At 38.6% G+C, this 72,089-nt stretch overlaps 1 protein-coding gene across 3 annotated transcripts; it reads left to right on the forward strand.

The window, feature by feature from the left end:
* The first annotated feature begins 4,778 nt into the window (after positions 1–4,778).
* Positions 4,779–40,278, forward strand: LOC148019755 (protein LOL2-like). 3 transcript variants are annotated; one of them, XM_087699911.1, is made up of 8 exons: positions 4,779–4,939; positions 8,815–8,928; positions 10,477–10,590; positions 10,680–10,789; positions 11,390–11,470; positions 12,849–12,914; positions 13,015–13,071; positions 40,157–40,278. In XM_087699911.1, exons 1-7 carry the CDS (start codon positions 4,894–4,896, stop codon positions 13,051–13,053), a joined length of 570 nt encoding a protein of 189 aa, XP_087556037.1. In that variant the 5' UTR covers positions 4,779–4,893; the 3' UTR covers positions 13,054–13,071; positions 40,157–40,278. The 3 variants fall into 3 exon arrangements, with proteins under 3 accessions (XP_087556037.1, XP_087556036.1, XP_087556035.1); XM_087699910.1 differs by lacking the exon at positions 40,157–40,278 and adding an exon at positions 13,316–13,936; XM_087699909.1 differs by lacking the exon at positions 40,157–40,278 and having other exon boundaries at positions 13,015–13,140.
* Positions 40,279–72,089: the final 31,811 nt, after the last annotated feature.

The raw sequence follows: 72,089 nt of genomic DNA on the forward strand, positions 1-72,089 counted from the left end.
ATCTGGATTCAGTGAGCCCGTAGTCGGCTCGGGATATAGGTGCTACTCCTCGCTCTCGTGGTGGTTCGAGAGAGCGTGGCTCAGGTGGTTGCTGTGGAGGTATCGATGCAGTGCCTCCATCTCGTCGTTCTGCTGGAGTTGCGTCACCTCCAGGATTTGTCACACCTATGGGGACGTCTACTCCAGTCACTTCGGCTTTTGCTCAGCCGTTCGCAGGTGGCACCCCTATGGGTGCTACTCCGAGAGATACTACCTTGGTAGGTATACCAGATGTACAGGGGTCTCCTGGATATGCCCAGGAGCGTGGTCGCAGGTGGGAGAGGACCCATCTTAGGCATACCCAGAGGGGTATGCCTACCTTGTAGATGATACGTCAAGAGCCATCATCATGAATGATGAGGGGAGGAGGGTGATGGCTTGCATGAGAGAGTTGTGCCAACAAGTTTTTCGGCATAACGTCTTGGATTATTGGAAGAACGTACCGGAGGGGAGTAAGGACTACATAGTAGTATCCTTGCATGAGGAGTTTCAGGTACCAGCCGCAGCAGATAGGTTTTCTACGGGCTGGATGATGGAGTGCATGCATGTATACATGTCACACAGACGATCGGACGCACGCAAGGCACTCAAGAGTGGGGCTTCAAAGCCCGAGTGGCTAGACGTGAACGACTGGTGCCGACTCAGGGAGGAGGCTACAAATTCTCCAAGATATTGGAGACAGCAGCGCAAGGCGACGAGGGCACGACTAGAGGCCAGAGTGGTTCATCATCTTGGGAGTGGTGGCCACAGGACATATCTGGAGGACTTTGTAAGTTTTTATTTTGTTCTGCTTGCTCATTTTTTTTGCAATATCCATTGTACTGACAATCGTGTTTCTAACAATTGTATTTTGTTTTCTTTGCAGCACTCCATTACAAACCACGATCCCGCCAGCCTTGAGACTCGATATGCAGAGAGACACGGTCTCACTGCATTGATCGACCGATTGTATGGACGCAGCGGCCTTGTAAGTTACTCATCTTTCTTGTTTGTAGTTACTAAAATTAATTAAAATGCATTATTGTATGGTGGACTGGAAAATCAGTATAGTGGCAGTCAAAAAATGCCTAAGCAATGGTTTAGTCCATATTTGGTAAGGCAAGATTTTGTGTACTTGTTTCTTTTTTTGCAGAGTCCGTTCGATGCTCCTTTGTGGCAGGACAAGGTTTCGGATGGCGAGGATCTATAGCTTGCCCTTGGATCCCTGAGGCCTATATCTTATAGTGAGTTATGAACATACTTTGCAATCCAAAATGTTTGCTAGGAACTTGGTCATTGTTCCAACAAGCAAGCATTTGTGCACCATCATGATTGAGTTGGAGGAGCTAACTTGTCTCCCACACATGTGTGGAGCCATTGATGGCGCACACATATGGTTGCAAAAAAGGATGGAGCATAAACACTTCCATGGGTCCCACTCATTGTTACTATAAGGAGTGGTTTGCTTGCTCAAAGAAGTTGTTTTGGAATATAGTTTGTGTCGCTTCCGATGGAACACATGACTCCATTAACTTCAAGGGCTCAAAAATATTTCAACAAATGAAGTCTTATGAGGTGCTTAGTGAGCTAATCATATGAGTACATTGGCATAAAATTCGATGATATCTTATAGGGGACTCAATGTATAAGCCCACTTGTTTTTTGTTGAAGGCATTTAAATCAAAAGGAGGGCACGATCTTAGACCAAAAAACATGTTTGATAAGCAAATAACTCGTGGTTGGGTAGAGGTGGATATTGAAAAACAAATGGAGGATTTTAGGGGAAATGAGTGTTCACTACCATTTTCCCCAAACGTAGTTATTGTGTATTGTGTTTTATATAATTATGTCCAAATTTGAGGTGAGGCAAAGCCTTTAGACCAAGAAGATCTACACACAAATGGGAAGATAGCACTTAAGTGGAGGATAGTGAGCAGGCACAGAGGACCATGGGACTGCAAATGAGAATGGCATTTATTAAGACTTCATTCAAAAAATTAGTGAGAGAACTATGGTATTGGTATGTGGGTTCAGTTAAGCGTAAATTAAATGCTAGGTTTTTGCAATCTTTCGCATGCAATAATAATTATATAGAAGTTTATTTGTTTGGCTGCAGGACAACTAATGAGGGTAATCTCAATCTTATAGGTGCATTATTTTTGTTTTCTAAGCATTGTTGTAATTTTTAGTGTTTCATTGTTTGATTGTCATTGTTGATTCTTGCATATGGCATATGTAGATAGTTGGATGGTAACAATGTGCATCAAAACAATGATTGTCTATGGGTTTTTGGGAGTGGGGGTGGGGAGAGTGTGAGTGCAATGAAAGGGAAGAGCGTATGCATTTTCTTAGCATGAGGCATTAGCATATTTAGATGTGTCAAATTGGGGTGAGCAGGGGAGGAGAGGGGAGCTTCTTGGATAAAAATAGCAAAAACATGTTGTCATGTAGGGTTTGATTCCTTGTAAGCTCATTAATCACGCTCACAAGAAAAGTAGTTAAGTGGCCTCACAAGTCATAAAAGTTGTTGCTTGTATTTGTACACAATGAGAAAGTATTGCAATTTAGAGCTTCATGCCATACGGTTGTAGTATTAGCAATGTGTTTATAAGATGAATTAATTCAGTATATTAATTAATGTAATGTACTATTTATTTATTTGAAATAACATTAGTGTTGTATTTGTAAGATGAAAATTTTAACATGTAAATTAAGTTAATGTTTTTTTAAATTTAATTAGTTTATTTTTTATTTGTAAATGTAGTACATGAGTGGTAATTAGATACCTTAATAGTTGTTTGTTAAGATTTGAGGTATTGTTGTTGATAAATCAAATTCTTTTTGCTGGCTCGCGTTGAGCAGTTGGTGAGGCTCATTAGAAAAAACAATGACCCTTTAACCTTACCTTTTCTCTTTCTGTGCTCCACCATGTCCATATGATAAGCAGGAGAGATTTCGTGTCTTTTTCAGCACATGACTAACCACACTTGTGTGCTAGGTCTATCCCTCTCTTTCTCTCTCACAAGCAATACTAGTAGTGGGCTACATATCACAAGGTGAGTAGCTATGGCTACTCCCCTCTCCATTGTTTGTGTGTGTGTGTGTGTGTGTGTGCAGTGAGAAGTGCATCCTAGAGAGAAGGGGGTTGAAAATACACACATTTTGAAGATGGCTCCATTGATGGCAGCAATGCTCTCTCTCTCTCTCAACAACATGCTAAGTCCGAGGGTGGGTAGCTATGGCTATTGTCCTCTCTCTCTCTCTCTCTCTCTCTCTCTCTCTCTCTCTCTTAATGGTGGAAGTGTAGATAGCCCCATCTCTCTCTGTCTCTGTCTCTCTCTCTCTCTTAATGGTGGAAGTGTAGATAGCCCCATCTCTCTCTATCTCTGTCTCCCTCTCTCTCTATGATGGGCTATCAACATGTCAGACAATGGTAGCAGTGGCAAGTTGTTACACGATAGACAGGTAGTGGTGGTAGAGGTGGGAGACAACATTCCTAGGCAAGATAGTAACAAATGGGCAATGGATAGGCTGTTAGCATGCACGTGCACACACATGTACATGCACACACGCATATGTGCATCAAGCACAGAGTGAAGTGAAGTAGGTTATTGCCACTCAGCTTGGTTGGTGTGAAAGCCTAATAGAAAATTTTCCATACATTAATTTGCACTTTTTCATGAAAAAAGAGTAAACTATTCTTTCACCTTTTGAGAGAGAGAGAGAGAGAGAGAGAGAGAGAGAGAGAGAGAGAATGTGGGGGGAAGGATTGAGGAATGCGAAGTTATCCTCACAAGGCGGCTTTGCAATAGCTTCACAATATAGCACAATGCTTAGTCCACCTAGGCCAATCGTCTGGAGCATTTGTATGCCTTGGGGGGATGTTTGCTATCCAAGGTACAAGTGGAAGCGCATTTGCTATCTTGTTGGCGGTCCTATTAGACGGGACCATATTTGTTGGGACACAGATGGTGTAGTCTCGATTTGCTGCTATAGCAATGATTGACTTGAACACTTCAATGATTTGCTTCTTGATCAAATCTTCCTTTTCCTCTTTGGAGACCCTTTTCCTACATTTCTTGATGATGGAGCGAGCTTCTAGCGTGGCAAGTGTTCGAGATCTGCGTGCCACCTACATGAAGCAATTAGCTTCGAGACAATGAAGAAGGTCTACATGTTTTTATTAAATACCTATTCATTTTGAGTACACCAGACCGTTAGAGGCCATGGAGGAGAGTCTAAAGAGACAGGGGGGAGGCCATTGGCCTTGCCCAATAGGAGTTCCTCCTAGGTAAGTTTATGAGGGTGACTGGGGAGGATGAAGCTTTGAAGCTAGTGGAGATATTTCTTATTACAAGGGTAGTTGATGAACAGATGCATTAAAGTCTCCTCGTCTTTGTGACATCGGCCTTTTTTGAAGAAAATTCAGTCAAGCAACCTAAAAACTATGGTCGTGAGATGAGGACCAAAAACAAGGGAAAAGAGCCCGTTTTCCCACATGGCAAAATGCCAAAAAACTTGTGTTAGTATTTGGAATCGAATTGAGTGATGTACCGTAGGAACAGGCTCTTAGGATGCTGGATGCCACGTCACGAGTGGTTGGGTGGACATAGGATTACAATATGGGGTCCACCACTTTTGGATGACGTAAAAAATGGGGAAGTCAGAGAAATAATTTTCAAAGGGCGCAGGTTTGAGGGTGTGGCCGTGGGACCTCTCTCCTTCCCCGCGCCCCCCCCCCCCCCCCGCCCCCCCCCCGGTCGTTTGTGTCTGTGCCATTGACAGAGGGAGCTTCTAATGAAGACAGCCATGGATTGTGATGTGGCAGGACGATAGCATCGAGCTTAACCAGCAGCACCATCTCTCTTCGTATCGATGCCTTCTCATCCACCGCAGCATCGCATGGCTTCGATCCCTTCTGGTCAGAATTTTCTTTGCTCTCTCTCCAAAGACTTATGGCATTGGGTTGTGAAATAGATAAAAAGAGTCTGCACTCCCATTCAATCTCAAATTGTTTAAATTAATTGCCTCAGTCCTTCTCATCCGATGGGAGGAATTAAATTAAGGCCATGTTAGAAAATCAATTTCTATATTCATGACGATCTCACAGCATAGAAAATCAATTCTCTGTTGGAAAGAGTGACATTCTTCTCATCAGATGCAGTTCTGTATAAGCTTTCGATGCTTGTTATCAGGTGCTGTGCATTGCTGTGATACTTATCAACGTTAAAACTTTATGCTTATCAATTCTACAATTAAAACTGTGAATACATACACAAGCGTGCAGTCTGCTGATAATTTGCACTAAGCAAGATGACTTGTGCCATCAACGTAGATTTCAACTAAAGGCCCTGCTCTGAATTGGGCGAAGCCTTAACAGTTTGTATTTCAGAATTTGTGGATGGTCTTGGCATATTGTCCTTAATTTTTCATCTGATGCACACGGAGGGTCCTTTTTTGCTATTCATAGTCCACTTAAATATGTGCTGGCCTCACAGTACTGGATAGACTCCAACTCCATAATTATTAAGATGTGTCACCTTTGCAAACTTTTCTTTGATCCATACCCTCGTAGAGATCTGTGGAGCACCTCGTTTCAAGCTGAGGTTCTCTTATGATGCTTCTTCACTTGTAAATGATAATAATAGTAGTGACCACAGAAAACCATTGGTAAAGTAAATGGTGTCCAAGCAGTTGACAAGATTTTGAACATTTTCAAGTCTTGCGTTATATGAGGAACTGGGCTGAAGTAATCGAAATCCCATGGATTGTCAAATTTTGATTTTCAATAACCTTTGGACTAGCAGCAAAGTGAACTGAGAATTTAGATCCTAGATAATACTAGCCACAACCGCTGATGTGGAGGCACATAGTATTGCCATAGATTGTGGTCTGCTATCTAACATATCAACTATCGACTGCTTTGAGAAGAAACACTTGCTGTTCATTGAAAGTATTGTGCAAACTCACCAGCGCAATCTGAATCACTATAAGCATGTAACAAGTTGCCCCCTGCCCCCCTAAAGAAGCATTAAACCATAATTCTTAGTGCCTTGCAAGTAATGGAGAACACACTTAACAGCTTGCCAATACTGTATCCTTGTGTTTTGCTTCTGCCTACTCACATTTGATACTGTATACTGAATGTTAGGTCTTGTGTTGCATAAATAGATAAGACATCCAACAACCAGGTGCTAAATAGTGCATTAAACGGTTCACTGCCATCATGATAGATAACTCTAGCCTTGGCTCCATATGAGTCATGATATGTTTGAAATCCTGCAACATGAACCACTCTAACAGTCTTTGTACAACCTTAAGCTGTATCATGAAAATGCCTTTTGCATTTTGTACAAACTGAATTCCTAGATAAACAGGCAGGAACCACATATCCAAGATCACAAATGACCTCATATTCCCTATTTTATTTCAGTGGTTGGACTATTTCTAAACACATGCTGGTCAAATAAGCATGTGTTGTGGTATACATGCATGTGGAGCTTGCTTCAAACAATACAATGCCTTTTTCAGCTTGCATATTTTATGCTCTTGCCCTTATTGAGAAGCAAAGGTAGATGTGGCAATTATTGAGAAGCAAAGGTAGATGCTGCCAAAGGTATTGGATCCCTAATATGCAGGCAAATTAATACTACCAAATTTGATGTAGATGGGGCTGATTGGGGTAATGCCACACAGCAGCCAAGTGCCAATCGGGGATGTGTGTGATTGAAACAACTGATCAGGACTCTGCAAGATCTGATCACAACTAGCTGGCTACTACTGGGGATGCAAAATGCAAGTGAACAGTAAGAGAAAAGAGAGTTGTTGGAAGGTCACATCCACTATGTGAGAATGATAATGAAAGTACAATCCTCAAGGTACTAAAGTACCACCCCCACTCACAGGAGTTCAGACAGGGCAAAAACCCTCTCTCCAATTAGAAGGTAAAAAGTAATGATAATGAAAGTACAATGCCTAAGGTACTAAAGACCAAAGTACCATCCCCATTCATGGGTGTTCACATGGGGAAAGACCTTTCTCTAGTTGGAAGATAAAAAGTGCTTGTGGATAAGGGAGTGCCCACACTAGAACTACAGAGGAACACGATAAGTATAACTCCAGCTATGCACCTCTTTACATCAGTTAGAGATTGAGGCTAGTACATATAGATCCATACCACTAGCGGAGCGTTGTCATGGGGTTTTATGTTTACAGTGTGAAAAATGGAGATGCTGTGGATCATGTATGGAAATTCTAGTGTAGTACTTTGCTTTTGATGCATTTGGCAATGCAATCGAGGACGATTGCAAGGATTTCAAGGGAGAAGGCTGTCATGAGGACATGTATTTTTGAAACCTCACTTAACATATGCATTAATTTTTAATTATGTGATTAAGTAAATGTTGCATATGTGAGGTGCAATTGGGGTTAGAGTAAATTTATGAGCCTAAGACTCTAGAAAATCATGGGACGTCAAAGGCAAAAGTTGCTATAAGTTATGCCGCACAGGTACTTGGTAGTATCTGGTGCCAGTTGGTCTAGGTTATTCATTTGGCCATTAGTGTTAGTTGGTGATACTAGAGAAGTGACGTTTAATGGTACCTTACGCCAATCTGATGGTCAAAGATGGCGCAGAGACACTCGGGAATGGAAGATGCCTAGCCAATTTAATTATTGGCCAGTCAAATTATTTTTCAGGGCACCAAAATAATTGTTAGATTAATTTTCAGTATTTAAAGATTGAAAATTAATATTTAATTATGGCTAATGCTGGAAAAACCCATTTGGGAAGGCTATCACTTGTCAAAAATGCCTATGCAAGACTGAAAAACGTCTTTAGAGATTGGAGAGAGGCATTTTTAGTGTATTTAGCTTGCAAGAGAGAGGGAGGAGAGGTTGTTGGTCTAATTTGCAGCCATTGGAGGACCTTTCTGAGACAGCCAGGGGCAAGAGAAGACCAATCAACAGCAGGTGACAGCATCTATAGGCTGTTGAGACAGGGCAGCAGCAACAAATGACTGATTTTTTTCAGTTCTTTGCATCTATAAGCTGTTGTGGCAGGGTAGCAGCTGCATTTGATTGATTTTCAGTTATTCTTCACGACAAAACTTTGAATTTTCTCTCCCTACAGCTTTCTCACTCATCTCCTAGTCATTTCACTGTCTTGCTCCGAAGATCTCAGCATTTGGACCCTTTTGGAGGCTGAGAAATTGCGAATTTCTTTGCTATGAACCCTAATTTACCGCAAAATTAGGGTTTAGCAGCAGCCTTGGGAAGCGTTCTAGAAATTGGAAGCTCCAAGACTTGGATTTTTCAGGGCTAAAGGTGATTTTCAGCTAAATTCAGGTGGAGGACTAGCCAGCCATTGAATTTGGAGCATTTCCATTGTCTATGAAGTGGGTGAAGGCCAATTAAGTTCCCAAATCAAGGGGCAAAATAGATTGAAGACTTGCTGGTTACTTTGGACAGCAATGGGAGTGTGGATTGCGGAGGGGATTAGGAGAATCCCATTGTAAATCAATTTCTTCTTCAATAAAGCTAAAGAAATACCGAAAGGGGTGCCAATTTTGGGGCCAATCGGGTGTGTATTGTCCAAGATCAATAGGTAAATTTGTATTTTTAGATTTGTATTAATTGTTTGCTGTTGTAATTAAGTTGTAATCAGGGATTTACCACCCATCCATGGAAGGAAGGTTGGTTACACTTGGTGGGGAATGTTTGAAATTGGTTTCATGAACTTGTGTATGTTACGTAAATTTTGAATATGGGTTGTTAAAACATGTTGTGTTGATACAGGATCACAGGGACAGCTTGTGTGTAATGGCTGTAGAACTCTTCTGGTCTATTCACAAGGAGCTGCTAGTGTACGCTGTGCTGTGTGTACTGTAGTGACAGCGCTTCCTCCTCAAGGTGAGCACTATTTTTTTTTGATAGGAATAAAAGGTATTGAACAAATGACAGCTATGAGTCCTCTTTGATAACTGAATGTAGGGGCTCAAATTCTAATGTATCACTATTTGTGGTGAATTATGGTTTCTGGTATATTAATGGAAAGTTGGCTGTAAATTTGAATACTTGTGAGGCTGTTGTGGCTTTTGTGAGCAGAATCGTCAAGTCATCTGGTGGCCATCAGGTCAAACAAACCTGGTCCTTACCATCAACTTATTCGTATTGCAGTTCTTGTAACATCAGTTGGGGGGTCTAAATATGCACTTAGGAAATCATGAACCATCATAACTATTTCTGTTCTTGATTCTTTAAAAATTAAGGCCAAGAATAACAGTTTTAGCTCCCCTGCTTTAACTCTGAATTCCTCAAATGTTCAACTTATTATTTAGGCAGCTTGCCTACGGTTCTTCAATTGTTGCTGAAGGATCTTTACCTTACTAATTTGTGGCAGTAGTAAACATTCAATCCACTATTTCTCTGTGCTACTGTTTGTTTTTGGAAGCAGTAATGCAAGTTCTCTTAATCAAAATAGCAGTATACCCACTGTTTGTCCCAGGCAGGGGTTTGCTTGTGCAATCACACCTGCCTGAATATATATTTACATCATGATTTTCCTTTTACCAACTGTCACGATTCCAAATGATTTTCTTCATCCTTTTCGTAAACATAATAGTATTGATAATTTCAAATGGGAGTAAATACTTGAAAGACACAAAAGGCATCCCAACAGAGTTGGTGGCCACAGGCCATGATAAGCAATGTAGTGGGCCAGAACATGGACAGGATGATCTCTTATGTACATGTCTCGATCCATATCTAGTTACTACCACAACTCAACCATATATGCCTATTTGGTATGAGAGCCTTGTGCATCTCTGTTTATTATTTTCTATCCTAATCTTGACTAGTTGGCATGCTAATTGGCAGCCTTTTGAAGAGCCCTTTTATGACGCAATACCTTGCTTCCTACATCTGAAGAAGCAAGGTATTGTGTGACTAGTTGGCATGCTAAAGTTTGCAATCCTTTGAAGAGCACTTTCATGACAATATACCTTTCTTCCTTATTCTCTCAGTATTTGTCCTTCAGATCCCACATCTGACGTCTTTAGGGCAACTAGTCATGATAGCATTGTGCCTGCTGACATACTATTTCAAACAAGAATCTTGACATTTGAACATGAGTTTATTTTAAGTATGCGCACTGATTAGTCATGCATTGACATCAATGCAGGGGCCCTATTGTGGGAAAGGCCTCTATGTGAAAATAACTCTTAACATTGACCAACCTATCAACAGATCATACATCTAGTTCTCATGTATCTTTGGCTCTTATTAACAACTTTGAGCTTGGTTGTGCATGATACAAGTTTTATTTTCAATGAATGTGTTAATGCTTTCTTTGGCCTGAGGATGCTGTGATTGCCTTGGAAGGCTTGCTCTGTGTGTTGGAGACATAACTACTCAATTGTTTTCAAACAAGTGTGTTTGCTTGATTGTTGTAATTTACAGCAACAGAGATGGCTCAATTGGTGTGTGGAGGCTGCCATACATTGCTCATGTATGTGCGTGGTGCATTTAATGTGCATTGCTCATGCTGCCATACAGTCAACTTTGCCATGGAAGGTTGCATATTTATCCCTGCTACTTTCTGTCAGAAGATTCAAAGCTTCTTTAATTTGGTTATTTTGTAAACCTTGCGAGATTCTTTGCAGGCAACGAGGTATCCCGTGTTACCTGTGGAGGCTGTGGCACGGTATTAATGTATCGACATGGTGCTCACTCTGTTAAATGTGCTCTTTGCCAATTTATAACCTCTGTAATGGTATGCTTTTATATTCTTTGGTGTGTTGTGATATGGGTTCTGAAATATGCATTAATGTTTAATTTTGGGCATGAGTTCCTAAGCTTCTTTTTTGTAAGAGCTCATATTAGTTATAGATGTGTGCAAACATACATGCATTTGCTGCTGGTGTGTAGAAATTAAAGGTCTCTCTAGAAAATTACATTGTAACGAGAAATTTTACCCTGGGACAGCTGCACTTTAGTTGGGACTGGTCTGTGGCTGTGAAAGCTTGGCTACACTAGAGCATAGGGGAAGAGAAAGAACATTAGGAGGCAAATAGCTCATACATGATACAGAGCTCTCAGCTCTTTTTCCAATTACAAAGGAACCAGGCATACCCCTGTGGAAGTTTTCCCGTCCCAGTGGCTCTTTGTATATTGGATAGAGCTCAGCTGAGCATTTCAGCCTGAAGAGCTGTATAACTTGCGGAGAAAGTCTTGAAATTTATAGCATGTGCAATATATCTGTGGTTTGATAAGGAATGAAGAAATGTGATTCCTTGGCTTAGTCTTGAAGTTGTTCGCAAACTGCTTCATGCTTGGATATGCGGTTTATGTTTGGTATTTGTAACGATGGCAGATCCCACATGTGAGGACGTCTGTTCCAGCATCAAGGCCACCCTTGACAGCTCCATCTAGGCAATCATCCTTGGTGCCCCAGGTCTGTTCAAACTTCATAGTTTGACCTTTCAGTTGTTTTCACATTATGCATTTTCTTTAAAATTTTCTAACTTTCTCTACATAATAAGCTTCAACAACTTTAGAATTTTTGATTAATGTATTTTACAAAGAATTTGAATTGTAGTACATGCTGTGTCTTTTAATATTTTCAGTCTGTCCTCTGCCTGATCTCAGCCTCATTGGCTTGGGTAGGATATTTTCACTTGTTGGTTGCCTTTCAGATGGTTATATTGGGAAGGACATGGGTGCTAGGCCTGTAAGATTGCCCATACAAGGTCTCTTATTCCTTGGACCCCCTTTCTTTACATCTGTGAGAGGAATAGGACTGTATGAAGGCTATGGTCAATTTGGTCAGAAAATTTCCCAGGCCTGCATCAAGAGTTACTTTACTGTTCCATATGCTACAAAGCTCAAAATACCTCTTCTTTTCAAGTCAATTACCTTTTGTGAAAGTGTGACTCCATGTCATGTGAAACCGATGCATTAGGATGTTATCATGGGGAATGTGGGCAACTCTTGGTGTCAAGAGTCCTAGGCTCAAAAAAAGGAGCTCGCATCAGGATCCATTTACCAGTGTCAAAAAGGCATCTCTTTCTCTACGAATGTATATTTTTGTAGGTAGTTTGGTGTATTTTGAGTTATTGAAGATGTTACCTAGGTACATCTAGTCTGAGCAGCCTCTGTTTGTAAAGCTCTAAATACTATATGTATTTGGGACCAATGCTTTGGCCTTTCTAGATTGGATTGATTGTGTGAGACTGCGTATGTGCGCACATGCGTGTGTCTCTTCTATAACACACACACACACACACACACGAGAGAGAGAGAGAGAGAGAGAGAGAGAGAGAGAGAGAGAGAGAGATTTACGAAAAAAAGAGAGAGAGAGAGAGTAGAGCCACAGCACCAAAAAAAGCTGTACATGCTAATAGTCAGAGACCAATGCTTTGGCCTTTCCAGATTGACTCTCTGAGACGCTGTGCATCTCTCTCTCTCTCTCTCTAGGGCATGATCTTTGGGAGTCCTATATATTGCATTGAGATGGGTGTTCTTTCTCCTTTGAGTTTCACGACATTCTTATTGGCCCCTGCCAATTGAGCATTTGATGTGAGGTCGAATATAATGTGTGGGAGAGGGCTTTTCTCCCTTCCAGATGGTACAAGATATTACCTCAAACCTCTATAACATCCCTTGAGATTCTTATCAACGACAGAGTTGTGCAGGCTGATCATGCTCCAAACCATGTTTAAGCTGGGCCAAATAAAAGAAAAATGTAAAGCTAGTCAGAATTTTGGTTTAGAAAAGTGATTGAAACCTGAAAGTAGATAGCTGACACCATCTCTCTTTGTCTGATGATGTAGCCTTCATCTCGTGTACAAACAGTTGTGGTGGAGAATCCGATGACTCTGAATGAACATGGCAAGCTGGTACAGAGCGCCCTCGTGACTTTCAGCCTTATGATGTAGTGAATAGTCAGTTGTCAAGTTTCCATAACTCATTATGTGGTTGTTTTGTTTTCATCCACAGGTAAGCAGTGTTGTTGTTGGTGTTACCAGTGAGAAGTGAAACTGCTGCTATTTGTAGGTAATGGAACAATGGCTGTAGAAATGTATAATTTTACTTTACTAATGATATACATCAAAATGTTTCTAACTCACATACTACAATTGCAACAAAGCCTTAGCCTTCTAAAATTTTCACACAACAGGATAAACCCTAGCACAGCTTAATTCTTTCATTATTAACATGTGCTTTAATCTACTGGATTCATTGGAACAAATTTATGAACCTATTGAAGCTTTTCACGAGCTAATTATTGTGACTTTAGGAGGGTTGAATTTTGGAGGTGTGGAAAAGGGGACCACCCTCATGCTAAAGTGCGTCTTGGCTTGGTGTATTTCACATCATGAAGTAGGTTAGACACTCCTGAAATAGACAAAGATCTGTTGTGATTAACTGAATACCATGCAATTTAAATTTCCAAATGTTTGTATTTGACCACAAGATTATGGGCCCAAGTTAACATAACCAATCTTAGGATTGTAGGGTTGAATTATGAGATTATAGGCCTACGTTAATCTAATAACCATTCTTAGGATTGTAGGGCTAAGTTAATCTAATAACCATTCTTAGGATTGAAGGTGTACTCTATCGGTCCTAACCTCAATTGAATCGAAGTCATGATCTTTTATAAATGCTTTGTCATGAAAGATTCGGATGCTAGTGCCTCAAAGCCACCCTTAAAAATGGAGGAAAATGTACACAAAGGAAGCCGGGGTAGTGCTTTTAAAAAACCAACATTTTAGTGTACTTCTACCGATTGGAATTAAAAGACTGGTTGGAATTTTAGAATTCCAATTGGTATTTACAACACATGTGAAATAACCTCTAGACTTGATTTTGCCTCTAGATGTAATTCTTGACTAGAAAGAGATAAGTTGGGCAAGTCTTGAAAGGCCCAAGTGGAGAGAGTGCTAGGGATATCTTAGTTGATTTATATGTTCTCTCTCTCTCTCTCTCTCTCTCTCTCTCTCTCTCTCCAAAATAGCAAATGTATAATTATAGAGGGGAGTCAATTTATTGAATATATGTAAATAGTCACAAAGAGAAAGTATATATCCTTGCTTTATGGCTTGCCTAATCATTAGCAATATCATATTCTTGTTACAATAGTTGGATCATTGCTCACAAAACCATCCTTTAGTGTACTTTTTCTTGGGTGGATTTCCAAAAAACTCGTTCAAATTCAAGTTTGTCCTTATGAAAATTGATTATTTTTTGGACATATGTGTTATAAATTTGGCTCAAGCCATTTCCCCCCCCTCTAAAGACTTTTCACATTTCAACCTCTTCCTTTCTTCCATTGGATGGAAAAGATTTTTCGTGAACACCAAGTAGTATCATATAATATTTGTGCACATGAAACAAAGGATCGAACTTGAAGATTTTCTTCTTGATGGGGAATGTCATAGTGAAGCAGCTCTATTCAAATAGTTTGAACACTTTGAAATATTTTGTGAATAAATGAAAAAACAAGGTAAATGTGAGTAGTAAATACACTCCTCTAGTTTCCCAAATTTCTTAGCACTCATGCCTACACTCCTAGTATCCCATCCAACATTGTTAAGCTCACCATTGAAGCTTGGAGTGTGCGGATGGGTAGAGTCCTACAACTATACATTGTATTTGAAATTTCATGTGTTACCTTGCATTATATTATGTTTTCTTTTAGTAAAGTGGAAAGGCTTGTAGTTGACCAATTGGGATTTCTCTATGTAGCAACCAAATACTTACGACACTTAGGCACAACATGCATTTCTACTTAAGATGTTTCACACATTGATATGTATTTTGAAAGAGATGGTAGACATTTCTTTTTTGGTGAGTAGATAAGGTAGTCTTATTTTCAAGCATTGAAACATTAAATGATAAAGGAAAGAAGTTGTTGGAGTCATAGAGAAATTGTATAGGGATACAAAGTAAGAAACAAGATATTGCAACCACAAGGGCCTTCCCTCCAAAAGTATGAGTAAATATGTATTTTGAAAGTGTCATTCTAAAAGAAAGTAGGTCATGGAATGAGTAGATCAAAGACAAGGATGGACACCCGAAGTAGTAGTATCTCTCAAATGTTTTTGTGGTTGCAAGATCGTCAAAATCTCTTAGCTTCCAAATCCACTTAACAAACATTGAAAAAGGGTCTTAAGGATAAATAATCTTTTACTTACCATAATAAGGAAGTGTCTAGTAGTAGAAGCTTTGAGCACCTTTTTTTAAATATATGACTTCTTAACATGCACCACTTTGGCCCTTGGATAGAAATCACCATTTCTTCCTATCAACATAATTTAGATAAGAGTAGAACTCTTAATTACACTTCCATAGAGTTGAACATTGTGCCATCTAATGTCTTCTAATCTTAATTCTTGCAAAGATGAGACTTATTCATAGTATCACTTCTACATAGAAATTAGGACCAACTCTTGGTGTGTATTTTTGCAAGATGGTTTGTAGGTTACAATCACCATTAAAAAGCTTGAAGAGTTTTTTTCTACATAACATGAGGCTTTGTGGCATGTCCCTTAAAGAATACTTTGACCAAAGAAAGAGCATAATAATTATTAATACCCCTTTGCCTTTGCCATGCCAATAGATAACAATGCAAATGTTTTCTTAAACATCCTCAAGTGTTGATGCAATTAGAAATTGTAATTAGCAATACATTAAAGTATTAATTATGGGCTAAAGATGATCAAATATAATGCTAGGAGAAATGAGCATAAATTCCTCTATAAGAGGATATAATGCAAAGGTCCAAAGTAGAGTCTATCAAACTAGAAATGCCTTTGCTAAAATAGATTAAAGATCATTCTAAAGGGAAGGGGCAAAAATTGGTTTACAAAGTTTTTGCAAAGGTTTGATGTAGAGTTTATCAACCTAGTAGAGTACCTTTAATCTTTATGGCACCTTAGGAAATACTAGACTATATTGTTAGAATCAACATATGCCCCTCTCTCCTAAGTCAACTACATGCTTAATTTAGAGTAATTTCTAATATGTGGCAATTTTATCAATTTTCTTAAAATTGCCATTAAACTATGAAGGTTTTAATGTATAATGTGTATTTTATGAAGGGTTCTACTTAACGATGTTAACTAATTGATAAATCTTAATTAGTTATGACCATAAATAAACATCTAAATTTTATAAAGAAAATTATAGTTACTTAGTGGTTTCTTAGTTATGTTGTGTTGCAAATTGAGTATCGAAACCCTAAAAGTTGTTAAAGAATTGAGAAATTAGACCTTATAAGCAAACCCTAAACATGGAACCTTAGATAGTGGAATCAAGTACGATTTTTCATAGAGAACTAATACTTAGACTCCTAGAAAAGGAAACCCTTGAATACTTTCATTAGAAGATAAGTCCCAACTTGAATTAGATAGTGTTAATCATGAAAAATATTGTTTGGGTTGTTATTTTATTACAATAATTTGATTGAAAAGGGTTGCATGGTCATCTTATTTCCTTAAGAAGAGGATGGAATATTGTGAATACTAGTTCAAATAATTGTATTTTCCAAACAATTATTGACTAGAAGGGTCCATAGAGATGGTACAATGACATCTTGACCTACTCAAAGAGGGATGAAGACCATGCGTTGCAACTCCATGTCATCCTTAAAACAATGAGGACACACAAACTCTATGCCAAAAAGAAGAAATATGCCTTCTTCTAGAGGCAAATTGAATAATGGATTCATAGTGTTCAATGAAGAGATTGTAGTAGATCTTACCAAAGTCAAGGATGTGCAAGAATGGACATCTCCAACAATGGTTAAGGAAGTCCAAAGCTTTTTGGGTTTAAAAGATGGTACAAAATCTTTAACAAGGACTATGCTTTTGGGTGATTGAATTTCAGAGACTTATAGCAACTAATAGGCCTGTAGGAAGACTACTATGAGGGCTAGAACGAAGTCATTGCATATAATATATTGCACTTATAGACACTTTAAAATAATCATTATTTTATTATATTTTTTCATGAATAAAAATATGACTGGGGGGACAAGTACAATGCAAGGGGCCCCCCACCAAAATTGGTGGGGGCTCCCTTGTGTTATGTTGGTCCTCTCAGGTTGACACTTTGGTGGAGAATTTAGTAAAATGCCATGCCATCTAGAATGCCCAAAACCTTCTTTTGGGGTCCAAAAATGCTCAAAAGGGACATGGGGGAGGCCAAGATACGAAGAAATGGAAAATATATTTGGGAGGACCCACACAATGCGAGGGGGTTGGTTGGGAGGCCCCTTGGCATTGTATTGATCCTCCCAAGTTGACTTTTTGGGTAGAGAACTGGACAAAATCGATGGTATCATTGCATTCAAAATGGCCCAAAACCTTCGTTTGGGGTTGAAAAACACTCAAAATGAATATCGGAAGATATGAAAAAATGAAAAATGCACTCAAGAGGACCTACACAATGCAGTTAAATCTTCCATAAATTTTTATGTTACTTGTGTAACTTTGTTAGAATATTTATTTCAACTATTACAACTTTATAAGTGATTTACCCATAAAACCCATAATTTACATATTTTCGGTATAAAATAACCATGTCACAAATTTTTTTGACATCAATTAATGATATTCAGATTAAAAAAATAGTAATTTTAATCACTAAACCGAAGCTAGAGGGTGAGCATTTAGCATACGATGTAGAAAAGAAGCAGTGGGTAATACTCAAGGGGATTAAAAATAGTAAATAGGAATAAAAAACCACTCAAAATTAGCATGGTCTATAGGAGCATACTCTAGGATTAGTCACCATGATTCCCCTCTCTCTCAGTCTCTTCTTGATTATTATCTCATCTACTATACTTCTACACTAAAAAAACAATTGATTTTTAGTCTTCTCTTGATCTCCTATCTTCATGAGATCTCTTTGGAGTGGAGATGTGTAATTGAAGAGATGAGAACTTGCTAAGAACTCAACAAATCAACAACTAATTGAACAAATCCATAAATTGTGCCCATCCATGATCTCTAAAGACAGATTCTAATTGATTACACTAACTATGAACTAATCAATGAGCATAAAGTCAATGTCAAATGACCTCTATATAAATAATGGGACACTCCCATGACTAAATATTAGTCTATTAAAGAGTTATATGTTGATATACTTAGTCTAGAACCCTTCTATAGCCTCAATCTAGCCCTAAAACTTCACTTCTAGCTAAAAACTAGTACCTCGTGAAGTTAGTTTGATCCCCATACTATCTCATGGTAGAGAGAAGAAATTAAGCTCAAATTGAGGACGATTTTAGCACTGAGTTGGCTTAGTTTATTAAGCTAGTTAGAGTTGTAATTACTTCTCTACACGTCCTAGAAATAGCCTCGAATTAGCTACTTGTGCACTATCGGGCACAATTTAACAAATCCATTACTAACTCCAAACTATCCATAAAATCTTCAAGTTGTTTTGGAGATGGGATTAATGGTGTCTAGTAAGGTTCATAGTATCCCAAATTAGTAATTTACTTCAAAAATTTATTGAGAAATCACAAGATTCAACGGTAGCTCATAGACGAAGCCACTAGAGCATTGATAACTAGTCTATTGAACGAAGTAGATTCAAGTGAAGAATTTGCATTCCCAAATGTTGCTTAAGTGACTTGTGAACATAGTTGAAAAGGCTACTATGATTGGAGCGAAAATGATAGTCGTGATAATGAAGGCAACATCATTACCGGACTCTAAAACCCATTTTCCAAGTGCTATATGCATAGTGTACAATTAACTACCACTATCATAGTCTTGATTGTATATTAATTAATAGTCTTGTAATCTCAATTCTAATGACTAGACTTAACTAAGAGTTAATGATTTGCTTGACTTTTTAATCTATATGATAATTATGAGTAAATCAAATAAATTAGCATATGCTAATTATCATAAAAAATTGATATATTTAATTGGCCAAATTTCCTTCAAAGTGTGCTCTTTGTTTATTACTAGTAATAATTGCCATTGGATTACAATAATATTTGTGATTAATTAGTGTATTTTTATGATAATTTCATAATCACTAGTATTAATTAGTCAACAATTATTTTATGAACACAATACATTATCATGTTCCTAAGAATATGATAAATCTATTGGTATATCTTACCTAAATTGTGTGATAAATTGAATTATCATTGACTTGGTATTATCATAAACAAATAGATCTAAACCCTTACTGAAAAACCTTGGATTTGACTCATGTCAATGAAATTAAGTTAAAGAAAATAAAGATCACATTAAAATCCCTAAGAGTAAACCTCAATTTATCACTGTTAGTATAATGTGCAATGCAATTGCAAATCATGGTTTATTATTGTTTGAGTTATAATATTAATGCAATGGAAAAGAACTTACTTTTAAAGGATTGCTTGTATACTATATTTTCTTCTAATTAAGGATATAATTTTTGTAGTTACCAATTGACTTGATAGTGGTTTACAAAGCAACTATGTATAAAAGAGGCCCATATAGATCATATGGGGGATAGAGACAATGGTCCTTATGCATCTTGCTAGCTCTCCCACCATTGGAGTGGTGCCGTCTCTCGAATGCTTGGACTGACCCTATTAGCGAGAGGTCTCTCTACTATGGCATCTAACTTTTGAAGTCTCGTAGTGATTAGTGGGGCTCTATGGAGATTGGTACATGGGCTAGGATGGACCCTGTGCATTCTGAGCTTGGATATGTTCTGGAAGATTCCCATACTAGTTGGGGGATGGATGGTGGAGGCCGAGGCCAATGGGCAAGTTCTTGGCCCAGTTGATGGGTGAATTCCCTGATTAGGACATGATTATGTATCATGGAGTGGATAAGCCCATAGGCATGAATGGAATATATTGTATTCACTTGCTTTCAATTAAAAAAATGTTTAAGTTGTTATTGCTTTTGTATATGTGTACTAAAGGCATAAAGTGAACTAGTGCTTAATGGGTTAATTAAGGAAGCTAGTTGTATATATCCATACTAAATGTGTCAGGAAAGAATACATTGGGTGTGTCGAGTGGAATAGGTGGACACCTTTCTTGATGAATTTGTCCTATGGCTAGGGGTAGACTCAATCAATTGAGTGCTTCTGGAAAGATAGGATTACTATTAGTGCTAAATTGTGACCTACCTAGGATTTGTGCCATAGAACTTGGTTTGGTGCCATTTTAGGGAGAGTGAGTGAGATCATGCCTCATGGATAGAGGGATCAATGTTCTAGTCTTCCCTTATTTCTCGCTCTCATTGAACCAAGTGCGATGCTAGCATGCTTTTAGTTCTGATTGTCCCACACAAGTGACTTTCTTAATTTGATGGTGGAATTCTATTTAAGAGACCTATATTGAGTTAATAAGGACTTAGGTTGATCCTCATCGTCAAGCCGGGTGCTTCCCTTGCAAGATAGACTCAGTAGGAGTCTAACTATCTAAGATCATGTGTTCCATGCGATGCAAGGGTGATGCTAAGGACACCTAGATGAGTAGCAGTCCCTTTAGTATGAGGTTAGATGCTGCATGTTGGAGACAACCGTACTATGGTTATCTGGTTGGAGGAGTGGTAGATGTCTTAGATGAGAAAATGTCTTCAATGCTCTAGCAAGTGATGGCTTGAAGGTATGATTATGATTTTGTTGTAAGAAGCATTATCATTGTAATAGAAGTGAATTGGTCTTTAGTGGTACATGTAATCAATGTATTCTTTAGGGTGTGACTATATTGACATTTAGACTTAAGCATGTGAACATGATTGCAACTAGGAGTTGGGTCAAGCTCCAAGCATGCTTGAACTATTATCATGGACCAATTGGGGTGAGGTTAGTAGTGTGATATTAAGCTCAAGGTGACAGGTCTACCAAGATAGTCCAGGGGATCCTGCCCTAGAATATACTGTGAGCAAAAAGGGCTAGGGGGGACTAGAGATGGAGCAAATTGGTCAAACCGGTAGGTGTCTTTAATCTTGAGGACCCCTTATTGCAATAAGCATGTGTGCCTCTACATTAGGTTGGAGAATTTTCTCGCTTTTCTTTCTTCTTATTTTCTCTTTCTCTTCTTCTTTGTTTCAAATCATATAATTTAGTACTTAGGGAGTGGTTGTAGTGTTTTGGACAAGTATCATTTACAAAGAATGTATTCTCTAACTAATTCTATCAATGTGTTTGAAGATTCTAAATAGAAGCGATACATATAGACCATGTCTTCCAATAGGACATTACAATAAGACATGAGAACTAGGGTTCTAAAAGATGAAACCATATGATTGTGACACAATCTATCCCAATGTTAATATCAGAGAATAGAGGTGGGAGGCCATCCTCGTATGGCATGGGCAATCATTGCACTAACTTCACCAACAAATAGAGGTAGTTGCACATTGTACTAAACATTGGGTTGAGGAAGTTGTTGAACTTCCTAACCAAAATACTAAATGATATTTTAGGATCCTTGATTGGAATAAATACATTCTTTTGGGAGAGCTATAGCTGACAACTTAGGGATTTAAGAAAAATTTTCTCTTCTGTGATGTTTGAAATCATAATCTCTAATGTGCCTTCTAGGATATGGTAATGAAGCACATTAGCCCTCTAAAAGGGAGGTGACTAGCAAAAGGTAAACCAAGCATGCTTGTCTATCTCTAAGATACCGTATCACCACTCTACTTGCTTCCCCATGCTTCAAGTTGAGACATATTCTTCTATCTCCTAAGAACTTGTAGGTTTTGGGAAAGGTCATTAAGTCTTATTGATCGAGTCATTTCTTGGCTACATGTAACCAAGTGTTGCTCTCAGCTCAAGATGCAAATGGCAAAAACCTTACTTCTCTTAAGTTGAGATAATTATAGCTAGAAAGGGGTAAGTGATCCTTCAATATTTTTTTGGTGAGTTTTTCATCTTGTTTATTTGATAGAATGTAGAATATGGTAGGGGTTCTTTCAATTCCTATTCCTACCATAAGCAGAGAGTAGGCCCTGCCTCTATAGGGATGGAGTTTTGTGTTGGTTGGCATAAGTGATGTGCTAACTTGATTGATTACAAAATTGATAGGGTGGCAAGGTGTTGAAATTGAAACCTTTATTTATGAGAAGCCCTAGCTTCAACCCGTTTGGTCATGTATTTAACAACTATAATATACCAAGCTTGAGAGTATTGCATTGTGGCACTAATTGGACCCACAAAGTCAATTCCCAATTGTTCAAAGGGTTATTAGGCCATTATAGTTGCCAGATCCATTTGATATTTCCTTATACGCACTTTCGTGTGTTTGATTCATTGCAATGTTTGACAAAATGGGCGGCACTGCAATGTTTGAAAAAATGAGTGGTATCCTTAAAGAGGGTTGGCCATTGTAGTCGTGATTATAGCACTTTTTGAGCTATGTTGTTGGTATTGAAATGGCCTTTCACTATTCCTCCATATGCCTCTTGCAACACATTCTCAAATTCATGCTTAGAAAGCATGTCCTGAGACCATCCTATCCCAATCTATATAACTTGCAATTAGTAAGTAAGGTCTAGTCTTGAGAATGAGGTGTGTGGGTCTAGATTTCTCTATTGGGCACTCAACTACTCCATGCTTCAATATTTAGAGGATGTCATCTGCCCAGTAGGGTGTCAAGTTGGCCAAAATTGGGTCTCTTGTTGTACCATGAACAAGTGGAAATCAGAAAGGTTATTCATCGGTTCTAGTTTTCTTTTCTCCACTTGTCATCTGGAACATGTGATCACCAATATAATGCTACTTTCCCTTTCTCACAAACCACATTAAATTGAATCCTAGTAATAGGAGTAGCCATCTCACTATTCAACCAATGCAGAGTAGTGCTTGATGATCTACAAAGAATGTGGCAAGTAGATAATGGAAAATTTTCTTTATGGAATATACCATACCTAGTTCTTCCCATTTTGTTGTGGAATAATTTATCTTGGTCTTCATAAGTTGCTTGTTGGCAAAACTCACTAGAAAGTCTATATTGTGCTCACTAGCCTAGCAAACTACTTCTCTTATTGCAATCTTTGATACACAAATGTGCACATGGAATGTGACTTTCTAACCTGAAGCTTATAGGATAAGTACACTAATTAGATCCTTCTTGAGGGCTTCATATGATTTTGGTACTCCTTTGTCCATTTCGAGTTTACCAAGAGCTTATTCAAAGGACTTGTAATGGTTATATAATTCAATGCAAAGTATCTATAGTAATTAGTATGGCTAAGGAAACACTATATGCCCTTATGGTTTCTGAATAGTGGTAGCTCTCCAAGATGACTTGAATCTTTGTTGTGTTTATAGTAATACCATTCTTGTATATGATGTGGCCCAAAAAGAGTCCATGTCAATAGCCGAAGTCGTGGATGGAAGACCTCTAACATATGGCGATATTACCAAGGAAACCCGACCACTCATGATAACTCTTGGAAATCACAAATCTCATGTATGCTTTAATGTCATATCTAGTCCCACAAATCCAATAATCATTGGGATGCCTTGGCTAAAGAAACATAATCCAAAAATTGATTAGGTTAAACAAAAGATTACACGTTGTGAAAATCAAGGAAAGTTGGTATATCTAGGAGCCAATGTAGGAATCGACCTACATGATATATCATTATACCAGCTGAAGAATCTAGTAAGGACGAGTCAGTCAAGCTACCAAGCAAGTATCAAGAATTCCAAGATGTATTTGAAAGAAAGAATGCTGATCTCTTGCTTGAACACAGACCATATGATTGTATTATAGAACTCCATGAGGGGGCTCAACCACCTTTTGGACCCATCTATAGGCTATCCCTTGATGAACTAGCTGAACTACGCAAGAACATTGATGAGAAATTAGCCAAGGGGTTCATTAGGCACTCAAAGTCTCATGTTGGAGCCCCAATTCTATTCGTAAAGAAGAAAGACGAGTCACTTCGAATGCGTGTGGATTATTGAGGACTCAACAAGATAACAATCAAGAATCAATACCCTTTGCCATTGATACCAGAGCTCTTGGAATGCCTTAGAAAAGCCAAGATCTTTACAAAGATTGATCTACGAGGGGCTTATAATCTTGTATGGATTAGAGAAGGAGACGAATGGAAGATAGCCTTTTGCACAAGGCATGGTCACTTCGAGTATGTTGTTATGCCATTCGGCCTCACCAATGCTCTTGCAGTGCTTCAACATATAATGAATGATATCTTCTGAGAGTATTTAGATGATTTTGTAGTTATATACTTGGATGATATCTTGATATTCTCAAAAGATCCAAAGGAGCATGATCACCATGTAAAATTAGTTTTGAAAAAGCTCAGAGAAAAAGGACTATATGCAATACTTGAGAAGTGTTTTTTCCATCAGATAGAAGTGGAATTCTCGGGATACAATGTCTCCTAGAGAGGAATCTTTATGGACTCTAAGAAGACCGAGACTATTCTTGATTGGAAGACACCCACATGTGTCCATGATGTCCAATATTTCCTTGGCTTTGCCAACTTCTATAAGATATTTATCAAGGATTAGACCTTGAAGACTACTTTCACCATTGCCCCAATCCTAGTCCACCTAGATCCTACCAAGCCCTTTTTCTTGGAGACTGATGCATCAGACCATGCCTTAGGAGCCATCTTGTCCCAGCATGGAGATGATGGTCATATGCATCCAGTGGCATTACACTCAATGAAGTTCTTACCTCCAAAGATAGACTATGAGATCCATAACAAAGAACTCCTTGCCATTGTAGATGCCTTTGATACTTGGCGTCATCATCTAGAGGGTGCAGCCATAAAGTTATCATCTATTTAAATCATGAAAATCTAGAATAGTTTATGGCAATCCACATCCTCAATCGAAGTCAATCTCGTTGGAGTAACTTCTTATCTAGGTTTAACTTTGTCATCACCTATTGCCCATGATGCCAACAATGCCAATCAGATGCTTTATCAAGAAGATCCTACTTGACACCTAAGAAGAGAGAAGAAGCTTTTGATCAACAATGAGCAATACTACTCAAGCAAGAGCACCTCTAGCTAGCAGCCATCTCTAGTTGCCACCAAGACGTCCCTACCTTGATCTAGTTAATTCATGAAGCCTTGCCACATGATGAATTGACCAACAATGTCAAGACGTCCCTACCTTGATCTAGTTAATTCATGAAGCCTTGCCGCATGATGAATTGACCAAAAATGTCAAGAGGAAAAATCAAGAGAGAAAAGAAAATGAAGTTTGTGAGTTTCAAGAAACTAATGGATTATTATACTATAAGGATCTACTTTCCATCCCTCCAGGAAAGCCAAGACTCCAGGTACTCCAACAACGCCATGACACCCCAGCAGCAGGATACTTTGGAGTTAATAAGACCTTAGAGATTATTTCAAGAGATTTTTAGTGGCCCCATATGTGAAAAGAAGTTAAGGAATATATAAAATCATGTGATTCTTGCAAAAAAGAGGGCCAAGGTAACTCGTCACAAACCACATGGCCTCTTGCAACCCTTGCCCATTCCAGCGCGACCTTGGTATTCTTTGTCCATGGATTTCATAACAGATATTTTCAAATAAAAGAAATATGACACTATTCTTGTTGTGGTAGATAGGTTTACAAAAATGGCACATTTCATCCCTACCACCAAGACCATCCACAGGCGCAGCTACCGCTGGACTCTTCCTCAGATACATTTTTAGATTACAAGGACTCCCAAATGACACCATCAACAGATTGGGGTCCCCAATTCATATCTAGTTTTTGGAAGAGCCTTTACTCTTATTTCCTTGCCTCATTGTCTTCATGAAGTGATAGATAGACACGAGTAGTGATGTCGAGCTCGAACTGTAGAAAACGCGCAAAAAATGCAGGAAAGCACAGGTTTGAAAAGAAAGCCACAACTTTTTTTAAATTTTTCTATACTTGCGTGGCGCGTCTGTCAGCGTGTGTAATGGCGCATGTATATGCGCAGATAATTCCTATTACACGCGCTTACAGACGCGCAGGAACAATTTAAGGAATCAATGCATGCATTTAGGGAATCAATTGACCTATGTGGTGACATATATAACAAAGCTTGAAGAGATAACACATTGGCAAGTCAATTGGCACATATATATGTAGTGACTTACTAGACCATCCCACTTACAATTGCATATTATCCCACTTACGTATCAATAGGTGGATAAAGCACGAATGGTTTTTAGCTAGAGAAAGATAATGCAATGAAGATGTATACGAAAGAGATAGAGAAATGCATATTATCCATCAATCAATCAAAGATATGTACATGAAGTGACTTGATATAGTAATTAAAGTATCGTCATTTTTAGGATGCTCCATTGACTTCTGCAAGTTCCTATAACCTTGAAGTAGAATATAGCCAACCACACTGTCCATGGAAGGAAAACTTGGCCTCATCAAATTAACCAAGTTAATTTACTTATACATTTCATAGATAAGAGATTTGTAGTTGGCTTGTTGGTATTAGTCACAACAAGTGGACACACTGGCTAAAGATGATGAAAAGAGGACATGTGCACATTGGTTACATGTGGTCCATCTTATCTAAAATTATATGTGAGCTATAAGTGCACCTTGACATGATTGGAGTAGCTTGCATATGCACAAGCCAACTGATTTACATCAATCTACTCATGCTATGAATTGGCATGCATGGCTAGGTTAAGTGCACAACATTAAATGAGACATGTGAGTGTATTGATCAGTTCTCTCTCTCTCTCTCTCTCTCTCTATATATATATATATATTGCAAATGCACAAGTCAACCTTTGATTTATATATACATCCAATCATCATGCCCTATCCAATCACATTTGTATAGGGCATGATTGGATGTATATAGGGCATGAAATCACCTATATGTAATTAGCTTTGAATGATTGGATGTATATTTGTAATACTCAGAAAGAAGTAAAGTTGGTAATGTATATCATGTCCTATGCATGTATATGCCCTATACATGTATATCATGTCGTATATACATGTATATCATGTCCTAGCGTATGATCCAGGTGTAATTATGCCGTATATACATCCAATCATGCCCTATTCAAAAAAATACTAGCTGTTAAGAGGTTTGGTCATACCCTGCTTACTCTATTGTTGCCTGAGAGATTGTTGCAGGGGCTTCCCCCAATTATGAGGTCAATCTTTCCCACTGCATCCACAATCTTAGCCAACTTATCATCAGTAAGATCTCTAACATCATCCTCCATTTGAAATCGGCCTGTTTGTAAGGTTTTGTTCCACTGGCTGGCTATTATGTTTTTACATTTATAATTGATCTCCACAATAACAACAGCCTTCAAAATTATACCCAATTTGTGCAATGCCACTTCTTTCCCACCAAGGCTCGAGAATAAGGACAGAACTGTTAAATCTTGCGGATATAATTCTTTCAGTGGTGAAAGACTGTACGCAATAGTATTGACCTGAAATGAGTTGCCCAATGCAATATACCGATCTGAAAGGGTAGAGCAGCCTCAAGTGTGGCCATGATCATATCCAAGCACCAGCTCAATCTCATGGGGTTCAAGTGGGGCAGCTTGGCCTGGGCTGACCCAAACCAAGTTCCATATTTTGCATGCCAGGACAATCTCATGTTGAAGATAAGAAGGTATCTTGCTTTCTTTGTGGGAAGAAAATATTTTTCTGATCAATCCACATATAGTGCTAGGGGCATCCCGTGTGTTTATGCAATTCAGCTTCTCTCTCGGATCCCATGGGGACCAATACTTCTTTGTTTTCGGAAGCACCTCAAAGATTGTCATGAGAGCAGGGGGAAGGATCAACCTTCTTCCATCTACTGGAAGGTTATAAACATAACCACCTCAGCCTAAAGCATGCTGAAAAATATCTAGAGTCTGTGAACTCTGGATCTATGCCATTAAAATGCTGTTTGATGGTCTCCCACTCTGAATTGGGAACGTTCTCAACACTTTCAAAATAGAAAAAGGGAGGGCCTTCCATCAAACTATTCAATGGTTTTGGCTTGCCTTTTAAAAAGCCAGGAATTCCAAACCCCATGCCCTTTTTGAACTTGAAGGGTGGGATAGAACCTAGATGTGGACGTGATGTTTTTCCATTCATAGATTGAGCTCGAGCCATAAAACACTCGAGTCTTCACTGGCACTTTTATCCAAGTCTAGAGTAGGAGTAATGATGATCTTTGTTTTAAGGCCCAAGTAAGTGTACCATAGCTTAAGGGCTCTTTCATCTACCCAGTATATTTTGCTACAGACACCTCGTGAGGGTCCAGCATGTCTAGTTATTTGAACACCTCGTGAGGGTCCAGCATGTCTAGTTTGATCTTTTATCTTTTACGACTAGTGCACATTATTCAATGCACTTTGGTGTGAGGGTAAACATCTTCGAACTCAACGTATAGATGAAAAGAGAAATACCCAAGTTTGTGGTGTTCTTGCTCACTTCGAGGATGCCAATGGTACTTCGAGTACTTATTAACTCTATTTTTTTAATTCAATGATTCAATATATGTGTATTCTTAATTCTATGGTTTTTATCATGCGCACACGTAGATGCTCAAGAATCAATTTCAGGTGGTTAAATAATTATTAAATTTGATTTTTTAATTATGTGAATTGCAATTTTAGGTGGTTAAATAATTGTGCGTCTGCTGGCGTGTCTATATTAGCACCTATTTGCGCGGATATATAGACGCAAAATTTGCGTCTATTTACACGCAGTTATAGACGCTGTGATAGACGCGCCCGACTTTGCGCGTCTAACATGCGCGTCTATGCCTCGTTTCTGTTGTAGTGGCATAAGATTTGGGATATTCATTAGTAAGTTTAGGAACCTCTGGTTAAGTGGGTAAGGTGGTTGGGTGAGTTTGAGGGTCGTGAAGGACGTTGTCAGTTGTAGCGGAGTTCGATATTTCTTTTGATGAGTGTTGAGAAGTGAGGTTAAGGATTAATTATAATGAAGGAACTTTGTTTGCATGATGCACAAGCACATGTAGATAGGCTAGGCACAAATTCTTCAGTGCATCTATATTTTCATGTGAAGCATCGATTGATTGGTTGCATATCATGGATTCATCATTGCATATTTCTTGAAATCATGTTTGGATGGGCACATTGCATGAAAGCAAGAAGTGATGATAGTGTAAAGCTAAGAATTGGGTGTGGAAAACAAGAGGCAAGGAATTAAGATGGATTTCACATCCTTGCAACAATCTAAGGAGTTACCCACTATGTTTTATTGGGTGTAAAAGAAGTTTTCTCAGTGGTGAAATATTTATATTTGAGGATGCCAATGTGATAGTTGGTGCATCCAATAATTTTCAGCAAATATCCATATTGCAAGAATTTAGAAAAGCATCGCATGGAGACCCAAGTGCCAATACAACTAAAGCATTTAGGGGGGGTTCTAAGATATTCTTGCTTTGAATGTGTGCATGAGGAAGGTTCTCCTTCGTCAAACGAGCTAATTGGATATTTTAAAAAAATCGTGGATTGAAACAATTCAGCATTTGAGGGTGGCAAACATATGATTCAAGAAATATTTTCTTCGCCTAAGGAGGTACGTCTGATGCTGAATGGTTTTTTCTTTGTGATTATGGTACTGTAATAACAAAGTGTTGCTGGAGGGCAGATAAAAGGTCCCATTACAATCAATGGAAGCTCTATTCTGAGTATATGTCCCACTGGCAAGGCTCGTAGATCAGTGCGTTATATGGCTGGTGAGATTATTAGCATTCAGGTAGTGCTGTTACAGCTGCGGGCGGAGGTTGATATGCAGTGACGGAAAAAACATCCTATGAAGAACGGAATGGCAATAAAGGAGGCAAAAGGGTCGTGGGAGATTTGCAAAAGGGACGACGACATCAAATTACAGGGAGTGATGGTGGCTGCTATTGAGATGGGCAATAAAGGAAAAATGACGGCATGCTCTGAAGCGCGTTGGTGACGTTTTTCCTAAACAAAGATTCAAAGCGTCGAGTTCGCAGAGAGTTCCACAATGTTCTACGAAACACAGGAGGATTCGGCAGGTTTCTTTGATCGAAATGATGGCGGCATATACTGTTGATGATGTGCAGGTGTCGGCCAACTTTGATTCGCAGGGAAGACTGCAACATACGCAGTGTTGACTGCCGATGACGGGAAAAGATGGCGCTGCCGATGAAGACACGCACTGTAACGGTGGCTTCTTTCAAAGTAGAAGATGGCGTTTTAGCGGCAGTCCGTTGATGAAGCAACGTGGTGGCGTATATTTCATGATGGCAGCCCGTTGATCCAAATGGCAACCTAATTGGACAATGATGAGGGGCAATTGGCAGTCCGTTGGACCGCGGCCAACGTCATTACTAATGAGTAAGGATGGCGAATAGGGATCAGTGTACATGACGTCGGGGGAGGGGGTGTGATAAACCTGCACTCGTTACGCACTCAACACAGCATAGAAAGGTAACACGATATGTGAGCTCAAGGTATACTCTTGTATTATTCAATCCAAAAAGCGGGACAACATAGACACATCCTAGGATTACACCCTCGTGACGCCACACATAAGAGGGTTCACAACTGGGTATAGGGAATCACACGTAGTGTGGAAACAAGGCAGGGCTTTGAGTCACTACTACTCCCTATATAGGTGCATTCGGTAGCAACGGCATGATATAGCTACAAAGTCCTTACACTCACCCCCGCTACTGGATTGCTGTCCTCAGCAATCTAAGGGTAGCATTTGTTATTGACTCATCCGGGGTCTTAACACAGCTTTTCCTATTAAGCTGGTTAGTGTTTGCCGGTCTAGGGGACCGCGGGGTCTTAACACAGTCTATACTATCAGACTGGCCAGTGTCTGCCGCACTAGGATTTGGGGGTCTTAACACAGCCTTTTCTAGCAAGTTGGTCAGTGTCTGCCCATCTAGACTGGATTATTGGGGCTTTGTGTTTGGAGTTATTGATGGTTATCACCATGCGGGTCCACCCTCGACTCAATTACATTTGAGGAGTGGAGGCACGTCGGGGTCTATGATTGAGAACCGCTTTGTTTTGGTTTTTTGGAGAGGCTCAAGGGTCGTTGGAAGGGGCAGGGGGGTTCTCCTCGAGCCAAAGGGTGAAGGCATCTTTGCTCTGTTCATGAGCCTCCACCTCTGAGATCTAAGTAGCCTCCTTGAGTGGATGCCTATGCCACTTGGTGAGGTATTCGGGGAAGCCTCTTTGTTCCCAGCGTTGGAGGAATGCTTCTACTTCGAAGGGACCGTTGGAATGGAGCATTGGTATGCGCCGTCCCCATTGGTTGTCTGGATAGAACCTGCGCAGAAGACGAGTATGAAACACATTATGAACACAAACACTATCTGGCAGGTCCAGTTTGTAGGTGACTTCATTCAGCACTTGAGTGATTTGGTAGGGTCCATAGTAGCGGTGATTGAACTTGGGAGTCATGTTCTTGGGAAGTGACATATTCTTAGAGCTGACTAGGACCATGTCTCCTTTGGCGAATAGTACGGCCTTTCTTTTCTTGTTGGCTTGCTCAGTCATGGTGATCTTGCTCTGCTCGAGGCTTTGCTTAGCTCTGCTGCATTCTGATCTCTCCATTTCTTCAGGAACTCTTCTGCATCTTGATCTTCCGTTTTGACTGCTCCGAATGCTTAGGTGAGTGGTGTGGTGACTTCTTTTCCTGTGGCTAACTCAAAGGGGGTGTATCCCGTTGCCAAATGGATAGAGCTATTGTAGTGGAATTCCAAGACATCAAGGTACAGGGCCCAATCTTTCTGGTCCACTAGGGCATAGCTCCGGAGATAGTTTTCGATGCCTTGGTTGACTCGTTCTGTCTGTCCATCTGTCTCCTGGTGGAAGGATGATGAGAATCTCAATTGTGTTTTCAGGGTCTTGAAAAGTTCATTTCACATGTCGCTCATGAATCTTCCATCCCTATCTGATACTATGGCCAGTGGTAAGCCATGAAGTTTGAATACATGTGTGAAAAAGAGGCGTGCTACCTCCTTGGCATTTAGTGGTAGTTTGGCCAGGATGAAGTGGGCTTGTTTGGAAAAATAGTCCACCACTACAAAGATGATTGTGTACCCATGGGACTCGGGTAGTTCCACAATGAAATCCATGCTGATGACATCCCATGGGCAGTTGGGTACCAATAATGGTTGTAGTAATCCTGCTGGTCTTGATCGTGGTGCTTTGACTGGCAAGTGGGGCAAGTTTTGATGTAGTTTATTACTTCTTCCTTCATATTCGGCCAAAAGAACTGCTTCCTAAGGGCCTCCAAGGTTTTGCTTTGCCCTTTGTGGCCTCCAATTTTGCCATCATGTATCTCATGCAGGATGAGTTTCTTCAACTCCAAATTGTTGGGGATATACGATCTCTTGCCTAAAAATAGGATACCCTTCTCTAGGGTGTACATTCCATGCGGGGTCTTCTTTGCTTCCACATCTCTGATTATGTTGTGCATCTCGTGGTCTTGCTCTAGGGCCTCTTTGACTAGTTCTATGAAGTTGCTGCTGACCACACTGACAGCTTTCAGGTCAGCTTTCCGGCTCAAGGCGTCTGCTATCTTGTTAGTGGAGCCGGGCTTGTGTTTAATCTCCAGGTCAAATTTTGCTAAGAAGTCTAGCCAGCAGGCTTGCTTTGCCGATAACTTGGGTTGAGATTGGAAGTATTTGAGGGAGATATTGTTGGTGAAGACTATTGTGTGCTTGTCTTGAACATAGTGCTTCCATTTTCTGAGGCACTGGATGACTACAACATTTCCTTCTCATGTGTACTCCACCTTGTTTTTGCATCGGTAAACTTCGTGGACTCATAAGCAATGGGGTGACCTTCCTGCACCAATACATCTCCTATGCCGTAGTCAGATACATCTGTAGAAATTTCAAAGGGTTTGGTGAAATTCGGCACCCTTAGGACGGGAGTTTGGCTCATACACTTTTTCATCTGCTCAAAGGCTTCCTGTTGTGCGTTTCCCCATGTAAAAGCGTGATCTTCTTTGGTACATCGATAGACTTAAATGCCATCTCCTCTATCTTGAAAGGAGACACCCAAGCCAGGAATTTATGCGGACCCTTGATGAAGTACATTCCCTGCCCCAAAGATGAGCGCGATTGGATGCACGTGCTGGCCACCATCAATCTGCCATTTTTGAATGAGAAAAAAGATTATAATCAGGATACACAGATAGTAGGTGACTCCCATAAAGCCATCGCACCTCAGATTCCAAGGGATCTACCATCGTGCCACTATGTAGTATGATGGCCAAAAACCTTAGCAAGCAACAAATACCCACCCCTTTTCATATCCCATTTGACATACTGAAACTCTAGGGGATTCTTGAGTATCTAACAAGGGAGCTAGCTGGTCACCCAGTTGCTAATCTCAAGCCGCTCCAAGTTCTCATGGATGAATCGAGATGGGGATGGACCAAAGTGCATGACCTAAACCTTATGTACAATTGGGCACGGATGGAAGGAGAGTTGAGAATGGAGACCTAGATGACGATGAGCAGTTAGAAGAGTAGCAATTCAAATAACAAGTATCAAAACTACTATTCCTCGAATGAAAGCAGTGAAGAAGATGTCAATATAATAGAGTATGACATTGATGGTAGAGTAATCGAACAAACGAAGATAGACTCTAAGCCGTGGAGAGCCAACATATTCAGAATTGAAAGAGGAATCTTTAGAACTAAATGCGATCACACTTGACTGGATCACTATGAGCAAGTAGGGCTAGTCTAGCCAAGTGTTGCACATCTCTTTAGGACAGAGTCAACCTCAGAGCTGCGAACCACCAGGTGAAACTTCATCCTCTAGTGAGGATTGTGAGTTCAACTCGGAATTGAAGGTAGGCTCTAAGAGCAATCTAGAGATACCCCGACATCTAAAACTAGATGCACCAAAGGGGACTTGCTGGTCCACCTAAGGTGCAAATTGTCGAAGGAGGAGAAGAGAAGACAACTGAAAGAGTCAGAAGTCGAATAGCAAAAGAAACCCCAAGACTTACCAAAGCGCTTCACTAAATTCAAGAAAGGGGACATGGTAGTAATCTTGTTCGGTGCAAAGAGACAAGGACAAACAAGTGAACCAATAGAAGGACATGCCAAAGTCAAGAAAGTTGACTTAGCAAGGGAAGGGGAGAAGCCTCGACCCGTGTCCATAGTTGACGACCTGACCAAGCAAGAAGAGGTTGATCTTATTGCTCTCTTGCGAGAGTATATAGACGTGTTCACTTGGTTCTTAGACAAACTCAAAGGAGTCAATCTGAGGGTCATAACACATAATATCCCAATGACTATTGACCCAATGCTAGTAAAGCAGCGACCTTACCTAATGAATCCAAAGCATGCTCACACTGTGAAGGAAGAGATCGATAAGCTATTGAAGGCAAGATTCATCTACAAGATTGAGCACATAAGCTGGGTATCACCCATTGTGATCACCTTGAAGAAGAACGAAAAGTGCGTGAACTACAAGAAAGTCAAATCCATGACTAAGAGAGATACTTATTCATTGCCTTACACGGAGCACATGCTTGAGAGAGTAGTAGGAAAAGAGGCCTATAGTTTCCTAGATGGCTTCTTAGGTTACAACCAAGTTCAAGTACACCTCGATGATAGCAGCGTTTGCCACATGGAGTGGGGTGTGTTTGCGTACATAGTCATGCCATTTGGACTGATGAACACACCCGCTACCTTCCAACATTTAATGTGCTTCAGCTTCAAGGATATGCTAAGGCGAGAACCAAAAGTATTTGTTGACAACCTATGTGTGCAGTCTAGTTGGAAAGAATCCCTCTGATGAGCTTTGCACAATCTACACTCTACAAGTTGCTGATTGTATTTGAGTGGACGAGGAGTGCCAACACGCTTATGAGGAATTGAAAAAGGCTCTCACTACCACACCAATTTTACAAGCCCCAGATTGGAACATAAAATTCCATGTGCATACTGATGCATCAAAGTTTGCAGTTGGAGCCATTTTGTGCCAGCCTGGAAAACATAACCTTGATTATCTAGTGAGCTTTGCTAGTAGCAGACAACTCATTGATACAAAGATGAACTACTCCACAATGGAGAGGAAATGTTTGGCCATGGTATTTGCTATAAAGAAAATTTGGCATTATCGTTTGGCTACACCCTTTACCTTCTTTGTTGACCGTCAAGTCTTACTTTATCTTGTCAACAAAGCTTGTGTTTGTGGTTGTACACGAGGGTAAGCAACACTACATGGCATATTACATGTTCCGCATACCCATAGGAGAGGCCGTTGGACAAGGCATTATAGATGACCTACCCGGTGCACACCTTTTTAGCATGTCCAGTGAGAAGGATTTATTTAAAACTCACTTGACGCCTTATTGGGCTAATGACATAGTACAGATCCTAGAGCACATACTATTAGAGAGACCTATTGAGAAGGCTAGACTAAGGTGCCTTATCCTTAAGATTCAACCCTATCAATTGATCATCGACTAACTCTATAGGTTAGGGCAAGATGGCCTATTGCAAAGAGGTGTATGTGAGCATGAAACGCATGATGTGCTACCTGAAGCTCATGGTGGAATTGATGGAGGACACTTCAGTGGAGATACTATGGTCCGCAAGGTGCTACTATCTCAATTGTGATCGCTCACCCTATTCCTCGATGCTGCTAGATTCATAAAGCATTGTGATGAGTGTTAAGGGATTAAGGTTTCTATTTGTAAGGACACGATGGAGTTAATCCTAGTCATAGCATGCCAAGCATTCAAAAAATGGGGCATTGACTTCATTAGGCCAACCAGTCCCACAACACAATACTCCCAAGCCAAATACATCATTGTGGCAATAGACTACCTTACAAAATGGGCCAAAGCTCGAGCCACGATAAAGAATGATGTTAGAACCACGGCTAAGTTCCTTTAGGAGCAAGTGATCTCATGATTCAGTTGCCCCATTGAACTAGTTAGTGACCAAGGCACTCATTTCATTAATGAAGTGATTACCCACTTGCTATGCACCTTCTTGATCATCCTCCATAGGAAATCATCACCTTACTACCCTCAAGCTAACGGTTAGGCGGAGTCTATGAACAAGATCTTAGTGAATGTCTTGACTAAGGTAGTCTTTGCCTCACACAGTGACTGGGATAACAAACTCATGGCAGCACTATGGGTCTATAGGATAGCCTATAAGATGATAGTTGGGAAAATATCCTTCAAGTTGACCTATGGAACCGAAGTGATTCTACTAGTAGAGTTTTTTGTCCCTAGCTTGAGAGTAGTAGTGCAAGAGTGATGGGATGGGAAATAAGCATGGATTGAACGCTTAGTAGAGCTGGAACGTCTCTTCAAGACCTGATTGCTAGCTACTCATGTGCTAATTTGTGAGAAGGCAAGATACAAGAGTTGGTTTGACAAGCATGTCAAACATCATGACTTTGAGCAAGGCGACCTAGTATTGCTATGAAGGGCCATAAGCAGAAGATGAAATTTAAAGGATTAGGGAATTTCAAAGTCCACAGTATTAGAATAGACAATGTATGGCTCGAAACCTTAGAGGGAGAGGGCATAGGCTTCTTTAATAGCAATAGTCTCTCAAGAAGTACTATCCCCAACCCATCCCTTACACAAGCCACCAATGTTGTAACATCTTGTCAACGTGAAAGTAGCCACCATCACAAAAATCGAGGATACAGACAAGGAGGTAGTAGAACCTGCTTATCTACTACAAATCACAATCACTACTCAAAAGACATGCACTTTTGATGCGCTCATTGATGAGGGAGCTGACTTTAACACCCTTACTCACAAGCATTGGACTGTAACCCCAACTGCAACCCACAAATGCTAAGCTCAACTCGTTTGGGGGATAGTCCTACCCTCTACTAGGAAAATGCAAAGTAGAAGTCTCTATTGAGACTAAAAGCCTACGTGCCATTTTCTATGTGCTACTTAACACCAAGGACGTAGGTAAGGTATCACTGCTAGGACGCACTTTCAAGAAGCACGCACATTGCAATATCAACTACAAATCGCAACACATTCACCTCCCCATTGGCAATGTGAGGATAGTAATAGTTTTCAGCAAGGGCAGGAAGGCTCCACCCAAGCCCATAGTGCCACCAATAGTAGTACCTAACACAAAGTCTAAGGAGGGGGTCGTGATTTGTCCCGCCTTGCCAATACCGATCAATCGCAGCCTAAGGGATACGCAACTAACACCGCTAAAAAATAGTTGAAATGGGTGCCTAAACGCCAATCACCGCCATCTAAGAGCCAAACCGCATGGACCCATAACTCTCGACCATCACATTCTAGGTGTAGGAGACACTGTTGTTGGCGTTCTAGAACCCGATAAACAGTTAAGCCATGATGAATACCTACAGCCCTATTGCATGCACAAGGCTAATATGATGGCAACAAGTGGATTTGGGTGCCTAAGATCAAGAGCAGCACATGTTCCCTTCAACCTAGCAGCTACTAGCCCATTTCCAAAGACACGTGAGCCACCTAAGACTGCTAAATCGCTTGAGTCACAACACAAACCTGTCAAACCTCAACAGGTCTACCAACCAAAACCACAATCGGTTTTCCCTAAATCGACCCAACTTAATGCTGTTAGCACCCCAACGGCTTCATGACTGACAAGTAGCACAACATCTGAGTCCCCAACCACACCCCTTGCACAAGTAGCTAGCCCACATCCTAAGGATCAACTGAAATGGTAGACACCACTTGTTGAGCTATCCAATCTAGTCAAACCCCAACCTCCAAGCCTTAAACCCTCTTATGAGCAGAGATCTATTCTTACATTGACCTCTACTCTAGCTGAGAACATGGGGGATGACTTGATCACATGCATTAGATGCTTGGATGCTACCTTCACAAACAATTCTTGCTAAAAGATATGAACGATTGGACCTATCCCTCCTAGACGAGCCTTTAGCAGCTGATGTACGCACGATGCCATGTACTTGGGAAGAATTCGAGTTTATGTTCATTAAAGTCCCCATGGTAGCTGAGGAATTGATCGCCACTAAGATCTCTCACGAGCAAGCTCAAACAAAGGCTAATCACCTCCTATAGCAAGAGCAAAGTCTCTGTCACAAACCAAAAGCTAGAATAACTTAAAAAGATGGCTGTTACTAACTCCTCCTTTCTATGTAAATGCTTGGGGAGTCCGTTAACCCTCTATATAACACGTATTCACATGGTATTTTTAAAACCCCTTTTTAAAAAACTTGCACCATTTTATATATCCCTTTTGTGAAATTTTAAGGTAATATTTATTACCAACTGCTACATATAAGAAAAAAGTTTACTCAAGGTCTCAATTTTTAGAAAAAAGTGACTTTCCTTCATGAGTGCTATTGAAAATATTCATCTCCTCTACAACAACTAAAATCATTGTCATGTCATCTTCATTGCTTTCTTCTATGTCCTTTGAGTTAGATATCGCTCCAATCTTCAACCCTTAGTTCGTTAGATACCTTCTCTGATGTGCTTGATTCTACAATACATGAGTTCTCATGAAATTGGAAAGGCACGAGTAGGAGGATTGCCTGCCGCTTACTCCTAATCCATAAGGAGATCCACATTCATGGCACCATACTCGAACCAAGGGTCCACCATCTAGATCTTCCATGGTAAGCTCAAACTTATCGTCTCTTGGTGGAATGAGCTCCCTCAACTTCTTGCGAGTACTCTCACATTGGGCTAGCCAACTTTCAAGTGTAGGCTTTGAAAGTAACATGTCTTGAGCTTATTTATAGCTTACTTTGGGTTATCAACTAGGTTGTGCGTAGCTTTATCACTTGCTTTGAAGCCTGTAACTTCTACAATATCACTCAAGTCCTTGCATATCCGCTTTGTGGGCCAAACCTCACCCCCAATCTCGTCTACTATGATTGAATCCCTCCTTATAGTGATAAATTTGACATTTTCTACATGCTAACATTCTTCTTGTATTGGGTTTAGTATGCAACATCCACTATTTTCATCTACATCTTCAATTATAAATTTAAACGAACCACAAATAAGCCCATCCTATATTATCTCTTGTCGTATTGCACCATATGTGGAATCAACTAGAACTCATACATACCCCAAAAGCACTTCCTCACTAGATTTATTCTCAAAAACCTTCATGCAAGTCTTTGAAGCCATGAGCTGTTGGCCACCTTGTATCTAGGTACATGATAGAAAAAGAGACGATATTAATCAATAGCTTCTTAGGGGTAGGAAACATGCACTCACATCAAGGAAAAAATTCACAAACGACTATATTATACAATAATACGTGCATAACAAGTAATTGTACCATGTAACATAGATATGATTTGTGGTTCCACTACTTGGTACAAGCACTACTTCTTGCTCGTTGTAACAAATGTACTATATTGTTTTATTTTACATTTACAATAGACATCCAAGGATAAATTCATAGGTTATCTAGAAACAAGATATCAAATGATACATGCCTCTATGAAAGACATTCAATTGTTCGACTAAAAAAGAACAATTGTTTGACTAAAAAAGAAAAATAACATTGTCATTATTGATCCACTTTTCTCTGTGGATATTTTTTCAAAATTTGGTTTAAATAATGCAGGACTTTTTAAATTTTTTGATAGTGCCACACACACACATCTTTTTTCCATACATTGAAAGGTAAATCCATTGTACACAGTTGCTTTTGGTGATTTTTTTCCATATTTGTTGTTAGCTAATGTTTTCTTTATAGGGGTCATTGGAGTTTGATCTACTTTGATATTCTTTCATGAAAGGTCATCCTTATGAATTCTCTTTTAAGAATTCATGGCATGGTAAAAATGTATTGTCAATAGTCTTCTCTTGTTTTCTAGATTTGTTGCACGTAGTCTTTACTATTTCCTAAAAGAGCTTTCATTTTTAGTGCTCCTAGACTTGTTATGTTCCACTTGGATGCCAATTTTTAAGATATTGTTGACTCTGAGAGACCTTTCGTGTTTCTCCTTCAAGTGGTCCCACTACAAAGTGATGCACATAATTGTGGATGGAGAGAGTTATCTTGAATGTTTGCAAGACTATAGATTCACAGTTGCTAAGCATAGATGGGATGAATGTAAATCTTTTGTCTTTTGCTTTTAAGTTAAAATTCTCATATTCTCAACTAAGTTTTGTATGTTTTATTTCAGTGCAAAGATTTCCTTGAGTCATATGTATGGTAAATAAGGAAGAGGTACAAAGGCTTTGAGTCATATATATGTTTGTTTCTTTATACATTTGTCCTACAGTTACATTTCCTTTGTACATTTGTACTTCAATTTTGTGACTCACATATAATGAAATTTTTGGATCTTGCTTACATGAGTTCTTTGAAATGTTTATGAGTGTCTATTGAAGAATACCTTTGGAAATAATGTTTGTGAGAGAAAACAAGTTTTGAGATTTTTTATATATTCATAGTTCAAAACTCAAAATTCTAGAAGGTAAACACCTCATATAAGATGCCATTGATTTTGATGAAATCATACCCAAGAGTTTTATTATCTAGAAACTCCAAGGAGTCTCTTATATCCTTTAGACTCCATTTAGAAGTTGTATTAACCTTCTTTTCTTCTTGTCTAGTTACTCGCACGTCCACTTTTATTGGAATACAATCAACATCAGAATCTAAAGGAACCCAAGTACCATATCTAAGTTTGTATCTCCTATAATCAAAATCCATAATAAGAAATTGCTAAGAGATCTTTAAGATATATCCAAAGACTTAGGACATGCATTGCACCATATAAAATCACCCTTGTGGTCACATTTCCTAAATTTCTAGGATAGTCCTAGAACATTGTCCAAATCCTCTGCTGAAATCATCCTACTTAGCCATGAAACATTTTTCCTTTGTAAATTTGCTAATTTAGAACAAGCTACAAAGATGTGCAAGGGTACAAACCATGACACAAAAGGCCTTTTTGTTAATCTTACTCTTGCTTTGTCTAGTTCTCCAAATGTAGCAGGGGACTCTTGTATGAAGACCTCAAAATTATATAGAAATGTGGGGATTCCTTCTCAAGAAAGGGGGGAAACCAAGAAAGAGTTGTACCTGAGAGCAGAGTTCCTAGGAGGTCAATCCAAGAAGCATCATTTGGATAACGATCCAGTTGCATACATATTAACAATCATAGCTATTGTAGGAAACCTCTAATTTTGACATTGTGCTATCAAATTTCTCTAGAAAATTAACATTTGGTTTTTCCTTATGTTGATCATGAACGTTGCTAGTAGTAGAGCTGATGAACCTTTGGTTTGATGTAGGCTTGTCTCTTGAATTTCTTGAAGTTGTTGTTGTAGGACTTGCACAGCTAAGCCCAAAGCTTATGGTTGCTCGACTTGTAGCATTGCATTACTTTCTTGAAGCTCTTGGATTTTGCTGGATACTTTGTAAAGAAGTAACAATACCTTACATCATGGAATCCATCATGACTAGGCAAGATTGTGGTAAGAGAGTCTTGGCAAATTGTTATAGCCATGGCAAGTGCTCTTCGAGAGTGAGGAGATTGTGAGAGAACTTACAAGAGAAGAACTTGAAAGAGAAATTGAACTAGAACTAGATTGTGAGATAACTTGATTAATAGAGAACTCAATTACAAAAGAATGCTCGCAAGAGCATGGCTTGATTACAAGACAAGACAAGATCAAGACAAGAATTGAAAGAGAAATTACCTTGCAAGAGCCTAACAACTAGTGTTAGTAAGAATGAAGGGCTTGTAGCCCATGACCCCTATTTATAGTATAGCTTAGAGAGGTTAAGGAAAACACATATCGTTACAAGAGGATGCCACATGGCATTATATACATGTCAACACATAACATGTCATGCATATTAAGTCATGGCATGCTGACATCAAACTTTATGGAACTAGTGGCTATCCTAGCTTGCATACAAACCAAGGGTTGTCCTTGCTTGAACGTTTGTTACATTTGTGGCCAATGGAATCCCCTAATTCATGACTCCTCATATCCACATAAGCATAACCCTTTGTATCACCTGATCATTAATACATGGCATGTGTTGAGGACCTAAACCCACAACTGGCCCTTGATTGGAAAATTTATAGTAAAAATCACAAATGTGTAAAATAATGGAAGTAATAATGTAATGTCCCCATTACTTAGTTTATTTTAATGTGCGTATACATTCTAATTTTTTTAATTTATGTTGCACATTTTAAAAAAAACTAGCTCTAATTATTAAACTCACTCTCATTATGAAGATAATTATTATTATTAATAAGGTATTATATGCGAGTTCATGGAAGAAACACTTGGGAGACCCTCCCAAGACTAACTTATTAAAACTATGTTTGTAGTATAGAACAACAAAAAGAACTAGTCTAGTGGATAGTCACTTGGCTGTTAAGTGCATTTGGGTGACGACATTGTCGAGATGGGTGACCTCTTGGGAAGATTTTCCTATAGGCTAGTGGGAGCTTCTCATGCACAGTCAACAACGCCAATGAAGCCATCGTAATCCGTTGCCAAGTATGCCATGGCCAAGATGCCAAGGTCTATGTCTTGGTCACCACCTTAGTCGTATCATCATCAATGATATCATTAGAAGCGCTAAAAGAAAGTGTTCTCTCTTTGTCATTGATGATGTCATTGAAAAATGCTAAAAATTCAAGCGTCCTCTCTTTTACCCCCCCTCCCCCCCCTTGCAAAACTATAAATTGAGGGCTTGGGGATGACCAGGAAGGGGAAAAAGAGAAATCTTGATGAGGACAAGACACTAATTGAGAAGGAGGAGACTCTATTCCGCGAGATGAAGAGACATTTTCAATAGGGGATACGCTGAAGGTCTCTCATCCTCTTCTTCTCTAATCCGACAAGAGAAGACACTAAAGAACTCTATCATATTCTATCAATCCAGTTAGAAGTCATACCTCTGCTCTCGTCCCTATTCCATCTACTAGAGAGAGACAAGTATTGTTATCCACGAGGCAAGAAGAACCATCTATGAGGCCTACATCATTGAATCCTGCAATAACCATCATCATCATCGAGAGTCTTACACCCTTGCCAATTGGTATTACTACCGTGTTATTCTTCTTCTACGAATCATATTTTTGTCATGGCCCCAAGGAAAAAGAATTCAAAAGTAGAAATCGCGAATGATCCTACAAATGTGGAAGCAACAATTGGAGTTCTGAGCATGGGTTTCACTAACGAAGTCAGAGCGTGGATAACAACCCTTTACCAATAGCGATACCACAGGTTTTTTTTAAAAAAAACTATCAGAATTCAATAGAAATAAGATAAGTCTCTTAAGAAATAGTGCAATCTTAGAGTATTCACTTGGTAAATTATTAGAACATCTTATAGGCTAGAAACTGTTAGAAAAACTACAAAATTCTAGAACTCAAGAGAAATCATGAGGAAATTTTCAAGACAGATTTATTAAGAACGAACCCCAAAGAAATTAGTCAAGGATATAGTTTAATCTAGAAGCTTTGATAGAAGATTTTAAGACCGGAAATATCCATAAGTTAAAGAAACTGACTTAAGGCCAAGAAACTTGGTTACAAGAATAAACCTTAACCCCTATATGGCCCAAGTTCTACTTGGGACACCTAAAAACGCTAGCTATAAGTGGATTTGATCTTGCTGACGTGCAGATACGCCGGATGGGACAACACATGAAATTGTAAATTTTCTCATGTGTGGGCAGGAGAACGCACATTATGGAACATAATCAATGAATTTTTTAAATTCTGGATGTATGTCCGTGTTATGCAAACAAACAATTGTGCATGAAAGGATTCTTTTTAATTAATGAAGATGTTTTTATATGTTTCATGTAATGTGGTAGGTAATTAGATAACTAAGAACTTCCATAGAGAGAAGCGGGTGGATGGATTCCTGAGGAATCTAGTCCTATGGTAGGGTGGTCTCGATTAGCCGAGAGGTTTACCCAAAAACAAATGCTAGGAAGAAACTCTAGGAAGGGCCAATTTACTGAATTACCTAGGATTTAGTCTTAGAACTCGAACTATAACTTATCTTAGGGGAAAGGTATGGCAGTTATGCCAGAGCATTGCGAGAGATTTCATAAATCCTTAGTTTGCTACTGGAAAAAAGCGTTGTACTCTAGGAACCAAGGGTAATGGTAGTCACTTCTTTCAGACAAGAAGCCTCTCAAAGGACACCTCCGAATGTGAGCTAGTTGTTGATAGGTGACTATTAGGTCAATTAAGAACCTTTAGGTCAATCCTCTATGGGCAATGACAGGACGCTTCCCCTGCGGAATAGACCTGGAGTTATAGAGCCGAACAAAATCTAATAATTTTGGTTAGAGTACAGATGACAATGGCTAGAAGGTAAACTCTAGGCGACTACTAAAACATTACTCATCACGTAATAAAGGTGGGTACGTTACAAATAACCTAGTAGTATCATCCCTTGAGTCTTCTGGTTTGATTGACAACACTAGTAGGTTATTATGATAATGAAATAGTGCTTGGTGTATCTTGGTTCATTTCCACTCACATTATTGGAGTAGCTCCTCAAGGATGAGAAAATTAGCCTTAGGGTTGTCCTTGAGACACCATCACCATTGAGTAAGTATTTGGCAAAGTTTAAGGTGTTCGTTATGGACATTGAACCCCTTAGCACTAGATCAAGAATCATAAGGATGGGTATCATAATCCATTGTCAACCATTTGTGCAGTGAGTTCTTCTAGTTCTTTCTTTATATTCATTCTCTTTTGTAAAGAGTAAATCCATGAGCGGTGAGAATATGCCTCTAATCTTGCTTGTCTTTTAGATAGGGGTTGTATTTGTTAAGGGGTCTTGTTATAGGTATGTAGTTCATGTCTCCTCAAAGCATGTTTGAGATGGTGTTGAGGTCAATAGGTGTAATCTTCAAACATTCCATTTTTGTTCTCACTACTTCATGGCTATTACCCAAGAAGACTATACTATTCCCCTAGTCTTTGACTAATAAAGTATTTTGCATCCAAGGGCAATCAACCAATAGATCATGAAATCATAGTCTATTCTTTTCATGACCGTGAAGTTAATAGAGAAATCGATTCTAGTGATATTAATAAATTAGTTTTTCAACACTCTCATTGGTTGAACTTTGAATTCGTCAGCCACCATGAGGTTGGAAAGCACATTCTTGATTGGTAGGTTTCTTCGTACCTTTATAATTGACTAGTTGACCATACTAACTCTAGCTCTTATATCAATAGTGTCCCTTCACAAGGAGTCACCTAAAGTCTCCTTGAGGAGGACAACATGATACTTAGCTCCTTCCCAATTAGTTGAGGATGGTATGATACCATGATCCACTTTATTGTATCAAAACTTTCCACTTCTTTTGTCGTGGTGCTATCTTAGCTCCAACTTTGGCTCATTTTTGTTTGCTTGGTTCTAAAGCTAGTCTTTTAAGGTTGTGCTCTCCCAATGGATTTTACAATGGTGTTGTATTGGATAGTCCTATCACAATCATATCATACATGGTTTCTCAATCTCTTTCTTTTGCTTGAGCTTCTTGTAACCATTGCTTGACCTTGTTGATTACATCTAGCTAGTGTTTAGCATTTAGATATCCTTCTAATTTTTCTGAGGTACTCTTCTTTATCCTAAGAAGTTGTGGTTGCACCTTCTACACTTGATGTAACATTCTTTGTCAGTAGTGTGAGCCCTTCAGTTTGTCGTGTCACCTTTATTGTGGCTCATTTTTTCCTCTTTTTAGAGTTCTCTTTTTCTATGATGGATCATGTAAAGTATCTATTGATTAATGCATAAGCTATCACTTGGTAGTCGTCCAGGGTCTATCCTAGCTATTACTGTCTACACTCCTCAAGAATCCTACCTTGCTATGAAGTGCTTGGTCTCGATCCACAAGGATTAACCTAAAGGTTTCTAAAAGATCTAAGAATCTCTAACAACATTCTAGCATCCAATTAAGGCAATCACATTATAACTCTTCAAGCTTGAGAGTAGGTTAATCATGTACTTAGTTCATAGTGAGTGAGAGACGAGGGGGAGTTAAACTCTATCCCTCTGCTCATAAGGCAAAATCTTATCTCAATTCCCCAAAAACAATGCATGATTGGGATTTGAGACCGAACCTTGGGAAAAGTTAGCATGTAGTTCTTGTCCGAAATTTCCATATGAGGAAAGCACTCAGCTTATTGGGTCCATCTAGCCATCAATAGTTTTCCATTGGGAAAGATAATCACCTTCTTCTCAACTAAACATGGTTTTTCTTTAGCTTTCTAAAAAAATCATGATAATACGTAGTTTGACATTTAACAGCAACTTCCTTAATTATTTCTTACCATTGGGCTTGTTTCATGTATTCATTAAGCATAACACAAAAACAACAAAGACATTCATTTTAAAACAATTACATTATTAGATAATAATCTTTACATTGGATTCTTGCTCATAGATCCAAATACAAAAATTCACTTTCTTCTTCATAGCTAATCAACCCATGCTTCTTGGGCTCCTGATGCTCACTACATCATACTTGTACATATTTCTTCTCCATCATAGGACCAACTACATAATTACCCTTTTCAACCAAAGTCCCCTTGGCTACGTATTGCCATAGGAGAAAACCTTCATAGGACTTCCCTTCCTAAATGTTGTTCAGGTACTTGTAGGCAGAACAAAATCAACTTAAACCGAGCTTGGTTGTTGCCCTTGGGGAGTGTAAACTACTCAATCATGCCCATTGTCTAGGCATAATCAAAAGTTTTGCATAAACTTTTGGATGTTCTTCATAAATAATTTGCAACTCAAGGCACTAACCAATCAATCCTTCTCAAATAGTATTTTATTATTTTAATGAAAAGGGAGATTTATTCATTTGATATCATAGTTCTTTCTAATTTAAGTAGGCATATCAAGTCAAGCAAAAAGTCTACTATTCAATCATTTGATAAATTTTCCACGTACCCCTAGCTAGAATTACAAGCTTTTACCAATGTGCACACTTTATCATGTGTGGATAATGATGAATTTTTTATTGCTCTTCCTAGCATATAGATTGGATAATGTTTGCAAGCTCTTTAGGCCTCATGATTTTCACTGGATGGGTAGAACCATTCCATTTTATTTTCTAGAATATTTTTAACTATTAATTTAGTTTATCATTTTGTTCTTTGAGATTAAGTTCATAACTACAAAAATATTATCATAATTTTAGTGTGATTTTAAGTAGACAAGATTAGGTTATTTATCAAAATTTAAAAATATCAACAATTCAAGATATGAATTAAAGAATTGAATTAATTGTATATGCATTATTTCTAGTGCTTAACACATGCCTCATGTAAGATCGCTAACATGGTGATGTTTTTCTTTTATTCCTAAATTAGTGACGTGCGTGCGTGGGTAGTCTAACAATTTCTTTCTTTAATCATTAAAAAATGCTATCAATGATGCACCCTATTTATAGTTATTTCCTATGGTTCTTAACTAAGGTAGTTCATCAACATGTTTATGAAACTCCATATGATATCTACTTATTTCATTAAAGTGAGGCAATTAACATTATATTTATGAGTGTTTTAAGAACTAGAGTTTTATTGATTAAAGATGCAACTAATCTATTATTTTATAAATTTTCTTAAGTATAGTAAGGTTTACTTAAGAATTACAATTTCTATGCATTTTTCTTTTCTTGATGAAATAGATTGCACAAATCTTAAGAGTGAAAATACTTGATTTTGTATGTTAGAACTAATAGCATCATTGATTGCATTTTCTCCTGCATTGAGTATCGTTGAAGATGGTCTAAAATCACCATGTTGGAAGGCTTTGCCTCATTAAACATGTTGACCCTTTTGCAAGGGGACATGATGGATGAAGGAAAAAATAGTAGACAGGATGAAGCAAAGGGTCTACAGCTTGGCGGAAAGTACTTCAAGAGCCTTGATCTTTATGTTCTCACACTCTCTCAAATGCTTTTGAATATACTCTTATTTCTTAATCCTTCGTTTTCTTATCACTCCTCATATACTCTTATTTCTTAATCCTTGATTTTCTTATCACTCCTCTCTTTTTGGCATCATGTCATCACCTACCTTTTTTTCCTTCTACTTTCAATTGGTCATCCTTTAACAATTGAGAAAGAATGGGGGGAGGGGTGGAAATCTCAAATATGTCATGGGATTTTTGAGATGTCAATGTGTGGCAAGAGGAGAATAGAAACTCTAGATGTCTTAATTTCCAAAAACTCAAATGTTAAAATGTCTTTAGGATATTTGCTTAAAAAGGAGAAAAAGAGAACACATTTAGTAGGGGAGGGAGGTGTGAAGAACAATCCTCTCTCTCTTCCTCTTTTTATTATTAAAATGTGAAAAATGATCGAGGGCAAGAGGAGAGAGGAGAATTATCATTTTCTCTATTTTCTTTCTCTCTTTCTCTCTCTCTCCCTCCCTCCCTCCCCCTCCCTCCCTCCCTCCCTCTCTCTCTCTCTCTCTCTCTCTCTCTCTCTCTCTCTCTCTCTCTCTCTCTCTCTCTCTCTCTCTCTCTCTATATATATATATATATATATATATATATATATATATATATATATATATATATATATATAAATTTTGGAATAATGGGGGGTCACTTAAACTGACTTGGGGGATAAGAGAGAGTTAATTAACTAAAATAATTAAAATAGGAGGGATGAGGTGTGATGGAAGGGTAGTGGCTGCCCAAGGATTGGGGTAGGAGAGAGAGAATGGTTATGATAGTGACGATTGGGGGGGAGGAGAAGGTGGCAATTGGTCAAAGGAACAGAGGGGTGAGAGGGAGGAAAATTATCATTTTTAAATAATAAAAAATTACAATGATTGGGGGGGTCAAAACAATAGCCTATTATAAGCCGCCCCCTCCTCCTCCCTTCACCCCAAAATTCTTTTTTCTATATTTGATTTTCTCCGCTAATTAAAAAAAAACTTTAGTTATGTATCTTTAGCTCTTATTCCTACATGATGGTGTGGTGATGATGCAAGGTCATCACAATTGACAATGTGTCATGGATGAGAAAAAAGATTTTTACAAGTCTAGCAATTGTGCAGAACCAGGGGGGAGGTGAGGAAAGGGAGAGACAATTATCAAGAGGTGAATATACAAGGGGGTTACATTGAAAGAAAAATAATTATTTATAAAATGGGTCTTTATACCCTCATCCCCTTAGAGAAATCGAGATGTAGGCTTATCTCAAGAGAAACTTTGTCTCTTTTGAGGATGGACTCCTCAATCCATGTGGCATCCTCTTCAAGAAAGTCTTTCCATTGGATAAGGTATTCATAGAGAGTACACTTCCTAAGAGGCTTTTCTTTGATCTAGGATGCTATTAGGTTGACTTTCACAATTTCATGAGTTGGGTTGGGGGCATAAGGCTTTAGAAGGCTTACATGAAATACCTTATAAACTTTGAGATGAGGTGGAAGTACTAATCCATCAAGCATTCTTACCAAGACATTTGACAATCTTGTAGGACCCATAATATCTCAAATTGAGTTTTTTATATTTTCCAAGAGATAGGGAACTTTTTTTTTTCAAACTCTTAGGAATACCATGTCTCCATCATTCCAAATCAAGGAGTCCTCTTGGGGTCTAGTGGTCTTGTATTGCTTGGATGTCTTGGTGGATTGCTTTGGTCTGCTCCATCTCATTCAACATTTTCTTAGATGCTTCGAACCTTAAGGTTTGAATTAGAGAAATTAAGAGGGGACAATTATTCTTACCTATACAACACCTAAAAAGGGGTCATGCCAATGCTTTATCGGTACAAGGGGTTGTAGGAAAATTCCACTAGGGGTCATATCAATGCTTGAGGGGTTGTAGGAAAATTCCACTAGGGGTAAATATTCAATCCATCTCTTGGTCTCTCTACTACAGTAGGCTCTCAAAATATCTTCCAACACTTGATTGACTCTTTCAGTCCCAACAATTTTATTTCAAAATTGAAATCTTGGAGAACCTCAATCCATCTCCTCTGTCTCACGTTGAGATCAAGTTGGGTGAAAATCCACTTGAGACTTTTGTGGTCTATTACTGAGCAAATAGTGATGCCACAATTTAAGGGCATGAATGACTACTAAAAGATGAAGGTCATGCATAGCATAGTTCTTCTGGTAAGGCTTAAGCTTGTGAGAAGAATATGCCACCAGATACCCTTCTTGAGTAAGAACACATCCTAGTGTCATGACCTCAAACTCCTTTGTAAAATTTGGTAGCTTCAAGATGGGGGTGGTAGTGAGACATTGCTTTAGCTTGTCAAAGCTCTCCTACTCTCATGATTTCCATGTGTTTTTTGCCTACTTTTTAAGAAATTTAGTGAGGGGTGCTACTATTAAGGAGTAATTTTTTGTGAAAATCATGTACCACCATGGGAGCCTTAGAAATCCTTGTATTTCTTTGACATTCTAGGGTAATAAATAGTCTTGGACACCCTTGACTTTAGAGATATATACTAGTATTCCTTCCTTTAAGATGATGTATCCTAGATATTCAATTGTCATCTTAAAGAATGGACACTTTTTTCCCTTAGTAAAAAGCTTGTTTTCATAAAGGATTTCTAAGACAATCCACAAATAGCATGGATGATCATTCTCCGTCTTGGAATAGGTGAGAATGGAATTAAAAAATGTGGGGACAAATTTCTCAAGGTATGGCTAAAAAATATCTTGGACTAGCTTATTAAAAGTAGCAAGAGCATTGGTCAACCTAAAAGTCCAATGGTGAATTCATAATGGTCATATATAGTGTTGAAAGTTATGTTTGGTATGTCTTCATTCTTGATCTAGATTTGATAATATTTGAGCCTTAGATCGATCATAGAAAAGATCATAGCCCCTTGCAATTGATCCAATAGCTTATCGATTTGGGGAATGGGATACTTATTCTTGATGATAACTTGATTTAAGTTCCTATAATCAATACATAGTTTGAGGGTCTTGTCCTTCTTTTGGAATAGAATAGAAGCACCCCAAGGAGAAATGCTAGGACAAATAAATCCTTGATCAAACAGATGCTTAAACAATTTGAGGCTTGTACTTTTTGCTTTGTATTAGTGTCCTAGGCCTCACTTGGCACACAAAGACACAAGGCTTTCCTTATACCTGCACTGTGCATGTGGTGTTCGGGTCCCACATCCTCGTGGCTTTGGACCAACGAAGCACCATGATTAGTGCAATCATTAACCTAACCTAAAAAATTTTGGGCTTTCACTTTTTGCTTTGTATCGATGTCCCAGGTCTCAATTGGCACACAAAGACATGAGGCTTTCCTTATGCTTGCACTGCGCATGGTGTTCGGGTCCACATCCTCATGGCTTAGCACCAACGGGGCACCATGATTAGTGCACTCATTAACATGACCTAAACAATTTGAGGCTTGCACTTTTCACTTTGTATCTGTGTCCCAAGCCTCACTTGGCACACAAAGACACAAGGCTTTCCTTATGCATGCACTGCACATGGTGGTTGGGTCAGGTTTTCTTGTGGCTTGGCACTAAAGGGGCACCATAATTAGTGCAGTCGTGCACCTAACCTAAGCAGATTGTAACTTTCTTATTTCAAAGAGAGAGAGAGAGAGAGAGAGAGAGAGAGAGAGAGAGAGAGAGAGAGAGAGAGAGAGAGAGAGAGAGAGAGAGAGGCTTGAGTTATCTTATATGTACCTATTAAACTTAGCATGTGTATGTACCATTGTGAAAGCAATGCAACAAGAAAATCTGTGTAAATCAAATAGGAATCTACTTGTTGAAATATGTAAATACGAGCTATTTAGTGCTATTTTAGTGATGGACGATAATGAGATGAGGGAGGTTTGTTGGAGCCTTGGAAAAAGGGATGTACTAAGGTGCAGAGTGATTTTTGAAACTAAAAAACACATAGAAAATGAAGGTCTTTGACACTTGTTGGGAAAGATAGACTTAGATATTACCATGACTAGATGGATTTCTAGCATGATTGGAAACCTTATGGAAACTTGGAACAAGAGTAAATCTGGTTTTAGGGAAGAGTTTAATGGTGAGAAAGTACACAAATGAGATTGCTTTTATGTTGAAGTATGAGTTGCTGAAAGAAAATCTGATAGAAGTGTCAATTGGGAAATTTCTTGGCAGAAAAAGATGCACTCTACGTACATGCAAAGTCTCACATCCACTCCAAAAGACAGGATCTGAAGCACAAGATCTCCATAGTCTTTGTGCTCGTATGCCCAATGTATATACAACAACATATCTGAGTGAAAATGAGATAGTCCAAGGAGAAGAATTGGGAAGAGGTACATATGGTACTGTATTCAAAGTGATCCCAATAGAATCTATGCTGGAAAGTGTTATAAAGGGAAGAATTATAGAGGGCAAGCAAAGCAACGCAAGGAGATCATCATGTAGATTAGACACCAAGTACTGGTGCGTGTCATTGTAGCCACTGTTGAAGAGCCCTTGTGGACAATTACATCATACTTTAATGGAGGTAGCCTTGGGGAATTCATGACCCAGCTCCCTTCATTGAGTGGACAATTCACAAGATTTTTTCACCCATGCAGGGGCAAGAGAAGACGTGATGAAGATAGTCAATTAGCAAGTGATCAAATACGAGGAATCACTATATTTTACAAATGTGTCTTGTTTGTTATGCATGCTTTAATTTTGGGAATGTGTTAGTTACACAAAGCGAGGTGGATGTACACAAATCTACATCCAAGAAATATTGTTTTGGATTTTGTTGGTGAAGTGTGCCATGTGAGAATAATAGATTGGGGCAAGGCTGTGGATTTCTCAGAGCAACAAAGGGCATTTGCAAAGCCACCTAGAGAGTGTCACGACGATGATGAAAAAAATGCAAGAAAATTGATAAATCTATATGAATTTCCAATTGCATGAAGAAAATCAAATAGCTTGTCATCACAAGTATCCTCCAGATCCTCCTCCTCCCTTCCCTCCAAAGAAAACTTCATTTTAGGCATCCTGATCACTCACAAAAAAATAAAAAAATAAAAAGGGGCATAATACACCAATCCACATCTTCTCATATCTAGAAGACTAAATAAAGATTGCTAAAAAAATTAAGTCAAAACCTACAAGCCACTGTTTTGAATTTTGAAAAATTTAACATGTTTGTCATGCTAGAGATTTAGAAATTCAAGATGAATGCACTGAATTCGAACTTTATGCAGCAGAGAAAGCCAAAAAAATTACACATCTCATCAATAAATTTTTTAAATACATCCACGACTCATAAAACGTGAAAACAATGATCCAAACCGGTTCACAGTTCATAAAATCATGTTTCACACGTCACTTTAAAAAAAAGTGACGAATTCACATTTAAAATATCTAATTTTTTTTTCCAAAACAATGCATCTAGAACATCAAAATCCTATAATTTAATGGAGGCACTATTGTGAACGTCATGTTGCCTCTTATGTTGTCCCTCAAGGTGAGTTTTCAATTCCATTGCATAAGAAATGGGCATTTTGTAGGGCCTTCTTACTACTACTTGTTTAGCTCTAGGGACTAGCTTGATTTCACGCTCCACATCCATTTTAGGAGGTAATTCTATCAGTTCCTTTGGAAATACATCAATGAATTCACTTACCCATAAAGTCTCATCCTTGTCCTTGGTATTCTTAACCTTGTTGAGTTTGACTAGGTAAATAAGAAGTCATTTCCTTAATCCCTTTAAGATTTGACTAGCCTTAACTGATTGAATCTTAGGTTTGCCTGCTTTTCCTTGTGCTTGCACTATTTTCTTGAATAGATTTTTAAATGTGACACATCCTTCCCCACAATGTATGTTTGCTTCATTGGGTGCTAACCAATCCATTCCTAAGAGGCAATCATGAATTCCTAAAGGCATGACTCGAAAATTTGGTATCGTGGTCTCTTTCCCTAGTAGGAAGTGGACAGTGCTAATGGATTGTGTTGTCATTATTTCACTCTTCTTTTGTAAATTTAGGAAAAATGAATGAATCTGTAGCTCCACAATCGATCAAGATTTGGAAAGAATTACATTGATATTTGTTATAAGATCTGAGATACACGCTCGACTTTCTTATATACTTAAAAGATATATGGTCAATATTATGCTAGCGCTGAGAGAGAACATATGAGAGAGAGAGAGAGAGAGAGAGAGAGAGAGAGAGAGAGAGAGAGAGATTGACAACACACTAGGGACTAGAAGATGGGCCAGTCCCCCCTGTGGAGTTATATTATTGACAAGGAGCAAGCTCCTCCGTTACACATAAACCAGTTCTTACTTGTAGATCTTGGGAACAAAATCAAGCTTCCTTGCACGGTATACAACCGACTAACACACAACTTGGAAGTTGGCACGTTCTTTTGATCCTTCTTGAGTCTCTCCTTCTCTCCTACACAATAAGTCTAGGGATCTCCTCTTGGAGCTTGATTTCAGCAGAGCTTTTGCAGCACTTGCACCTTCTTTCCTACACAAGATGTGTAGGGATGTCCTCTTGGAAATTAATTTTAGTAGAGCTTTCGTAGGACTTGCGCCATCTCTCCTACACAGTATGTGTAGGGGTCTCCTCTTGGAACTTGATTTCAGCAAAGCTTCTACAACACTTGCACCTTCTCTTCTCCTCTTGGATGCATGCAAATTTTTGCTTCCTTCACCTCTTCCACACCCAAGGAGAGCCTCCTCCTTTCTAGGCTTCAAGAGCATCTCTTCTTGGAGAGAGACTTGAGTGCCAAGATTGGAAAGGTTGATCTTCATGCAAGTTGTGGTTGTTCTAGGACCTACTTTGTAGAACCAATTTTAAAATATCTCTATGTGCGTTGCTCGGATGGAAAAACGTCCAACACAAAAGTTATAGATATCACCATTTCCGATAACCTCCTTGAGGCATTTTTAGAGATCAGCTTTCTATCGCGAGATATTTTAAAAATGGATTCACCATGTCTATTTTAAGAAAAACAACTTTTTAGACTCTACTCTTAACTTATGGTCCATGCAACCACCTTGAGCCATAGATAAGGAGAGAAGCCGGGGAGTGATGGGAGCTCGAAGGAGTCGTATATGGCTGCCGGGAAGGAGACCCAATGCAAGTAGGGAGTCAATGGGATGCTAAGAATGCCACGAACCAAGCTCAAGAGTCGAAAAGCAAAGCTCTGGTACCAGTTGAAAGGGAGCGACGGATCGAAGGTTGGACTCGAGAGCTATGGCGGGAGAGCAAGAGCAAGAAAGGGAGAGACTAGAAATGGGAACTCCAACAGTCACAATGTGTGACCGGGCCTTCCTTTATTCAAACTGTCACTAAAAAAATAAAGAATAAAGTGATGGTGACGGACGCCCGCCACCTGCAGTGTGCAGTGGCGGTGACTGTCAGTGTAGTAAAACACGGGCGGCTAGGCGGAGGCGCCTTTACCCCCAACATGGAGAGCAGTATGGAGAACAGCTAGGTTGAACTAATCCTTTTTCCAACATTTCGTTTACTTATTTTAGGATCTCCTCTTGTTGACTTGCACTTACTTGATAAGGAGGTTGGTTAGGTGGTGAACTGCCTGTGATAATATCAATTGTGTGATCTTCTGGGTGCTTAGGAGGTAACTCTCCTAGGAGTGAATCACCAAAACAATCTTCATATTGTTTAACAAAATCATGTATGGCTTGTTGATCAATTAAAGAGAGGGGTTCTTTTAAAGTTTGAGACTTAGAAGTATTAGTTGGTATTGTGTGTTCATTAGAGGCATCAAGTGCCCTTGAATCATTAGCTTCTTTTGACTCTCTCAAAAAAATCATGCATGCAGAAATAACTTTCTTCATTTCTTTAGAAATGCTAACATGACTAACCATTGGTACAAGCCAATCTCCAGCATCAGCAATGCATATTATGTTCTGACCCTTGAATTGAAATGCAAGGGCCTTCTTAACAAAATCGGAAAGATGTCTAATCTTGTAATGCCAAGGCATGCCTAAGATAACATCACAATTACAAATGGGTGTAAGTAGAAAAGATTCTTGGTCGCGGTAATCCCCAATTCTAAGATTCAACTTCCCCTGGATAGGAGTAGAATTGGTTGTAAGTCCTTTAAATGCCGAACCTGATCCAATTGGTATTCCCAATCGATCTTGTGGAATTTGTAGCCTTTCAACAATGTCTGCTGACACAAAATTATATATGGACCCTAGATCAAAGAGTATCAAAACTTGTTGATTGTTGAGTGTCCCCCAACCCTTTAAGAGTTGCCTCTTCTTCTCATTTGAATGAGTGTTAGCTTGCACATCCAAAATAGAATTTGAGGATGGTGGAGGAGAAACTTTAATCACATTTGCTTCCTTTCTTTTGTGAGGACAATCAAGCTTCATATGACCTAACTCACCACAAAGAAAGCACCTTCATTCCTCTTTGTAGTTTTGTATCTCAGAGGGTGAGAGATACTTGCGCTTCTTCTTGTTACCCTCTGGCTTTGAATATTGGTCATGGGTAAAGGTAGGTCTTCTTCGATTAGTCATGTCTCTTGATTGTTCATAGAGCTATTCTTATCTAGCTCTATAAGAACTCATCTTCAACTTTCGAGATGTACCAGGTGTATGCAAACTTTCAGCTATGATGGAAAACTCCATCATGCTATGAGGGAGTAGGCCAGCTTCAAACTTCCTTTTCTTCTCTTCATCATTGATCTCCATGAAAGGAGTAACCTTGAGAAGAGTAGACAAAAACATGTCCACGTAACTAGTGACCTTCTCATGCTCTTTCTTGCCTAGCCAATCCCTCTCCTTCTTGACGTCATTCTCAAAATCAGGAGGCAAGAACTGAGCATAAAACTTCTTCTTGAACTTTTTCCAAGTCGTAGGTTTCCTTCCCTCCAAAATGAAAGTCAACCACCAATTGCTAGTGGTGTCTTTCAAGTGCATGCCTACATGCTTGAGCTTGGAATTTTTTGAGAAATTAAATAAGAAAAAGAAACTTCAAATTGCCTGACAAAGGCTAACGCCTTAGCAGGATCTCTCTTACCAGAGTAAGAGTCAAATAATCTTCTTAAACTTACTCCTCTTATGGTCCCTCTTTGTCCGTTTGCGGATTGCACGAGACTTAGAACCAAGAGAGTAGGAACTAGAAGATGATGAGGAGGAGGAGGATCTTGAATAATCAAGGGAGTAGCTTGTTGATGTGGGAGATGACTCCCTCCTTATCCGCCTCACTCGAGGTGAGGTCTTTTTACTCTTCTTGACCCGTGAGGCCTTCTTCCTTCTAGGAAGCTTCTCAGCAATTGGATGCTTTGAACCTTCACCATCAATTGGTGCAATGGTGTTTCCTCTAGTATCACCATCTTTTGGAGGATTCAGTCCTTCATAAGTAGCTTCTTCCCTTGCCCTTAAGTTATCAATCAATTGACATACTTTGGGAATTGTCCAACAAGCTACGATACTCTATCAATTGAGCCTATAATTGCTCACTTGTAGGCACTTCATCAATTGACATCTTTACCTTCTTCTTACAAGGATCACCTTTACTTTGAGAAAAGCAAAGAAACCTACTCTGATACCACTATTATAAGATCCGAGATACATGCTTGACTTTCTTATATACTTAAAAGATATATGGTGAATATTATGCTAGTGCAGAGAAAGAACAGATGAGAGAAAGAAAGATGGAGAGAGAGAGAGAGAGAGAGAGAGAGAGAGAGAGAGAGAGAGAGAGAGAGAGAGAGAGAGAGAGAGAGAGAGAGAGAGAGAGAGAGACATTGACAACACAATAGGGACTGGAAGATGGGCCAGTTCTCCCCCTTGTGGAGTTAAATTATTGACAAGGAGCAAGCTCCTCCGTTACATATAAACCAATTCTTACTTGTAGATCTTGGGAACAAGATCACGATTCCTTGAACGGTATACAACAGGCTAACACTTACACAACTTGAAAGTTGGCACCATTTGATCCTTCTTGAGTCTTTCTTCTATACACAATATGTCTAGGGATCTCCTCTTGGAGTTTGATTTCAGCAGAGCTTCCGCAGCACTTGCACCTTCTCTCCCACACAATATGTGTGAGGAACTCCTCTTGGAAATTGATTTCAGCAGGGCTTCCACAGCACTTGCACCTTCTCTCCTACACAATATGTGTAGGGGTCTCCTCTTGGAACTTGATTTCAGCAGAGCTTTTGCAACACTTGCACCTTCTCTTCTCCTCTTGGATGCATGCAAATTAATGCTTCCTTCATCTATTCCACACCCAAGGAGAGCCTCCTCTTTTCTAGGCTTCAAGAGCATCTCTTCTTGGAGAGAGACTTGAGTGCCAAGATTGGAAAGGTTGATCTTCATGCAAGATGTGGTTGTTCCAAGATGACCTACTTTGTAGCCAATTTTAAAATATCTCTATGTGCATTGCTCGGATGGAAAAATGTCCAACACGAAAGTTGTAGATATCGCGGTTTTCGATAACCTCTGTGGGACGTTTTTAGAGATCAACTTTCTATCGCGAGATATTTTAAAAATGGATTCACCATGTCTATTTTCAGAAAAATAGCTTTTTAGACTCTACTCTTAACTTATGGTCCATGCAACCACCTTGAGCCATAAATAAGGAGAGTTCATTAGATTGCCTTGGGCCTCAACCTTAATATTGACTTCCCACAAAAGCTATTAAAAAGTGCATCATATTCAAGAGATTTATTATAAGTATCAAGTATTTTATTTATTTCAACCTAACACCATACCACAATCATGGTGGAAATTTTTAAAAGAGTTGTATATTTACATAATCTTGTGCTCAACCACGAAATTCTTGTACAAAGATAAAAGTAATCCGGGAGTTCACTCAAGGCATTGAGCCCTAAATATACATTAGATAAGTTGGTGACCTCATAGTTGTTGGTCCAAGATCTAGGAGTTTCAGCAAAAAACCTGGTTGGACTAATTAAGGGTCATTATCTCATTGTCTTTATATATCATGGAATTTGTTTAGCTCTAGTGGAACATATAAAGTTGAGCTAGGAAAAGTCTTTCAGCCCAATGAATATTCCATAAATCATACTCCATTCTGCCTATCAAATTGGTATACATGGAGAAATATATGGATGTCACTCCCCATCCTCAATATTAAGTTGAACAATTTGGATTAAATTGAAAGTTTTAATAAACAAAGGTCTGCATCATTATATGGTATATTTCTTCTCTTAGAGTAAGGTTGCACAAATATCCAACTCTATCCATCAGTGGAAATAGGTCATGGATTTCATCCTCCACCAGGAAGTATGTGAGCATATCTTCATTGTTTAAAGAATATGCATTTGATGGAAATATGATTATTTTTGTAAATACTTTATGATCATAATGATTAATGTATTTCACTATTTGTAATAGATTCATTATTTCCTTTCCATTGGTAAAATCAAATGTCTTTTTTTTTCATGGTGCACACTTTATGGATTAAAAATAGACCAGGTGAAAATGTTTTTCTAAAATGAAGCTCATATATTTATATTTGATTTGTATATCGAGGGCTCACAAGATTCTATACAAGGCATCTTGGACTAGGATTCAAAAGAAAAAAAATACATAAGATTTTGAATTTGAAGGAACTTAGGATAAGTGCATATCATTATTAAGAAATTCCTACACAGTGATTTGAAAATAAGTAGGAGGTTTGTTCATAATGTTGAGTCCTAAGTATTTCCAAGGTAAATGGGGAAGCTCTTGTATTTCATAATTATTAGCATGAGATCGGCCTACTATGACTATATGGTTGGAATATATGATCCTAGTAATGTGGTGATGGCCACTGGGTCAAGATCATTGATTCGCCCTCTCTTTGAACTATAGAGTTTGTTTGACTTGAGTAGAATATGAAAAATTGAACTAATTGTAGACACTTAACCCATCGTATCCTCCATAAGTCATTTTCTATATCACTTACTAAATCATCATAAATGGAGTAACAAAGTCCAGCTGAAATAGTTGGACCAAGTCTATGTATCAACAGATTGAAAATTTACAAGAGTAAAAATGTTTTCCATTGTTCAAAATATTTCCTCTTAAAGAGAAATTGCACTAAGATTGTGACCAATATACTTTGAGGAATAGCTCATGCAACATTTGCAATTCTTCCTGCACACAATTCCCACATTGAGCTTCAATAAACCTTATGTGATTCCAATTACAAGGCCTATAATTAATTACTTAATCATCAAGAATTTAGCCTTGTGTTGTTACTACCTTATTTTGTCCCTTCATCCTATCCAGGCATAAAGAATTGCTCTTGTGATAATTCACAACCCGTATTCTTTCTAGGGTCAAATACAAGGATACGAACCTATCATAGTCTAAATAGGCTTTTAACGATGGCATTTAGTTTCTTGTCTTGGTTTTGTTTATAAATTTCTTTTCTCTAATATTTGTTTTTCCAATGCTTATCGTAATGGCAACAATTATTGCTTTCATCCCATGTGTAACGTACTTGCCACTTAATGTGAAAGGTAACAATTGGTAGATATCCAAGGTTTATCCTAGCTATCATTGTCTACACTCCTCAAGAATAATCTAGTCTGATTGGACAATCTCTAACAACATTCTAGCACCTAGTCAAAGTGATTACATTGTAATCCTTCAAGACTAGAGTAGGTCAATTGCCACACTTGGTTCATAGTGAGTGAGAAATAAGGGGGAGGTAAGCTCTACCCCTATGTCCACAAGAAAAAATCTCAGCTCCATTCCCCTAAAATGATGCATGATCAAGATTTGAGATCGAACCTTGGGAAAAGTTAGCATACAATTCTTGTTAAAAATTTCCATATGAGAAAAGCACATGACTTATCACATCCACCCACCATCGATTATAATTTTCCATCAGGGAAAGATAATCGACTACTTCCCAATTGAACATAGTCTTTCTTTAGCTTTTTAAACAAAGCATGCTAACATACTATTTGACATTTTAAAGTAACTTCTTTAATTATTCTTTAACATTGGGTTTGTTTCATGTCTTCTTTAAGCATGACAAAAAAGCAATGAAGAGAGTCATTCCAAAACAATTGCATTATAAATCAATAATCTCTACATTGGATTCTTGCTCATAGAGCCAGATACAAAAATTCAAATTCTTCTTGATAATGATAACCAACCCATAATTCTAGGGCTCCCAATGCTTACCACATCATACTCATATGGATTTCTTCTCATCTTATGACCAACTATGTAATGACCCTTTTCGACGAAATTCCCCTAGTTATATGTTGCCATAGGAGAAAACCTTCCATAGGGGACCTTCCTTCCTAGATGTTGGTTAGGCACTCCTAGGTGAAACAAAACCAACTCAAATCAAGCCCTAGTAGTAGTCCTTGGGGGACTACAAACAACTCAATTATACTCGTCGTTTGGGCATAAGCAAAAGTTTTTAATAAACTTTTGGATGTTCTTCACAAATAACTTGCAACTCAATGCTTGACCAACCAATCCTTCTCAAATAGTATTTTATTATTTGAATGAGAATGGAGATTTATTCATTTAATATGACCACTCTTTCTAATTTAAGCGATTGTATCAAGTCAAGCATAAATTCTACTATTCATTCCTTTGATAAAATTTCCATGTATCCTTAGCTAAAATTGCATGCTTTTACCAATGCACGTGCTTTATCATGTGTGGATAATCTTGACTTTCCATTGATTCTACATAGCATATAGGTTAGATAATATTTGTAGGCTCTTTAGACCTAGTATACCATTTCGTTCTTTGAGATTTAGTTTCTAACTACAAGAGTAATAAAGTATAATTTTTATGTGATTTTAAGTAGGTAAGATTATATTATCTATGAGACTTTAAAAATATAGAAAATTTGGATATAAATTAAAGAATTTAATTAATTATATATGCATTATTGCTAGTGCTTGATGCATGCCTTAAATTGCTAACATCCTAATCTTTTTCTTTTATTCCTAAAATAGTGGCATGCATGTGTGGGTGATTTACTTTTGCATGTTAGGATTAACAGTATCGTTGGCTCCATTTTCTCATGCATCGAGTGTCGTTGAAGACCTGCCACATTGGGAGGCCTTTCGTCCTTGATGCTTTTAATCCTTTTTTGAGAGAGCATGATTGATTAAGGAAAAGAAATGGGTAGGACAAGGAAAAGGGATTACAATTTAGGGGAAAGCGCTTCAAGAACCTTAATATTTTCCTTCTCACACTCTCTCAAATGTTCTTGAATATATTATTATTTTGTAATCCTTCCTTCTTATCACTCCTCTCTTTTTGACATCATTCTATCATCACCTACCTTCTCTTGCCTCCTACTCTCAATGAGTCTTCCTTTTATAATTGAGGACGGGGGGAGGGGAGAGAGTACAAAATATATTTGGGATATTTGTTAAAAACACAAAAAAACATGCATGTTTAGAAGGGGGAGGGTGTGTCAAGTACAATCCTCTCTCTCCTCCTCTTTTTGTTTTTAAAATGTAAAAAAGGATTGGTTTAGAAGGGGGAGGGGGTGTGAAGTATAATCCTCTCTCCTCCTCTTTTTATTTTAAAAATGTGAAAAATGATCGGGGGCAGGAGGAAAGAGTTGAATTGTCTTTCTTTGTATTTTCTTTCTCTCTCCTCTCTCTCTCTCTCATTATATCTAGTAATTTTGAAATAATGGGGAGCACTGTTCACAAAAAACCGTCCTTTAGTGTATTTTTTCCAAGCAAGTTTCTCAAAAAATGAGTTGAAATTGAAGCTTGTCTCGATGAAAACGTGTAATTTTTTTGCCATTTTAGTTATACCAACTATTTTCCTCCCAAAACCAACTAGGGTTAAGCCTATTCCTTTTTTCCATTAGATGGGAAAAATGGTTTTTGTGAGCACTGATGGGGAGGGGCTGCGCTTAAATTGATAGGGGGATAAGAGAGAGTTAATTAATCAAGATAATTAAAATATAGGAAGAGAATGAGATGGACAGAAGGGTGTGGCGATTGCTAGAGGATAGGGAGGGGAGGAGAGAGAATTATGATGATGGTGATGATGATTGGAGGGGAGGTGGTTGATGTTGATCGGAGGGGGGAGAAGATGGCGATTGGTCGACGGGGCAAAGGGGTGGGTGATAATTATTGTTTTTAAATCATTTTTAAAAATGCAATCATTGGGGGAGTCAAAACAATGTCATGTTACAAGCCACAGCCCCTTAAATTCTTTTTCCTAACGTTTATTCCCTTCACCCCTAAGGTTTTTTTTAAACCTTTAGTGATTTACATTTGGCTCTTATTTCTATGCAATGTGGAGGTGATGCGAGGTCATTGCGGTTGACAATGTGTCACGGATGGTGAAAAAGGTTTTTATAAGTCTAACAGTCATGCAATTTGGGGGGAGGGATTGTTGAGAAGCAAATATACGAGGGTTACATGAGAATGAAAATAATTATTTATAAAATGGGGACTTTACAGATCCATTTCCAATGGATGGCAAGAATAGGGAGTACGTTAGTCAATTCGAACCAAAGGAATAAGCAATTTGTTTAGTCTTACTATTCATTAGCTTGTTTGAGTAAACTTTCTACTTTTTTGTTAGGATTAGGATGGATTCTTCTCTCTTAGTTCTCGTATTCTCAATATTGTGATAGACTAGGAGGCCATGATTGCTAGAACGGAGCTTGAAGGGTACTAAGGGATTGATTGCTCTCCCTTTGGGAAAGCATAGACATCCTAAAACCCATATATGGCTAGAATAGAAAGGCCAATTACGGAGGAACCAATTTTATGGAATAGATAGAATAGAGTGGAGGTTAGAGAAAGGATCGACATAGATTAGATTGATTCTTTTTTTTCCTTGAGAAAAATGAGAAAATATAACTTGAAATTTATTGTAGAGCAAATGGCAGCCACTTCATTCATCTGGATGCTACGCATGGATTACATGCACTTCATGACTTATTGCTTGAAAAACATTCAAGTATACTTGCTAGAAACATTGAGTAAAGTGCATAGGTTTGATGAATTATTAATTAACATTGGCATGGAAAGACTCACCTATGTTTCTTGAAAAGCATTATTGATGCTTAGATCTTGCACTTGGATTTTAGTACCTTGTAGGGAGATTACTATTCATTCACTTTCATTGCATAATCTCATGTCCATTGTGCTAGTTTCTCTGGAATAGATATTGGTGCTTAGCATACTTTCCAGTCACATTTGATCATTTTCCATTTCCATTAAAGCTTCCATTGTTTGCACAGCTTCTACAACAAACTGACATAATCTATAAAACCATCCTAGAGAGGTAACAACTCTTACAACTTGGAATTCTTTCGAAAATCAGTCCAACTAGTTCTCTAGGGGTATTCTAGATTGAATACATCAATAGCAATAGTTCTTAACTCTTGGATCAGACTTGGTAGCTCTTGCACCTCCTCCTTGACTCCATTGAACTTGTGACTATTCTACTACATGTGGGTAGCTATTTGGACATGTAGAGCTTGCAAATCATTTAAGAAACCTATCTAAATTAGTTAAATGTCTCACTCGGTTACTCTTGATCCATCACCTTTTTTAGGTCATTTGAGTGTACATATGGAGGGGAGCATTCACCATAGCACCTAAAGCATTGTATGGGCTCGTACAATGCATAAGTTCATCTACTCCACCTTAATAACTTAAATTCTTAGCCATCAATTAGAATGAGCTATAATGCTCCTTGATTATGACAAGGAACTTCAACATTGTTGAAGCTTTACAAGGCACAAAGTTAAATAAGGGTCAATTAACTATAGTAAAGAAAGAGATATGTCATATAAAGTTAAGGGATTTCCTAGTTTAATTGATGTTCATAAAAAGATTAAATTTACATAAGCCTCCTCTAATCTTAGGAAAGCTAGATAGATAGGATCTACATTTCATCTAGGTTGCTTTCTACATTTGTCAATACAATCTAAGATGAATAAGAAGATATTCCTTTCTAATCAGTATCCTCTTCAATTAAGCCTATCTAATAATAAAAATGTCAATGAGGTTGGATGGTTTCATAACTCTATTCAAACTTTAGCATGTAAGGGAGGGGGTAAATAAAATTTGGGCCAAGTCATTTCACATTGGGTGTTTCCCTAGTCCAAGCAAGGACAAGGGCAACTAAGGAAACACCAAAGTTAGAAGAAGAGCACAAAACAAGTCGAAAAATGTATGTTATATTTACAGGTTATTCTTTCTTACAACTTAACTTAAACAATACATATATATTTGGTTGTAAATGCACGTGTGGTTATGCTTACATTTGTGCCACATTTGTGGGTATTAGTTACACTTTGAAACTAGATTGCATTGAAAAAGTACTTACATGTGAAGGGGATCTATATACCTAGTTATAAAATCATAACTTATAGGTAATTGAAGTTAAAATCACATTCCATGAAGTTTATATACACAAAGTTATATGTACATGTGAGGTGTAAAGGGATTCAATAGTCCTAGTTATTCTCATAACTTACTAGCATAAAAAGTAAAAACCTATAGCACAAAAGTAGCTATCATCACGACATCTTCAAAGTTGTGATTGATTAGCATGGATAACATAACCAAAACAATAAGAAGTTCGTTTCACACCATTTTCCTACTTTGGGACGTATAGGAGAGATTGAGACAACCTTATGCAACCTAAAATCCAAGAGATAATCAATTGAGAAATAGGAACAACCTAATTAGGCAAATAGAGTAGGTAGCCATGAAGATATTGAGAGGACCAAAGTAGACAACTAGATTGACCACTAGCCCACAATTTGTTAGATCAATAAGAGGGAGTAGATGTGGGCAACATGGAGCACTACTATACACTACAACATATATCATGCACTCTAGGGCCTTCAATACTTTTGACCATGTAGATGGCCACATCTAACCAAATGCGCCTCTCTTACACCACGAGACTCCAACTCATGAACTTATCTTGGACTTCATCAACATTGGCCAATTATTCTTGATGGCCTCCAACTTTGCCTTGTGCTCCTCAGTTACATTGACATAGTTGTTGGCGTTGAAGGTGAGGTGAGATGATAGTTGCAAGACCTCGTGGAACAAAGCTACCATATGAGTAGATTGCAACACTTAAGGTGTCCTTGGAAAATGCTCATGCTTTGATATTTTATGAGAATTGTAAGGAATTTGGACCAACTATAGTATGTCTCCTCATGTAAACCACCTAAGCACCCGGACCAATCAAAAGCAAGATGGTGATAACAAGGCAAGAAACAAAAAGGAGTCCACCATTTTAACCTCGTTTATTGGATGAGTATGTAGATGATTCAGGTGAGCATGTGCTTTATGCACTCCACCCACAAAGTCCCCTATTGTTTTGAAATCAACCAACAAAGAAATAGAGTAAGAGACAAATGCCAGAACCAATGCCATCCCCTCCCTCATATCCTGAAACTGGTTCATACGAACTCCTTAAAGGTGCCTAGCAAAGGCTCGCACCTATGCCAGATGGGCGGGATGCACTAATGCACCATCAATTGTGCACACTGGCATACTCTCTACACCACCCCCTTGTCGATTCCTAAACCGAGTGTGAGCTCTGGGTTTCATCATTATTTCCTCGAGTGATGTTAGTAATGGGGCATGGAGGGGAGCTACAGAGCTCTACCCTGAGACCTACGGACCGCTTATTGATCAAGCATTTTAAGCCGAGCGGCCATGGCTACCTCTCACATAGTCGACGCGCAATGCCTACCTTACAGGTGTAGTGAGCTTACCTTGATGCTCGATCGAGTTCCCTCCTCTCTCTTGCACTCCGATAGTTCCACGATCCTTGTGGCAAGCTCAAGCAAGCTCAAGCCCCCCTCCATCAAGCTCCATCCTCCATAGTCGCGCAAGAGAAGAGAAGAGAAGAGAAGAAGAGAAGATGAAGAGAGAAGATGGGGAGCTTCTTCTCCACGATCCCTCACTCTCACGCACTCACTTCCTCACACCCTTACACTCTCTCACTCCCTCACTCAAGCACAAGCAAGAAGGCAAGAAACAAGAGAGGAAGAAGAAGAGGATTTGGCCACACAGAAGAATGAGCTTCTCATTCACTTTTGAACTTTATATACATCCCCTACTTTTTGGGCGGTCATCCCCACTTTTTACATGGCCAGCCATTAGCCTAGGTCCTCTTTTCCTATTTCCCACTATTTTAACTTATCCCATTCCCAACTAATACATACAATTTGCACAGGAGTGAGCCCGGAAAACGAGTGTAGAATATTGCACTAAAAAGACCAAGGAAATGAGAGTAGAGGATTGCACTAAAAAGACCAAATAAGTAAGAGTAGATGATTTTATGCATCATGAGTGTAGCCATAGTAGCTTAGATACATCTTGGGTTGTTTTTAAACATAGGCTATTTTAGGTTGCATACTTGGACCATGGAAACTATTGTTCCAATTGATATCCAAATTGTAACCCCAAAAGAGGCTCTTCTAGCTTGCATAGTTGCAACGATCATGGAAACTATTGATCTAATTGGTATCAAATTGAAGTGAAACATTTCTATAAGACTCAAAAGGATTGAGATTTAGTTTTATGTAGGTAGTTGCCTCTTAAAAGCAAAAAGAGAATGACTTCTTCTCAAAAGCTTGATCTCATGCTTATGGTTAGCATGGGGTCTCCATTCTTTGTTAGAACATGTGCTTTTATTGCCTTTGTGGATGAACACATCTCAATCTCTTAGTGCCATGAATAGCTCATGGTTAAACCATACTAGAGCAAATGTATCTTGGGGTGAAATCAGTGGTAAAGTTAGTTTTTGGGAGTCATGTTGCTTGGTTGGTCTACTTAGTCAATAAGACTTAGGGAGGCGAGTCCCACTCTTATGCTAAGTCTATTCTTATATCCAAGCTAAAGCTTTTGATTAATACACATATATCTATTTACTTGTAGAGTCATTGTAGACCTTAGTGTGATTATATTGGAGAGAGATGTTGAGAGTCTCTCATAAGCTAAAGAAAAAGAGGTATGTAAAGAATCACTTAAACTAATTTAGTCTTTGGTGTAGAATAACTAATAAGAAAGGCTGGTGGAGTGGTGGGTTCCATGAAAAAAACACCATTTAAGGTAAGGGGAGTCGGGAGTCGGGACTTCCGTTTCCGATGGATAAGAAGACTGCCACATCAGAGCCCCATCGCCACGGACGGGGCTTGATATTTATCTCATGCCGACTGCATGCGGACATGCCTTGATGACACGTCAACAATAATAAAGAGTATTAAAGCAAGGGTTCGTTACCATTAGTAGCATTCGTACCCCTCTATGCCAACTTATCCTTATGATTCTTTCTTCTTCTCCTTCTTCTTCTCTTAGAGGTGACTCAAGTTTAAGTTATAGTGGTTCCATTGTTATTTTGATTTTGTTGCAATTGTTGCAGAGGTGTGGCCCAAGTGGACAAGTCTAGATTTTATTGATCAGCTAGGTTGGAATCTGTTGATTAGTCAAGTCTTATTGAAGAGTTTCAAGTGTGAATTTAAGACTTCAATGGTTTAATTTTGAGCATTTTAGATATTCGATATATTTAAAAATTTAGATAGATTTTGCTTTAGTAATTTAATATGAATATCAAACTTCTTAGTCAGAAACACTTTATATCTAAGTTCTAAGATACATAAGTTGGATATAGAAATATTTTATAGTTGCATATACAGATAAATGATGGTGTTTAGTTTTATGTTATAACTCCTATTTAAAAGAAACCTTTTAAAGTTAGTTTTACATTTTTTGTCAAAAATTGTTTTATGTTTTGGGATTAGAAATACTTTATAGAGTAGTTTTAGGTTAAAATATTTCTATATTTAGTCAAAAATTGTGTAGAATGTGTTATTGAAAGTTTAAGATCTAAGCTTGAAATTTTAAGCTCTAAGCTAGAAAAAAATCAATATTTAAGTTATAGTAGAATAATAAGCTAATAGTTATATAATACTTTTATAAATAAGTTTATACTTTATATTTTAAAATATTGATAGATAGATTTTTATTTGGATAGTACTTTAATGATATGATATAGAATACTTTCATAACTAATACTTTATGTGGATAGTATTATAGCTTGGTAAGACTATAATGAACTAATGTATAAATACTTTAAAAATTAGTTTTTAAAGATATAGAAATTTAAGTAAGAAATACTTAAGATTTAAGATATGTTTAAAATTGATATTCAGGTAGGTGTGTGTGTGTGCATGTGCGTGTGTGAGCTTGTATGCGCGTGCGTGCGTGTGCGTGTGCGTGTGCGTGTGCGTGTGCGTGTGCGCGTGCGCGTGCGCGTACGTGTGCATGTGTGTGTGTGCGTGCATGCGTCCGCACATGCATGAGAGAGAGACACACACACACACACAAAGAGAGAGAGAGAGAGAGAGAGAGAGAGAGAGTGTGTGTGTGTGTGTGTGCGTGTGCGTGTGCATGTGTGCATACGCGTGCGTGTGTGTTTGTGTGTGTGTGTGTGTGTGCGTGCGTGCGTGTGTGTGTGTGTGCGTGTGTGTGTGTGTGTGTGTGTGTGTGATCATCTATCATTGTTGCCTTGCTTTTACAAGGTGCTCATATTGCTTTACTAGAGGTTTAAAATTCCATTGGAACTAGATACATGATTCATCTGTAGTAGTACTTTTGTTTAAAGTGACCTTGCTTAGTATTGGGATAATCGCCTTATTGTCTAGGATGAGGCTCCTATGATATATTAATATGCCTTTGAGGTGGTTGATAAAACTTTAGAAATATTATGAGGTGTGATCAATCATTTCGGTGAAAAGCCTACTTTATTTGGATATGATTCTATAAAAGTCTTACCAATCATGGTTAAGGGCTCACATGAGGATATTATTAATGTAGCTATATGGTACTCTTATTTATAATAGTACCTTATGGTATTGAGACTCTCTATGTCTTGGGGCAAAGGTCAATGGTGGCCAAAGGCCAAGTGGATATCCCTTGTACTAGTACACACTCTATAGTTATATATAGGTGAAGATGATAAAGAATAAGGGTTAGCGAGTATACCCACTAAAACTCCTTGTTCTCTCTCTCTCTCTCTCTCTCTCTCTCTCTCTCTCTCTCTCTCTCTCTCTCTCTCTCTCTCTCTCTCTCTCTCTCTCTCTCTCTCTCTCTCTCTCTCTCTCTCTCTCTCTCTCTCTCTCTCTCTCTCTCTCTCTCTCTCTCTCTCTCTCTCTCTCTCTCTCTCTCTCTCTCTCCATTGACTCCATATCCCACCATCACCTCCTCTCAACTAGTATGAAAGTGGCATTTGTGCAACTTGGGGTTGGAGCAAGAAGCACGAGGAGTCAAAGCTTTGTCATAACTTTGAGAAGTTAAGCTTCATTATGACATTCATGCTTACTGCTCACATTGGAAAGAGATACAAACCTTATAATGGAGCTCTTCTTTTAAATGAAAGAGATTCTTTAATTAAGAGAACCATTGAGGCTTAGTTTGGGGTCTCTATAGCTTGACTTCCAAGTGTTTGAACACCCAATAGTGATGGGAAATAAGGAAAAGAAATTAGATTTAGGATTTCTTGGAAAATGATTTGGTTCATGTATTTGATATATGTAAGCATGAGGGCTCCTTAATGATAGGGGCAACTTGTTAATGAAGTAAAGGGTGAACTAACTAGGGGATCATCTTAGCCAAAAGCTCAGGGGCTACTTGGTTCTTAGTCAGATATAAAACATTGTCCTGCCTTAGGGGCACATAAAACTTGCATATTTTAACAAGATGTCTTCTGTAGAGCAAGAAATGAATCAAAATAACACTATTATGGCTAATTCTTTGATCCAAATCAGCCCCAAATATCATCAAGGACTCACCTCTGATGATCGCATAAACTTCCCCTATCTCAGAGTGCATAGATCAACCAAGCGCAAGTGTTTATCACACCGTATGAAGCAATAGAGAAGAAAAAGGACCCATTGTCCACAAAATCACTGTGTGGGCTGCCTATTTCAGCCCATATACATGGCATCAACCTTCCAAGAAGACACTTTGTTGAAGTACAAAAGCAACCCCTATATTCAAGAGCACGTAACAAGCAATAGGTAGCTTGCAAGAAGCATGTGAAAGTAGGAGAGAAGAAGGAGATCCTATTGCCCTTGTCTGCCCTATTATTGGCTACCTATTTCAGCCCAAGCATGTACATAGAGCAATCAAGATGCTCTCTTGATACCCCTTCCACAATTCTTATGCAATGTCAACTTGCATGAAGCATATCAATGTTAGGTAAGACCAACGATTGATCATGAATCTTCAAGAAGAGAAAGATATATACTGCTGCCCACTATTCTTTGTTTGGGCTGCCTATTTCAGCCCACTTTCATCACATAATCAAGACAAGAAGGTTTCTTGATATTCCTCTCTTCAAGCTTCTTCCATCATAGCATGCAGTTAGCTTCCAAGATCAAGATTGAGCCCTTGATGTGTTAATGCAAGAAGATAAGCTTCAAGCCTTCAGATTACAGGTTTGGATAGCCAATAGTAGTCCTCATTCAACTCTTGAAGTACTCAACAAAGTAAATTTGATGCCTCTCTTGGCATGGGAGATTAGACTCAGCATATAGAAAAATACCCAAGTCAAGAATAAACCTTCTTCAAGAATCATAAGAGAGATCCAGTAAATATGGGCTGCTGCCCTTAAATAAACAATTCAGCCCTATTTTACACAGCCAAGAGTGGCCTTCCATTTTCGTCAATGCATGGGAAGAGTGGTACTTGCATGTCAAGTGGAGTCTTCTGAAGTTGCTTGTGGTTGCATGGCTTAATCTCCTTTTGTTGTGGCAGTGAATGAGCTCCTTTCTCCCCCATCCAGGATGTGCCCTATTCTCAGCCTGAGAATGCCCAAAAAATGTGGCGCAAAAAAGAGAAGGTCCATGTAGTTCAAATGAACCACAATAAGTCCACATAAGTAAGGCTAATGCATACATAGTGTCCCACACTTAGTCAACTTAGATAACTCCATCTTCCTTGTGACTTTGCTTGTGAATACACTTAAAACTCTTGAATATCATACGTACACAACCACATCATTGGCTTCTAGAAAATATAACCCAAGAGAACCTACCAAGTCATCTACTCATTACCATATTTCTCTTGTTTAATGTTCCATGACTTACAAAACTTGGAGCAACTTCATGTAAGCAATGCAAGGAAGGATAAGAGTAAGTAACCAA

Source organism: Lygodium microphyllum, chromosome 19, assembly GCF_053477565.2.
Source record: "Lygodium microphyllum isolate KBCC chromosome 19, Lygodium_microphyllum_v1.1.10, whole genome shotgun sequence".
NCBI lineage: Eukaryota > Viridiplantae > Streptophyta > Polypodiopsida > Schizaeales > Lygodiaceae > Lygodium > Lygodium microphyllum.

Bases quoted from the DNA above. Each gene is read 5' to 3' on its own strand.
- LOC148019755 (XM_087699911.1), top strand. From the start codon at position 4,894: ATGCCTTCTCATCCACCGCAGCATCGCATGGCTTCGATCCCTTCTG. The intron at 4,940-8,814 runs GTCAGAATTTTC...GTGTTGATACAG, and splicing joins CATGGCTTCGATCCCTTCTG to GATCACAGGGACAGCTTGTG. The intron at 10,591-10,679 runs GTTGCATATTTA...GATTCTTTGCAG, and splicing joins AGTCAACTTTGCCATGGAAG to GCAACGAGGTATCCCGTGTT.